Source organism: Adiantum capillus-veneris, chromosome 4, assembly GCF_014529385.1.
Source record: "Adiantum capillus-veneris isolate H3 chromosome 4, ASM1452938v2, whole genome shotgun sequence".
In the NCBI taxonomy this organism is placed as follows: domain Eukaryota; kingdom Viridiplantae; phylum Streptophyta; class Polypodiopsida; order Polypodiales; family Pteridaceae; genus Adiantum; species Adiantum capillus-veneris.
Genome location: NC_140934.1, coordinates 32,880,099 through 32,952,187, shown reverse-complemented (window position 1 = coordinate 32,952,187; position 72,089 = coordinate 32,880,099). Strand labels below are relative to the sequence as shown.

General features: G+C 40.8%; 1 protein-coding gene across 1 annotated transcript; it reads right to left on the bottom strand.

Annotated features, from left to right (window-relative positions):
• Positions 1–48,461: 48,461 nt before the first annotated feature.
• On the bottom strand, positions 48,462–70,950 carry MSI1 (Transducin/WD40 repeat-like superfamily protein). The gene is made up of 6 exons (XM_086510365.1): positions 70,283–70,950; positions 69,588–69,917; positions 69,363–69,512; positions 49,132–49,256; positions 48,952–49,047; positions 48,462–48,842 (listed from the first exon to the last, which is right to left on the bottom strand). Exons 1-6 carry the CDS (start codon positions 70,625–70,627, stop codon positions 48,617–48,619), a joined length of 1,272 nt encoding a protein of 423 aa, XP_086366491.1. The 5' UTR covers positions 70,628–70,950; the 3' UTR covers positions 48,462–48,616.
• Positions 70,951–72,089: the final 1,139 nt, after the last annotated feature.

Here is a 72,089-nt window from a genome sequence, read left to right as displayed (position 1 = left end):
GTCTTCAATCATTCCCAAAGCTTGGTATGCTATTCTTGTTAGCATTGGCCCTGCACTCATGTAGCTTTTGTTCTTTGCCGAGCCTTTCAAATTTGCTTCAATCAAGTTCTCCAAGATGTAAGAACCATAATCGCATCGGATGGTTCTGTTTTTGGCTATTGCTAGAGCCATGACCACTACAATGTGCAGGATTGGCTCGGTGTAGCGAGGAGGCTTTTGTACCCTGAAATGTTGAGAGATCAACCTCATTGGTAACTCCAACTCACCGTATATCATGTCACTATACTTGCACTTGTTTCCTTTTGCTTTGATAAATGCCTTCTCGTTATCCAGTGGCTTGGTCTTTGCCAGCAAGTCGTGTTGCCCTGGAATGAAGTGCAAAGCTTTGTTGATGATTTCTTTTGTGATCTTTACTTTTACCTTTGAACCATCCTTGTCGATGAGCATTGCTTGCCCATCATACTGTATCGAGCTCATGAGCTCATGGGCCCTCATGTAGTCTGTTCCCCATGGCTTCAATCTGAAAAACTGCTCCAAATGAACAGCCCGCACGGCTTTGGTGACCTCCATTCTTCGGTGGAGATTCCATATTTCCCGTGGCACAATGGTCGTCTTTACCATGTCACCATCAGCATCCCTAAACTTCGCGATGAAAATGTGAGCAGGGATCTGAGCTAGTGTTTCATCCGAGATGTGAGCTTTTTCGTTTGTAGAGAGCTCATCCACTTCATATGGTGTTGCTGTCCACTGCCTTGCTTACTTTTGGTGAGGCATTCTGTGTCATTAGAATCACAAGCTGTCAGGATTTTCCTTTGGCAACCGGTAGCATTTAGACTTTTAGTAAAAAGCAGTTCAAAAGTTAAAACTGATCATAACTTGAAAAAATCTCATCCATTCTTGTCCATATTTCACCAGTGGGACTAGGAAGACTAGAGCTATGACTGATTAAAATCTGAGCCAAATCTGGGCGTGAGGTACACCGATCGCGATCGTAGTACAGAGGCCAAAAAAACATTTGATCACATGAGTGGTTTGCTGATAGCTAGAGGGTCATTTTGGTCCACTCTGTCTTTTATTTGAACCACTTTGGAGTCTATAAGTCCCAATTTTGGGTTACAAGGGAGTTTTGGACTAGACTTTGATTTTTCATGGGTTTTTTATGTCCAATTGGCTTGAAACTTGATGTGTGACTTGAACAAGATGTGTACAAGGGATCTGTTAGGTTTTGGTCAAAATCTGATGCTGAGGTACACCGATCGCAATCGTAGTACCTGGGCTTTTTTGGATGAAAACTAGATGGCTTTAGTCTCCTATGCCTGCCTAGCCCACTGATGATTTATTTTCAAGTTTGGACTTAAAATGAACAAATTAGAGCAATTTTTCAGTGTTTGACCTTATTTTACTAAGTCTAACCATATTTGGGTTTCCTGATGAATTTTGGTTGGAGCCTAGAGTTAGGTGATGTTAGTTTTTGAGCTTTTATTGCTTCCATGATGTGTTGCTATCATCAGCCTACTCCACTGTCTGATTCTGACTTGATCAGGCACTTTTTACCCCGTCTTTGGAGATTTCCCAGACTTGTGACATTAGTTCGGCCAAATTCTTCCCTTGTGTGATCACTCGAGACTGAATTGGTCATCTCTGTCCTTGTAGGAGATTCTGAGCTCCATTCAGGGTTTTCTACTACCGTGCTGACTCCTAGTCGGACGGGTATGCCTTTCAAACCATCCGTCATAATTTTCAGTCGAATTTTGGTATTTGTAGGTCAATTTTCCCGATTCGGGTGTGTTTGACAAATTTGGCCCATTCTATGAGCAAAATTTGTGCATTTTTCATGAAAATTCAAGAGAGTGTATCCCTCACTGAGTTCTAAGCCTGGGCCATGTCAAAATTTCTAAAACCTGCAACTGGGGGCACCGATCGCGATTGTACCATAAATCCCAAAATGATTTTTGACACCTGCAGGTTGTTGGCGAAGCTGAGGGGAGGCTTTTTGCAAATTCTGTGTCAACTTTAGTCAGTGGGGTACACCGATCGCGATCGTTGTACCACCACCAAACTGAGATTTGATCACATGGCTTTGTTCCTGACATTGTGGGGAGCACATTGATGTGTTCTGTCCCTGAAAAAGTTTTGTCATGATGCCTCTAAGGGCCCTTGACCTATTTGACTCAATCCAACTTTGATTTGATCCATTCGCTCGTTTGTGCAATGATTCGCGCTTGCATGCGTAATAGACTTGATCTTTACTTGATAAGGAACATACCTATGAAATCTGGTATGAAATGCTGGCTCCGAACGTATGTATGGGGTAGAAATGTGGCAGCTCGCTCTAGGTCAAGAAGCTCTCTTCTTCTCTCTCAAAATGTGAAAATGAACAATGAGCTAGAATTTGGCCTACCTGACCCATATCTTCCCGAGGTTGTCGTGACATAGGGCTGATTTTCCTTACCTTTGATCTCGAGATAATTTGTATACCACCTGTGGGTCGAACTGTTCGTCATTCTGGCGTCGTATGACCATTTGATGCGATTTTGGCAAAATATGGTCATGATCATTAAGGTTGAAATTCGACATCTTCAGATTAGCTTCATATCTTCCATGCTTGATAATTCTATCATGATACTTCGGTGTTTGCTTCCAGAACTTGATTCCAACATTGTGGGCGATATTTTTTAGTTTTTGGAAGCTTATTAACGAAAATCAAACAAAATAAATTGAAATCTGGCAAAAATTAGCCAAAAATTATTATACTCACCCCTAAGAATATATTTTCACTAGAAGCATCCCAATGCTCCAGATTTTGTCATTACAGCTCATTATTATGCTGGTTGGATGATAAAAACGCTAAAAAATGCCAGATTTTGATCAAATTTGTTTGAAATTGAACTCTAAAAAATGAAAAAAAACAACAAACACACGCATTATGTATATATATACATGTTGGACCCCTTAATGGTCCTGACTGTTGCTAGATTCAGCAGTTACTCCCCCCTTCCTAAACTGAGTCGTCCCGGATGAAGGTTGTGTGCATGTGCATGGGTTTTGAGATCTGTGTCTATGCACGGCCGTGTAATGTGGCCCTATCCTCATGTTTGAGACAATGCATTGGGTAACAAAGTGTTGTGCAAGATGCGGGGATTGAATGTAGTTTTCAGTCGCTTTGGATGGCGAGGCTAGCTGTTGATGGAACAGAAGAGCTTGCAGTTTAATTGCTCTCTCCTTGATTGTTGGCTTTTTTATGGTAACTATTTTTGGAACCCATTTGTATTCAATTTTTTCATATTTGCCGATTTTAATGTAGGTTCCTGAGGTTTCCATTGCCATTTCGTTAGTTCACGCTTCTTGTGTTGACTTTTTGGTCTCCCTTCGATCTTTGTCGCCGAATTGTTGGTTGTCTCCGGCTTTGGTTTCCATTTCCACTCTGGATTAGCTCCTGAAGGTCTTTGATATGGTGTTGCTATCGTCGGGAACTATGACTTGGGCAGCCATATCTGTCTCTGTTTATTCTGCACGACGGTTTTCTTTGTCCATACTTTCCGAACAGCCATTTTCGGTGTTTTTGGCTGATGAGCTGATTGCTTTTTGTCGATGGGGATAATCGGCCATGAGTGATCTGTTTTGGCGAATGGTGTCATGTACGTGTTAGAGTTGTGTGTGTACATGAGCGCATGTTCTGACCATTCGGTAACTGCATTGTACGTTCTCATCCATGGAACTCCCAAACATAGTGATTCTCTGATTCCTTCATCTTTCATTACGAAAAATTGATGAGGACAACTATTTCCATCAATATTTCCCAATGTTGGCATTGTTGCCCCGTTTGCGGCTTGTAAATCTCGTGTGGATTGCACTAGGGATTCATCGGTAAGCATCTTGTAAGTGGAGAAGTTGACCACATTGACTCTTGCCCCTGTGTCAATCAATGCTCGTTGATATCTACCATTCGAAAGTCTGACATTGATGCGAACATCGATTCCTATCTCCAATTGCTTGTCAGTGTGAATTATAGAGAGAGAAATTTGAGTCGTATCTGCTGGTTGAGAAAGTCTTTGTTGTTGTAATTTCTGTTTCTACTTTAAAATCCTGATTCTGGCTTCCTCCTGTGCTTGAGATTTTGTCTCATTTGCTTTGTTCTTGCGCTCCTTCGCAGCGTGGATTTTGACAAGCATCTCTGAGGTTAGTGATAGGTCGTACTTCTTTAATCTGCAGCCACTAATCCAATTAGGCATCTCCTCTCCCTCTAATATCGCAACCTTAATGGCACCGCTAGATGATATGTCATGAATCACATAGGGTCCATTGCCTCGCTTTTTGAGTTTCCGGGAATGTTGTTTCAGGGTATACATTAAGACGTAATCCCCCGTCGCAAATTCCTTGCTGATGACGTGTTGATCAAAGAATGATTTCATGTTTCGTTTTTGCGTGTAGATTGATGCAACTGCTCTCAATCTAGTTTCATCCAGTTTTTCCAGGATATCTATTTGATTGGATAATTCATGGCCCGTCCATTCTAATTCTTTAGCTACCCGAAGTGTGGGGATAAGAAATTCAAGTGGCAAAATCGCTTGAATTCCATAAACCATGTTGAACAGAGTCGTTCCGATTGAGGTTTTGTACGCTACTCTATATGCCCATAAAGCTAAATGCAGCTTCTGATCCCACTCGGCTCTCGATTCACTAACAATTTTCGTGAGAATTGTCACCAAAATCTTGTTTGTACTTTCTGCTTGGTCGTTAGCTTGTGGATGATAGGGAGCTGACTTCTTGTGAATTACCATGAATTCAGCCAATAGGAATTCGATCACTTCATTGACGAAATGAGTCCCTCTATCGCTCACTATCTCTATTGGTAAGCCATACCTGGTGAAAATGTTCTCATACAAAAACTGTGCTGTCGTTTATGCATCATTTTTGGTTGTTTCTTTCGCTTCAACCCACTTTGTTAGATAATCTGTTGCCACAATAATGTATTGAGCGTGAGTTTTATATCCAGGAGGCGCAATAGGTCCTACAAATCTATTCTCCATTTTGCAAACGCTCTTGCCCCCATCATTGGCCTCAAGGGCATGTCATCTCGTGCTCTAGGAATCTTTGTCCTCTGGCAATCATCACATCGTTTCACAAACTCTTCGGCGTCCATGAATAGTGTAGGCCACCATATGCCAGCAATAAGAATTGCTTTGGCTGTTTTGTCACCTGAGAAATGTCCTCCAGCTTGTCCGCCATGTGCTTGCTCTAAGATAGGAACGTATTCCTCTTCCGTCGCACACATTCTCAATTGATTGTCTTTTCCCCTCTTGTAAACATTGTCCTCAATCAATACATAGTTTTATGCCTCTTTCGTGATCGTTTTGATACGTGATCTACTCATCCCTTCAGACAGTATTTCGGTGGTGAGGTATTCTACAATGTAGTTACTCCATCGGGGTGCTACAGATAATTTGAACAGAGTTGCATGTTCTATCGGCTTTTGAAAAGTGCAGATAATACATGATTTGATATGCATATGAACACTTTGTTGCATTTTCGGCCAATATACATCCATTCTCATCAATATTTGATACGTCTGTGCATGCCCATTGTGAATCCCCGTTGTTTGTACATGAGCATGGTTTAGATACAAGTCCTATTCACTTGGTTCAACACAAAGCCAAAGGATTTGATCCGATCCCTGTTTGTATAGCCTTCCAGCCAACATTACCAATGATCTAGATGCTGCAATGGTAGATGGTTGTCTTGTCGAATTCAATGACCGAATAGTCAACAAAGGAATTATATCCTCACTGTATCTTGGAACCATTTCTATGTTGAAGAGATATGCATCTGGCAAATCATCATCAACTCCTACAGGGTTTTCTCCATGCACCATTCTAGATAAGTGATCCGCTCTTTGGTGTGTAATTCCTTTTTTGACTACAACCGTGAAGTCAAACTCAAGCAGTATGATGAACCATTGTACAATCCACCCCATACTGCAAGGATTATTTACCAAGTACAGCAGTGCTTGGTGATCAACGAAGAATACAAATTTATTGAAAAGTAGGTAATGTCTAAACTTTTTCACAGCATAGATCATACCCAAACCCTCCCTTTCAGTTGTTGTGTAATTCTTCTTTGCACTGTTTAGTTGTCTACTAGAGTAACTGATTGAAAAATCCATGTTGTTTTCTCCAGGTTGTGCAAGTATGCATCCTATAGCATCTACTGATGCATCTACGTGGAGTAAAATATCTTTTCCCAATCCGGAGCCTTCAACATTGGAGCGGATATCAATCTTTGCTTCAAAGTTTGAAAAGCTTTCTCGCACTCATCTGTCCACTCAAATTTAGTTATCAACGCGTAAAGTGGTTTTGCAATTATAGCGTATAAGTAGATAAATCTGCGATAATATCCACAATGGCCCATAAATACATGTACCTCCTTTACCTTTACTAGTCGTGGTAGATCAACAATTACACTGATCTTCTCCATGTCTGTCAAAATATCATTTTTGGACACTATTAGTCTCAATATTTTGCCTTGTCTTACCAGGAAGACACATTTCTCCGGATTCAGGAAAATCCGATGCAGTCTGCATTTGTTGAACACTTTGGTCAAGTGCTCTATGTGCTCCAATCTTACGAGAGAGTGAACGCACAAGTCATCCATGTAAATTTCTAAGAACCGTCTTAGATATTCTTTAAAAGCATGACCCATCAGCCTCTGGAATGTGGCTGGTGCATTCGTTAAGCCAAAAGCCATTACCCTGAATGCAAAAATGCCCCATTCAGTTGCAAAAGCCGTCTTGTGCTGATCCTCTGGCTTTATTGCGAGTTGGTTGTAGCCTGAAAATCCATCTAAGAAAATGTAAGCTTATTTTCCTGCCACTCTTTCTATTACATGATCAGTAATGGGGAGGGGATAGTTGTCCCGAATTGTAGTAGTGTTTACTTTCTTGAGATTGACGCACACTCTCAACTTTCATTTTTCTTCGGGACCACCACAATCGGTGAAACCCAGTCAGTGTGCTCAATTTCGTAAATAAACTCTACCTCTTTCAGCTTATCTATCTCCTCGTTGATCTTCCTTGCAAACGTCTCATTGTAAGTATAAGGACGTTGTCTGCTTGGTTTAGCGTCATTCTTAAGGGGTATTGTGTGTTGACAAATACTTGGATCCACCCCCTTAAGATCTTTGTATGACCATGCAAACACATCTCTATACTGTTTTAGAGTAGCTATCAAAAGCTTTTCCTCTTCTTCGGTAAGATCCATGGCAATATATGCAGGTTTTGGATCTTCTCCTGGCTCCGCTAGATCTATTAGTTTTACTTTTTCAGGACCATCGTATGATGTACCAGGTTCCTTCAATTCCCTCATCGGTTGTAGAGATAAACCTCTACGGACCTTTTAACACACATTCCTCTTTGATTAAGTCTCCACAATCAGATGCTCCACACATCCAGAGATGTGCTTTCATTTGTAACCACGTAGGTTTTTTTTTTCCGTTCACTGTGGTTGAATCAAATTCTTGCACTGGTGTTTTTTCAACATCTCTATAGCTGTGATCCTTCATGTTGATTTTCGTTATTAGCTCCTCATGCCTTAGGTAAATTTGGTCGTACCCCCAATCTTGTATCATTTTGAGTTGACGCATAATAGGTCGCCCCAAAATAATGTCAAAGTTGTTCGTTTTTCCGAAATCTACCACGGCAAAGGTGTGCTCATAGTTAATTCCACACGAAGTTATAACTATTTGGTCCAGGATTCCCAATGGTCTCTCTACATACCCATCTGCGAGTTGCAGTTTCATTCTCGTCTTTCTGAGAGCTGGACTGCCCCATTTCTCCCAGATTTTCTTTGTCGCAATCACAACTCCCGCTCCACTGTCTAGGATAGCTATCGTCTTTATATCTTGATATTTGACAGGTAAGGCTGTATTCCCTTCCTAACCTTCACAGTAATCTCCGACCTTGTTTATGGGCCCAGGTGGGCTTTTGGTTGACCTTCCCGTTTGTTTTCTTCTACCGTAGGGTTTTTCTGAAGAGGAATCTTTATTCCTTTGTTCTCCAAATGTTTTCCCATGTCTTCCAATAAGTGTGGTCTGACTCTCAAGAGATCTGACAGTGTGATTGTGCATGTTACAGGTGTCGACAGCATCTCTTGAAGACTTTTTGAGTCAATCATTTGTGGAACAGCTCTCATCTGGGATGGAACTAATCTTATCTCCGATTGTGCCTCGTGTTCACCTATAAATGAAGGCAGGGTTTTTAGGGATTGAGCTTTGATTTCCATCGAAACCTCCGTACTGCATCTCCATACAGCGATTGTATATCTCCTGGATAAAATTCGTTGTCCATGTTAACCTCAGGAATTGGTAAAGACTGTAACGTCGCGCTTCCGTTCTTTCTATTTCTAATGGTTTCCCATAAATGTTGTGGCCATGGCTCTTCCACTTCTGGAATTGGCATTATAGACATTGACTTAGCATCATCAGTGGTGTTCGGCACCACTCGGTGATCCAATGACAATATAGTTTCAAGCCTGGGTCCGTTTACTTGTTCTGATTCATCGATCTTCAGTTTTTCTTGCTCTTTGTGAATCAGCACTTCTTGTTCTAGGGTTCTAATCGCATTAGGTTCCATCAATGCAGGGGCTGTTTCAATGAGGTGTTTACACATTTCCAAACGCTTCATTTCCACTTCTGGTTGAGGATAATTCAACCATCTCTGCTCTAAGGTTTGGTTTGTTTTTATCCTTGCTTCATACGCTTGTAACAGAGCATCTAAAGGCTCTAGCACTTTCTCGACCAAGACTGATCCCCCTGAGGATGCTTTCCTCGGCTTGTTGTTGTCCCCAACAGTTTTACTATCTCTCTCTTGTTTCAGTTGCTCTTTCGTTTTTTCATGTAATTGATTTTGCATGGCAATTTGGGTTTTAATCTTTCTTGCTTTCATTTTGTCTCGTTTCACCTTCCAGGATTTTCGTTGTGTTCTCACAGATAAACTCTCGTTTTCTGTGGGTATTGGCAACTCGACCTTTTCTTCCAATGGCTTGTTTTTCTCTAAGTCCTTGGCTTGGGCTCTGGTTACTGCATTGATTTGGATCATGGGTTCGGTTACTGATCCACTGCTTGCACTCGGTAACACGCCCACAATATTCAAAGTTGCTTTTCCCTTGTTGTCCGAATTCCTTGGGCAATCTGGCAGTATGTGATTCACACCACAACCATCACAAAACCCAAAAATTTTCACTCTTTCGCCTTTGAAAGGACAACTACGCTCCCAATGATCTGAACATCCACAGTTATAGCACGGTCCAATTGGTGGTTGATTTTGAGGAGGTGGTCCCATAGGTTGTCCCGCCCTATTAGGATATCCTCTTGGTTTGTAGTTTTGGTTCGCAATGAACATTGGTGTTCTTTCGTCCACCAAATATTGATCCCTCGAAGGTTGTGCTACATACATTGGTGATGCCATACTCTCGTTATTTCCCCACGACTGATAGGCTTCATCTGCGTACATCTGTGGTTCAGGTTCAGCTACGTAAGGCTCATTCCGTTCCTCGTAATAAGAAATTTGAGGTGTATTATTTGTTCCTGGTGATGCTTTGTAAGGTTAAGCATACCTAATCATGGCCCTATTTTCCTGTGGTAATGGAGGTTGGTGACCCAACACAGGTTGAGGTCTGTCTGCTCCTGCTACCATATTCACATTTGGCCCAACTTGATATCTTGAAGGAGGTGGCTGGGGTGGTCCTGCTGGAGGTCCATACGGCCTTTCTCTCACATATTTTTTGTTGTAAAAACACTCACCCGTGCCATGGTTCGTCCATTTTTTCTCTATGGCGCACCATTTCAGTACTCGTCCATTCGCAACTGGTACTTTCGGCTGTTGTGTGCAACACGGCGTCGGGTGATCCCCCTCACATATGAAACATTTCCTCATCTGAGACTGTCGCATCACCGGATTTGATCTCATATGTTGCTGCATTCTCTTCGTTACTTCCTCTATCATTTGGTCAGCTGTCGGTATCAAAGAATCCTGACCATCTTTCTTGGTAGAGGGTTCACTCTTAATAGATGAAGAGCCACTGGTTACTGAATCAGTATCCTCTGACACTTCCCCATATGCTTTGTAGTTATCAACAAGATATAACGCTTCCCTTGTAACCTGTTCAAATGTGCTACAGGCTTTCAAGTGAAGGTCCTTTCTCAAGGTTTCGTTTCTAAGTCCTTCAATGAAGAGCACAGACAATATCTCGTCCTGCGGTAATTCTCTCCTTGGGCACCTCTCAATGTATTGCTTGAATCTCAAGGATGCTTCCTTCACTTTTTTGTTCTCCTTTTGTTTAAATGCATATATCTGTGATACAGTATTATGCTTTCTACCCCGTTTTGAGAATTCTTCCGTGAACTCCCGCAATACATGTTCAATATTCGGACAAGTTTCAGGGTTCAAAGGTTGAAACCCTGTTAAGGCCGTCCCTTCCAAGGTCAGCCCGAATCCCTCATATTGAGTATGAAAATCAGTGATCTGCTCTGCTCTTAAGACTTACTTAAAGAGCGACACATGGGCATATGGATCCCCTGATCCGCTTTACTTCTCTGGTATGCACTTCACTGCCTGGGATGGCCTCATCCGTCTATGGTCTACGACCAACCTCAATGCTCCCGTGTCTCGACTTAATCGTTCTCGTACATCATGGATGTCGTGAGCCGCTCTCGTTGGCTCCCCTGCCACGAATCTACTACTAGGAGGCAAATGTGATGGTGTGGCTGCAAATGTCGGACCTACTGCGGTATGTGTAGAGATAGTAACCGCACTACCTCGATTCGTAGCCATTGATTCTCTGGGATGTAGTGTTCCCATGGGGCTTGGCATAGAATACTGAGGTCGACTGAAAGAATCAGCTACATGAGTCCTCTCTCCACCTGTTGCCATCAGGTCTGGCATGAAATTTGTAGGTGCTGGTCTCAGTGGGCATGGAGTGACATAATACTGGTGGAGTGGTCCCCCAAAGTACATAAATCCATCTAACTCCTTTTTATCGATTGCTGCGTATCGTCTTCCATATTTGTCGTATGCAACAATTTTCGTTTCTGATCCATCTGTGTAGGTGAAGACATAAAGTCTTTTCCGCTCTGTCAACTCTCCGACGTAGGGTTCCTCGCATCTATAATAGAGATATTCCTCTCCATTATTATACTTGTATAACCCCACATAGACGTTGTCTTTGTTGACTCTCAAAGTTTTGTTTTCTCGCCTCAACCTCGAATTTGGGAAGCTCATTGTTGGTGCTTTCTCCTTAGGTTTCTCATTTACTTTGGCTTTCGTGCCCATCAATCCCCACTTGTCCACAATGTTAGGATTCAGGACTACCAAATACATGATACCTTCGTCATCTAGGTACCTATCTCCGCTACACCTCACAAGCACTAAATCATTGAACTCACTTGATCTATCTTCTATTTTCACACAGTAGCGGTCCATACCATCTTTGTAGATCTTGGCACTTTGCTTGTTGTCATACTGATACTTGATGAACAATAGCTTCATTGTGGCCGAAGGGTTTGATGGTCCTGCTGCCATGTTTTCTCTTTCGTTTAGGTTTAAATGTCCCAAGTTTTCCGTGAAATACTCGTAAGATCTCTCTGAAGAAGTATCGAAAATACTTTCTTCAAGGATCGGCTCTAACGGTCGTACTACACCTTGGTTTACACTCTCCTCTGTTGATAAAACACTTGCTTGATCCGCTAAATTTCGGTGTTGGTTGTTGATTTGTTTTCCTGATCTCAAAAACATGAAGAAAGTGGAATTTACCGACTGAATCCAAACCTCTCTACCTGGAGATGGAGTGATCTTCCAACTCTCACGACTGCATGGATTGTTACTTGATCGGTCTCTGCAAATGAATACACTTGATGGCTATGAGACCAATATATCATTCCAACTATCAGCAGATTCAACAATTTCACAATGACTTCAACACAATTTTGCTTGCAGATTATTGACAGTATGTCCAATTTGGGTTCTGACAACTCCTGATATCTTAAATAGTCTAGGTTTATGAACATGTCAAAAATGAGTCAAATATGGCACTGAGGTACACCGATCGCGATCGTAGTACAGTGCCCAAATTTGATGAAACTTCACCAGCTTGTTCACTAGGCTATTTTAGGGCTACCCACCGAATACTTTTGTATTCAAACCCCAAAAAGTCAAGCTTTTACCAGTTCTTGGTTGGAAGTGTCTATTTTTTTGGATCTGTCAGTTTGACTTGATTTTGGTGTGTGTTTTGGGATTTGAGAGATACCTAGGCTTGTCCTATGCACAGGATATCCCTCTGCATGGTTTCTTCCCAGTTTTGATGTGTATGATCCTTATGAAAGTCAATTTCTATGTCAGTATATCAATTTCCGACTTGGATCAATACTCATATGATTTGACAGGTATTTTGAGGATTCTGGCTCTTGGTCATGTATACTTTTATGTTTATATACACCTGAGGATCTCACAGATGAAATCTGGTCAAAATCTGGCACTTAGGTACACTGATCGCGACCGTAGTTCTGAGCCCAAATTCAACCAAATTTGGCATGCTTGTAGACACTGATGTTTTAAGGCTATCCCCCAAGTATTTTTGCATTTGGATCACGAAAAGTCAAGATTTTACAGTTTCTGGGTCTGTCAGGCTAGTTTTACCTAAGTGGCCTGATTTCCTTGATTTTTGATGTTTTTGGGTGTGGTTGGTTTAGACAAACTTGTTTAGAATCTTATCAGGAAGGCACATGTCAAATCTTGTACAATTCTGACACTGAGGTACACCGATGGCGATTGTAGTACCTGAGCCAAATCTGATGAAATTTTACATACTCTCTCTAACAAGTATTTCCCAGTGTTTTGTGCTACCACTTGGTGATTTGAATCAAGATCAACCTTGTTTGGTCAGATTTTCTAAATTTCAAAGTCTTATGGCCTTTTTGCCAAAGTTATGGTTTTCTGGTGTTTTTGACTCTATCTTTTGCCCCAAATCTGATTGGAATGCGATTTACTTATCCTACTCCTAAGTACAAAAATGAAAGAACATAAGAAAATGAATCAAACAAAACAAACAAGATGGATTTCGGGTGAGATTTCAGTACTCAATCGAATTAGAGAAATTGAAGAGCAAAATTGTTTTGAACACTCTCACTCACAGCTCCCTAAATCTCCTAAGAGAGGATCTAGCCAGTCCACTGACTCTAGACTCCACTAAGCTCTAAACCCCTGTCTAGCAACCTAACCGAGGTGTAAGATGGATTATGGATTGATCTTCTTTTAAGGAAGCTAACTGTGCACTCGATCACTCGATCACCTAAGGTGCATTCCCTGGCAACGGTGCCAATGTTTGCGGGTCGCCGCGACAGACGTCCATAGCATAGCTCTCACGCATCAACATAAAATATCAATACAAGGGAAGCGACCAGGATGAGGCATGGAAACTCACTAGGGTGTCAGGGCCTGATGAAGCGAACTTGATGAGATGCAACTACTAACTCTACAAGCAAATCATACGCACTAAAGCGTAGTAATCTGCCTATGTCCTTCTACATAGCTCTACAGTCATCACGTCTATTTACCATGCAAATCATGTCGGATTCGCACGAAACTTGAAGGGAAGCTACAGGGGACTATTAGGAGCATATCCTATCACTGTCCACAGCATTCTGGAGAGGTACAAAGATCGCGATCGTTATCCCAAAGTCAGCAAAAACAGTGAACAGGTGATCCTAAAGGGTCGTTTTAGGATCCCTAAAGCCTCTCCTAGGGTCAAAACAACATAAAATACGCATATAAGCACTCAAAATAGTGATTTAAGGTCTCAAACTCATAGTTGAAAACCTACACCGAATCTTGAATGATTACACTTGAATGGAAGAGCAAAGTAAGAGGAACACAATGCAATAAACGAATCTGAATTTGGATTACCGTAGCTACAGTAGAGAAGATTACAAATTGGAGCAAGATAGAGCTCTCAAACATACGTTGTCTTCTCAGTTTTTGATAAAAGAAGATAATGTTCAAACTTACAAAACTTGACCTTTATAGTTTAGGTCTTTACAAATGGCTTGTCCGGCCAAAAAGTCCTAAACTTGTAACTGGATCTCCACTATACAATTGCTCCCATAAAAATAATCATAAATTCTTTTACAAGTTCTCGGCTTAGAGATGCTCTCTTACAAAAGAATTTTACAAGGGTTTCCCACTAAAATGTGACTCCTTCTCTGGAAACCGCAGCTTCTTCCGCCAAACAGTGGAAGAGCTTTGAATCATTGAAGAGGCCTTCCAAAGGGACTATGAATCAAGTTGCTCAGGGCAATTCACATTTTTAACTTTTGTACATTACTTCTACTTAGTAGTGTGATTTCTTGAAAATTTTTTCTCATGTACACTTAATGATAGAGATTAATTGATAAATACTCATTACCATGCATGCACCATCTCATATTTACATTTATCCTACTTTATTAGTTGACTTGTTTTTTGTTATAATTTGGTGCCTATCTATAGTTGGCTCTCTCCTAGTCTTTGTGAGATTTAAATGGCCTTCTAAACACTATGACTATTTCCTAGATAAGAAAAAATGCACATGCATTTGGAGTTGACATGGTGTATTAAAAGATGAATGTCCATCTATTGTTGCCTCTCCTTGGACTTTGTGAGATTTGGATAGCCTTCCAAAATTAAAAAACACTGACTAGAGAATAAAAATTATTTATCCTTAATTTTTCCAGGTGTTTTTCTTTGATTCAATTGTTTTTCACACTAAGTTAAAATGCATGAATTAAAATTTCATAGATTATTTTTTATTGATATTTGTGGTGCTATTGCCATATTGACTGGAAAAGGACACAATCTATTTACCAAAGTAAATTGTGTATAGAAATAAAAGTAATTCTTTAAATGTAAGTGAAAACATGACTTAAGTGACTATGCATATTGAGTTGATAAGATCTTTTGGGAGTTGATTTCCCATCTATAGTTGGCTCTCTCTTGGCCTTTATAAGATGTAGACAACTCCCCAAAGGTCAAGAACGATGCTCAATTTTCATTTGTATTTTTTTCACCTCATTTTTACATGCAAGAAACTCACGAAGAAATTGGAAATAATTCTATATTTAACATTAGAAGACACGATCCATACACAAAAGAAAATTGTTTTCTCTATGTCCTGTGTGAGCAAGTCATTTGTTTAGCTAGACAAAGAGCAAATAGGACTTCTTAAGAAGGTTCCACAAAACTCTAAATTTAATGGCCCTATTGCACTATATTATGCCACACAATTGGAAGATAAGAGGAAAAACACTTCAACTTCAAAACAAACCTTAAGAGGTGCTATGATATCTCAGAGTTCAAAGGCCATCTATTTGCTCTCTTGTATGCATTGTTTATTGCTCTCAATGACAAGGCTCACATATTTTTATCTATATAGTAACATATTGGGAGCTAAAGCTGCATGTGGTAATACTTCAAGCCATTTGAATGTTGTCATCATGAACATGGTTTCATGGTTAAATAATTTTTTCCTTTATTTCTTGTTGGGTTTGCATCTTGGTGTATATCAACACCATCAATAGACATGAGAATAATGTCCCCTTTAGCTATTGGATTGTAATATGTATAAAAATTATTTAATCATTGCTTCAAAGTGTACATGTATGGGGAATAAATCTGGAAGACCTTTTTCTCAACTTGAAAAAATCATAAATATTTTGTTTATGAAACTCACATTTATAGCGCTATTGTAAATATTGCACGTGATTTTTATACTAACACCTTGAAGGCTATGCTTTCATAGCTCAATGAATTTGTGCCTTCTCTCTTATTTGGTTCATATCTTGATGTTTATCAACACCATTTTTGATATATGAGAATAATGTCCTCTTTAGATATTGAGATGCTAATGCATATAAAAATTATTTGTTCCTGGTGATGCTTCGTAAGGTTGAGCATACGTAATCATGGCCCTATTTTCCTGTGGTAATGGAGGTTGTTGACCCAACACAGGTTGAGGTCTGTCTGCTCCTGCTACCATATTCACATTTGGCCCAACTTGATATCTTGAAGGAGGTGGCTGGGGTGGTCCTGCTGGAGGTCCATATGGCCTTTCCCTCACATATTTTTTGTTGTAAAAACACTCACCCGTGCCATGGTTCGTCCATTTTTGCTCTATGGCGCACCATTTCAGTACTCGTCCATTCGCAACTGGTACTTTTGGCTGTTGTGTGCACCACGGCGTCGGGTGATCCCCCTCACATATGTCACATTTCCTCATCTGAGACTATCTCATCACCGGATTTGATCTCATATGTTGCTGCATTCTCTTCGTTACTTCCTCTATCATTTGGTCAGCTGTCGGTATCAAAGAAGCCTGAGCATCTTTCTTGGTAGAGGGTTCACTCTTAATAGATGAAGAGCCACTGGTTACTGAATCAGTATCCTCTGACACTTCCCCATATGCTTTGTAGTTATCAACAAGATATAACTTTCCCTTGTAACCTGTTCAAATGTGCTACAGGCTTTCAAGTGAAGGTCCTTTTTCAAGGTTTCGTTTCTAAGTCCTTCAATGAAGAGCACAGACAATCTCTCGTCCTGCGGTACTTCTCTCCTTGGGCACCTCTCAATGTATTGCTTGAATGTCAAGGATGCTTCCTTCACTTTTTTGTTCTCCTTTTGTTTAAATGCATATATCTGTGATACAGTATTATGCTTTCTACCCCGTTTTGAGAATTCTTCCGTGAACTCCCGCAATACATGTTCAATATTCGGACAAGTTTCAGGGTTCAAAGGTTGAAACCCTGTTAAGGCCGTCCCTTCCAAGGTCAGCCCGAATCCCTCATATTGAGTATGAAAATCAGTGATCTGCTCTGCTCTTAAGACTTACTTAAAGAGCGACACATGGGCATATGGATCCTCTGATCCGCTATACTTCTTTGGTATGCACTTCACTGCCTGGGATGGCCTCATCCGTCTATGGTCTACGACCAACCTCAATGCTCCCGTGTCTCGACTTAATCGTTCTCGTACATCATGGATGTCGTGGGCCGCTCTCGTTGGCTCCCCTGCCACGAATCTACTACTAGGAGGCAAATGTGATGGTGTGGCTGCAAATGTCGGACCTACTGCGGTATGTGTAGAGATAGGAACCGCACTACCTTGATTCGTAGCCATTGATTCTCTGGGATGTAGTGTTCCCATGGGGCTTGGCATAGAATACTGAGGTCGACTGACAGAATCAGCTACATGAGTCCTCTCTCCACCTGTTGCCATCAGGTCTGGCATGAAATTTGTAGGTGCTGGTCTCAGTGGGCATGGAGTGACATAATACTGGTGGAGTGGTCCCCCAAAGTACATAAATCCATCTAACTCCTTTTTATCGATTGCTGCGTATCGTCTTCCATATTTGTCGTATGCAACAATTTTCGTTTCTGATCCATCTGTGTAGGTGAAGACATAAAGTCTTTTCCGCTCTGTCAACTCTCTGACGTAGGGTTCCTCGCATCTATAATAGAGATCTTCCTCTCCATTATTATACTTGTATAACCCCACGTAGACGTTGTCTTTGTTGACTCTCAAAGTTTCATTTTCTCGCCTCAACCTCGCATTAGCGAAGCTCATTGTTGGTGCTTTCTCCTTAGGTTTCTCATCTACTTTGGCTTTCGTGCCCATCAATCCCCACTTGTCCACAATGTTAGGATTCAGGACTACCAAATACATGATACCTTCGTCATCTAGGTACCTATCTCCGCTACAGCTCACAGGCACTAAATCATTGAACTCACTTGATCTATCTTCTATTTTCACACAGTAGCATTCCATACCATCTTTTTAGATCTTGGCACCTTGCTTGTTGTCATACTGATACTTGATGAACAATAGCTTCATTGTGGCCGAAGGGTTTGATGGTCCTGCTGCCATGTTTTCTCTTTCGTTTAGGTTTAAATGTCCCAAGTTTTCCGTGAAATACTCTTAAGATCTCTCGAAAGAAGTATCGGAAATACTTTCTTCAAGGATCGGCTCTAACGGTCGTACTACACCTTGGTTTACACTCTCCTCTGTTGATAAAACACTTGCTTGATCCGCTAAATTTCGGTGTTGGTTGTTGATTTGTTTTCCCGATCTCAAAAACATGAAGAAAGTGGAATTTACCGACTGAATCCAAACCTCTCTACCTGGAGATGGAGTGATCTTCCAACTCTCACGACTGCATGGATTGTTACTTGATCGGTCTCTGCAAATGAATACACTTGATGGCTATGAGACCACTGTATCATTCCAACTATCAGCAGATTCAACAATTTCACAATGACTTCAACACAATTTTGCTTGCAGATTATTGACAGTATGTCCAATTTGGGTTATGACAACTCCTGATATCTTAAATAGTCTAGGTTTATGAACAGGTCAAAAACGAGTCAAATATGGCACTGAGGTACACCGATCGCGATCGTAGTACAGTGCCCAAATTTGATGAAACTTCACCAGCTTGTTCACTAGGCTATTTTAGGGCTACCCACCGAATACTTTTGTATTCAAACCCCAAAAAGTCAAGCTTTTACCAGTTCTTGGTTGGAAGTGTCTGTTTTTTTGGATATGTCAGTTTGACTTGATTTTGGTGTTTGTTTTGGGATTTGAGAGATACCTAGGCTTGTCCTATGCACAGGATATCCCTCTGCATGGTTTCTTCCCAGTTTTGATGTTTATGATCCTGATGAAAGTCAATTTCTATGTCAGTATATCAATTTCCGACTTGGATCAATACTCATATGATTTGACAGGTATTTTGAGGATTCTCGCTCTTGGTCATGTATACTTTTATGTTTATATACACCTGAGGATCTCACAGATGAAATCTAGTCAAAATCTGGCACTTAGGTACACCGATCCCGACCGTAGTTCTGAGCCCAAATTCAACCAAATTTGGCATGCTTGTAGACACTGATGTTTTAAGGCTATCCCCCAAGTATTTTTGCATTTGGATCATCAATAGTCAAGATTTTACAATTTCTGGGTCTGTCAGGCTAGTTTTACCCAAGTGTCCTGATTTCCTTGATTTTTGATGTTTTTGGGTGTGGTTGGTTTAGACAAACTTGTTTAGAATCTTATCAGGAAGGCACATGTCAAATCTTGTACAATTCTGACACTGAGGTACATCGATCCCGATTGTAGTACCAGAGCAAAATCTGATGAAATTTTACATACTCTCTCTAACAAGTATTTCCCAGTGTTTTGTGCTACCACTTGGTGATTTGAATCAAGATCAACCTTGTTTGGTCAGATTTTCTAAATTTCAAAGTCTTATGGCCTTTTTGCCAAAGTTATGGTTTTCTGGTGTTTTTGACTCTATCTTTTGCCCCAAATCTGATTGGAATGCGATTTACTTATCCTACTCCTAAGTACAAAAATGAAAGAACATAAGAAAATTAATCAAACAAAACAAACAAGATGGATTTCGGGTGAGAGTTCAGTACTCAATCGAATTAGAGAAATTGAAGAGCAAAATTGTTTTGAACACTCTCACTCACAGCTCCCTAAATCTCCTAAGAGAGGATCTAGCCAGTCCACTGACTCTAGACTCCACTAAGCTCTAAACCCCTGTCTAGCAACCTAACTGAGGTGTAAGATGGATTATGGATTGATCTTCTTTTAAGGAAGCTAATTGCGCACTCGATCACTTTCACCTAAGGTGCATTCCCTGGCAACGGTGCCAATGTTTGCGGGTCGCCGCGACAGACGTCCATAGCATAGCTCTCACGCATCAACATAAAATATCAATACAAGGGAAGCGACCAGGATGAGGCATGGAAACTCACTAGGGTGTCAGGGCCTGATGAAGCGAACTTGATGAGATGCAACTACTAACTCTACAAGCAAATCATACGCACTAAAGCCTAGTAATCTGCCCATGTCCTTCTACATAGCTCTACAGTCATCACGTCTATTTACCATGCAAATCATGTCGGATTCGCACGAAACTTGAAGGGAAGCTACAGGGGACTATTAGGAGCATATCCTATCACTGTCCACAGCATTCTGGAGAGGTACAAAGATCGCGATCGTTATCCCAAAGTCAGCAAAAACAGTGAACAGGTGATCCTAAAGGGTCGTTTTAGGATCCCTAAAGCCTCTCCTAGGGTCAAAACAACATAAAATACGCATATAAGCACTCAAAATAGTGATTTAAGGTCTCAAACTCATAGTTGAAAACCTACACCGAATCTTGAATGATTACACTTGAATGGAAGAGCAAAGTAAGAGGAACACAATGCAATAAACGAATCTGAATTTGGATTACCGTAGCTACAGTAGAGAAGATTACAAATTGGAGCAAGATAGAGCTCTCAAACATACGTTGTCTTCTCAGTTTTTGATAAAAGAAGATAATGTTCAAACTTACAAAACTTGACCTTTATAGTTTAGGTCTTTACAAATGGCTTGTCCGGCCAAAAAGTCCTAAACTTGTAACTGGATCTCCACTATACAATTGCTCCCATAAAAATAATCATAAATTCTTTTACAAGTTCTCGGCTTAGAGATGCTCTCTTACAAAAGAATTTTACAAGGGTTTCCCACTAAAATGTGACTCCTTCTCTGGAAACCGCAGCTTCTTCTGCCAAACAGTGGAAGAGCTTTGAATCATTGAAGAGGCCTTCCAAAGGGACTATGAATCAAGTTGCTCAGGGCAATTCACATTTTTAACTTTTGTACATTACTTCTACTTAGTAGTGTGATTTCTTGAAAATTTTTTCTCATGTACACTTAATGATAGAGATTAATTGATAAATACTCATTACCATGCATGCACCATCTCATATTTACATTTATCCTACTTTATTAGTTGACTTGTTTTTTGTTATAATTTGGTGCCTATCTATAGTTGGCCCTCTCCTAGTCTTTGTGAGATTTAAATGGCCTTCTAAACACTATGACTATTTCCTAGATAAGAAAAAATGCACATGCATTTGGAGTTGACATGGTGTATTAAAAGATGAATGTCCATCTATTGTTGCCTCTCCTTGGACTTTGTGAGATTTGGATAGCCTTCCAAAATTAAAAAACACTGACTAGAGAATAAAAATTATTTATCCTTAATTTTTCCAGGTGTTTTTCTTTGATTCAATTGTTTTTCACACTAAGTTAAAATGCATGAATTAAAATTTCATAGATTATTTTTTATTGATATTTGTGGTGCTATTGCCATATTGACTGGAAAAGGACACAATCTATTTACCAAAGTAAATTGTGTATAGAAATAAAAGTAATTCTTTAAATGTAAGTGAAAACATGACTTAAGTGACTATGCATATTGAGTTGATAAGATCTTTTGGGAGTTGATTTCCCATCTATAGTTGGCTCTCTCTTGGCCTTTATAAGATGTAGACAACTCCCCAAAGGTCAAGAACGATGCTCAATTTTCATTTGTATTTTTTTCACCTCATTTTTACATGCAAGAAACTCACGAAGAAATTGGAAATAATTCTATATTTAACATTAGAAGACACGATCCATACACAAAAGAAAATTGTTTTCTCTATGTCCTGTGTGAGCAAGTCATTTGTTTAGCTAGACAAAGAGCAAATAGGACTTCTTAAGAAGGTTCCACAAAACTCTAAATTTAATGGCCCTATTGCACTATATTATGCCACACAATTGGAAGATAAGAGGAAAAACACTTCAACTTCAAAACAAACCTTAAGAGGTGCTATGATATCTCAGAGTTCAAAGGCTATCTATTTGCTCTCTTGTATGCATTGTTTATTGCTCTCAATGACAAGGCTCACATATTTTTATCTATATAGTAACATGGTGGGAGCTAAAGCTACATATTGGGAGCTAAAGCTGCATGTGGTAATACTTCAAGCCATTTGAATGTTGTCACCATGAACATGGTTTCATGGTTAAATAATTTTTTCCTTTATTTCTTGTTGGGTTTGCATCTTGGTGTATATCAACACCATCAATAGACATGAGAATAATGTCCCCTTTAGCTATTGGATTGTAATATGTATAAAAATTATTTAATCATTGCTTCAAAGTGTACATGTATGGGGAATAAATCTGGAAAACCTTTTTCTCAACTTGAAAAAATCATAAACATTTTGTTTATGAAACTCACATTTATAGCGCTATTGTAAATATTGCACGTGATTTTTATACTAACACCTTGAAGGCTATGCTTTCATAGCTCAATGAATTTGTGCCTTCTCTCTTATTTGGTTCATATCTTGATGTTTATCAACACCATTTTTGATATATGAGAATAATGTCCTCTTTAGATATTGAGATGCTAATGCATATAAAAATTATTGAGGCAGTATACACACATCACATCTTGGGGATGCACCTCCAAAAATTTAAATATAACACATGAGTTCAAAATAAGGTATAATTTTATTAATTTTTTATAAAAAATTAATAGGATTATATTTTAAACAAAGAGATTTTAATTAAAATTTGAGAAAGAACAATTAAGTTTGTTAAGAAAAGGGAGCTATTTTATTACTCCGTTGTATGTAAGCGAAGGTTTTTTTCCTAACATATGATTTTATATAATTGAACCCTTCAAGACACATAAAAAGAATAAACCTATAAGGTGATTTTATATGAACCTATAAGATGATTTTATATAAATGAATCCTTTAAGACACATAGAGAGAATAAACCTATAAAACATTTTTTTGAACTTGCAAAAATCTTATAAAGTTTAGTTCTCATACTTAAGTTTATAGTGCTTTTGGGAATACTCAAGTGATTTGTATGTTTGTATCACAAAGGTTGTTTTCTCATGGTTCAATGAATTTCTGCTTGATTCCCTGTGTGTATTGCATCTCAATGTTTATCAACACCATTAATCAGGTAAGAGAATAATTTCCTCTTGAGATGTTAAAATCAAAATGCTCACAATAAACTATTCAATCATGGCTTCAAAGTGTAACACATAGACCCTAAACATAGAAGACCTCTTTCTCAACTTTCAAAAATCACAGAATTTGTTGTTATGAAACTCATAAGCTTTAAAATGGGAATTGGGATTTTCTCATTTTATCTAATATGCTATTATTAAATTTCCCTTGAGTTTCAAACTGTGCCAAACATTCAAAAACACTTTATTTAGAGAGACCATAAGGAGAGATGGAGACAAGAGACTAATGGACGAAAGCACAAACGATGTATGGGTTACACGCGGAGAGAGAGCCTCTAATGATTAATCCATTGGAATCTGATATAGGTATGCACAAATCACATGTTGTAGCGAGGTCATCCATGATGAATAGAGGTTGAGATTTAACCTATGCAAGCAATAATGGAAGCATGAAGAGGTAGATCTACAATCACATAGGCAAAACAACCAAAGCATGGAGAGGTCACTTTTGATGTGATAAGTGTAGGTCCAAGGCTGATTTGAGGCAAGGATCAAATACTTAGCACTAGCATAAGCAATGTTTGTATCTCCACACCTATTGGGATCAGCTTTTTAGACCCTTTACGATGTTTTCCTTCTTCTTTGGCTTTTCTGAATTCAATGGAGACTAGCAAGTGATCTGGAGTAATCCCACTTTCATATGCAATAGTGATGGGCTCCACTCGGCTTGGTGAGATCAATATCATCTATCAGGCCAAGAAGATGTCCACAAATATTAAAGGCTGGTGTATGCGGACATTAAAGGATGGTGTATGTGAATCTCGGCGTGCTGCTTTACAAGCCAACCTCCCTCAGGTCCACCAACACCCACTTCTCACAACAAATACTAAGCCATTTAGACTTTTCTAAATGAGCAAACATGCTAGAGGATCTTGTTATGTCCTTAGTCTTCTCCACCATATTAAAATCTCCGATCAGGAACCACTCCCCTTCTACAAGGAGATCTTTAAGTTGCTCCCAAAATTTGGCTCTTTCTTTTGCAATGCATGTTGATAATGGTAATTGACCGATCTACCCACTTGACCTTGATTCCAAGAGCCCTCCTAGATGGGTGATTAAATACCACCTTGGGTTCACGGTGCCTATCAACAATGGAAAAGATGCCACTGTACCCATCAACAATGATTGAAATTCTCTTAAATCGTTAAACAACTTTGCCCCCAACTCCCATTAAATTTTTTGACGACCCAAGATCAGAGGGAACAAATGGTGATTATCGAATGCTATAAGCCATCCACTTTCTTTGTGAAAAAACAGGGGTGAGTATTGAACTTAAAGCCTAGTCGTTTTCACATTGTTTTGCTCAACTAGGCAAAAGACTTGTTTTAGAAGTAAACTTTGGGCATCCAACGGTCTTAGTCTTCATAGGGTGAGCATATAGTTATGGGGAAGTTATTATTTTGGCCTCTCATATTTCACACCTTGCGCATAAGTTGCACATATTTTATACATTTATTCACATTGTGCAAGAGACTACATTTTGTTGACAAAACCAATCAAAAAGCCAAGATCTCCCCCATATTTGAATGTTCATTTGGTGCATGGATCTTTAATGGCGGCAGGGTGTTCCTAGAATAGTCTTGAAAATGTCTCTTTCATATTTTCCAATGTTGGACATGAGATTTCTAACCGTTCACTCGTCACCTTTGAAATTCTAGATTTTTTTTATATTATTGCAAAAACATAGTGACCTCCTATTATCCCAAGATTTTAGCCTACCAAAGGACAAAGTGCAAGGCCATAGTTTTTATTATCCTTTCTAAAATAACTAAAGTTGTATTACCTCAATGTTATTCCAAGAAATTCACTATTTCTTGTAAGATAAATAAAATTTTCCTTGATAAGACTATACCATCCTTAAAAAGTTATTGTTTTCTTTTTGAAGTGCTTAGTTGAACTTGAATTACATTAATACTAGAAATTTACAAAGAGCCCTGGCATATCCTTTGCACAAGGTTTACTAGGAAAAAATACATCAGAGGGAGCAAACCATCCCGACTATCCTTACTTATGTAGCTTGTAGTTTTGGTTCCTACTAGAATGGAGTTTCCACTAGCATGTTTTTGCAACAACATTTTTGACTAAGGGATCGCGCTTCTTTTGAAACAATAGCACATTTCTGGACTGCCACACTCAAAAGATCCAAATGGATGATGTGTCTGGAGCCCATAGCAAGGTCGCGTTCAAAGAAGGGAGTTCCCAAATGTGTGTACACCCTCCTACAAATTGAGCTCGTGAAGTCTTTTGTAAGACATAGGGGATTGGACCATGCAACTCTCCACCCAACCGCTCCCTATATAGACCTTGCCTGTGTAAATTTAGGGATCCCCTTGACCACATGTCCATCCTGGCCCTTGGCCTGACACCACTCCCCCCTTAGAGAAGCGTTTTTGTCCTTGAAAACACAAGTGGTAGTATCTTTGTAAGAACACTGATGTTTTCCTTATTGGCATCCCATACGCAGGCCAATTGTCCATACGACCGATACGTGGTGCAGGGAGGAGGTTCAATGAAACCAAGAGCAACATCTTGATTTTCAACATTGTTGTCCTTTTGCAACCACTTGTATCTAAATGGTTACGCATGATAACTCACGTGAGTATCTTGAAAAGCTTAGAGCTATTGAGGGATAGAATAGGGAGTATCCTCATGTCAGACTTCTGAACATTTTTTTGGAAAACACAGAACTACATGTTCACCCCTAATGAAGGTTACATGCCAACATACTTTGTCAGCACACCTACTAAGTCCTTGACTTATGAAACTATTGAATCGGCATCCAACCCCACCACAACAGGTGTTCAAAGTTGAAAACCTAACCTAAACAAATTCTAGAATAGGGAGAGAATCGCCCATTCAGAATGCGTTGTGCTAATGTAAGCTCTTAGAAGATCCTTTAACAAAAAATACTTGGAAGGTGCCCATCCAACACGGGATGAATAGCAGCACTAAGAGTGAGGTGCCTTCGGTCAACCACTTACAAATAGTCTTCCACGACTGACAATAAACTAGGACTCAACCATTGAGTATCCAGCCATATATTTGATATGGAGTGGAGACAACCAACTAGGTTGAAAGCGAGTTGGACTGGAGTAAGCTCATAGAGTTTAGACCATCCAACCACAGACACCCATCCTGAGCCAGTGCCTTGTATGGTAGGGTGTAAACTCATAATAAATTTACAGTAGAGATTGCACTTGCAGTGCAAAAAGGGGCAAAAAGAATAAAGTCCATGAATTTACATGCGGCTTCATATAAATCAGTGTTAAACACTAGGGCCCATAATACCTAGTGTGCATACATTTAACACAAACTTATCCAAACCGCAATTCCATGATGAGGCTTTACACAGTACATACATGAAAGCCTGGCAACAAAAGTTGGACCATAACAGAATGTGACAACCCAGTCATATCTAGGTACCAACCATGAGACATTCTCATGAACGTAGCATACTTGGCTATATATAGAAATGACCCTCTGTTAAGGTGGTTTCACAACACTTGTAATCGGAACAAGGTTGTACTTAGTACCCGACAATTTTTTGCCACTAAAATTGTTCCTGATACAGTGTGCTCCAAATGGTCTAATAAACAGATGCGACCAGCATGTAGGGATGTTGTTGCGACACATCATTAGGAATTAGGCGCCAATGCCAGTCCCAAAGACTCATATTTGCCACATATGGAATATGTCTCAAATAAGGATGGCCCAAAAAGCGGCATTCATCAAGTACAAGATGTACTTGTGTGTGGAGGTAACTGCAAAACACTCTGTGAGACAAGAGTGAGAGTGACCCTCATGATCATTGATCCACACTGGCTAAACCAAACTCCTTGAGTACCTAGACCATGTTGTATCCCATGTGACAACATGTGCCAAAGAGAACCCTACAAGTGGGTTCATAATAGCATAATGCAGAAATGTATATTGGACACGACGACCCAAAATACTTTGTTTTGGCATGCCCTTGGAATGTCTCTGAAACATTCAATCATATTTATACGAGTTGAAAAAATCAAACAAAGCATACTTAAAAATGGAATAATACCAAATCAATAGATGTGTACCTGGGGATTGAACTATATGTTCACTTACCCATATTCAGATGCACAGGGGCACGTCTCCTACTTGTGGAAAAAAAACAAGCAACTTTGTACTGAGTACCATGGGTGTTGCCTTCACAATCCAAACCCTTTGGTTATAATCTACGTAGTCAAACCCTTGGTAAGACCCTTTATAGAATCTGCTCAACTAGTAGGTAGCAGTAACGAGCATAGTCGACCGTGTATAAATATGAGTGGAATCAACTTCAAAGATTGAATTTGTCCTTACCCCCTGGTAGATTGCGGACTTCTTTCCTTGAAAGTACAAATGGGATAGATCAAACTGTGATCCTCAATGCCTATGGGGTGATTTAGTAAACACCCGTTGGGTCTTACCCCAAAACTGTGATGCCATAGACACTCATAGTGCTATAGAGAGAGCAAGAGATCCACACAAGTGAGATGCCTAGCTCGTATGAACGGCCATGCTGTCTCAACTATTTACTGCCTCTAGACTTCGTGGTATAGATCAGCTGATGTGAGTTTAAGATTATCAAAAACTCAACTTGAGCGTTGCACTAAAAACATGTAGCGCAAAAATGACACCCTAAACATCCGTAATGACAAAACTCCTGCTTGTCCATTAATATCCATATCGATGTGTACTCCACTGGGCAGATCTGTTCGATCTTATGACGAACAATCACCCAAGGAATGTCAACAGTTGGGTCTTACCCGAGATCTGTCAATGACTCTTAGCCAGCATGTGTGGCTCATAGCCCTTATGGCAATTAGAGTTCAATCAAAGAACCGATGAAGACTAATTGAGATGGCATCTTGCCCTATTTCTAGCTGAGAGTTAGAGCACCTTGGCTAAGGCTGACTCTCAAACAAACATGTTCAAAAGCTTCTTAGAAGTTTTCATTATTCTTTGAGAGAAATAAAAAAGACAGAGAGAGAATGCTGGGCTGAGGAACTTTCCTTAAGTTACTGCCATGTATATAATGCACCCATGCTCGTGTGCATCTTATGAGTAGAGTGCAGCTTATCCTATAAGCATGCAACACCTTTGGTTGTATAACGCTCTCATCGAGAGATGTAACAAAAACAAAAAACACGTCACATCTTGCCCCACCTACCATGTAGAGGATCATGACTGTACAAAAATGACTGAAATATGGCACTTTGCTGGTGAATTAAGTCTTAGATTTAGGTTCCTTTTAGTGTTGTTGTGCATTGACAGTAACCAAAAAATCATGTTAAACAATCCAGCACTTATCTTGTCCGTGACAAAGTGTCCGGGGTTATAGCGGAAGCATATTGCATGAGGCAGTAGAATTGAATCTACCTAGCTAGCATGCCGTGCATGTAGAATTTTAAGCCCTTGGAAAAAATGATGGCCTCAAATGTGAGAGCCAAAACCATAAGTGCCTTGCACAGATGTACTAGTACTTGCACAGATGTACTGGTAGGGATTCTGTGAGTGATATTCCCATTTTTCCAGTTCCCCAAACTTGTGTGCCACTGCCCGTGATGCCAAGTCATTGGGCAGTACCTTGGCACAAGGAGAAGCCTTGCTTCATGTAAAATTGTCAAAGCACTGTGCTTTGCACAAAAGCAGTAGTTTCCAATGTAAATTATAAACATGGAGAAATAAACAATACTGAACATGGTCTAACCTGGTCATCCTGTTGTAACCAATTGTCTAGAGCTCGCTCAAATGTAGATCATAACCATCTCTATTGCACGCGAGAAAGTTGGCCTGAAATATCCTGCAGGCATATGGAGAAATTCCCCAAAGGCGTGTGCTCATAGCATACCCCAAACGGGAAAAATCTCAATGCAAGATTAGTAAATTGAAGCCTTGCTTCACATAAGTATGTTTGTACTGAGAGCCAACGGATGTGGCTGCAGATATCATGACAAAAAGAGTCGACCGTGTCAAGCAATTTCAATTGAAATTAACCAGTACTGTGTGGTAAGCATCCTCTATCAGTGTATAGAAATAGTGACAAGGAGTCGGCCATGCCGAGCAACTTGCTGCCTTCAACAAGTCTAGTAATAGGCCATGCCTGTCTCCTTGAGATACTAAAAATTTGGCCCTTGCCATCAATGTATGCAACAAAATTTGAGTGCTTATGAGAACTGTCACAAGCCATGCTTGTGCTGGAGTGCTTAAAGTGTACTCATCTTTGTTGCTTGATAGAAATATACAGCATGGTTTATAACATTTGGCCAAACAAAACTGAAAAAAAACTATGCACACCTGATTAATCACACGCCTCGACGTGTCGTAGGTTGTATCCTTGCCGATTGCAGCCTTGCTTGGTGTTGTATATCTGTAATAAGCCTTGCCCACACGAAATTTTGATAACAACACTCTTAATTTACCTCAATCAACGCGTCTCGAATCAATCAGTAACATCATCCTTGTCGTAATCTCTTTGTCGGGATTTGTGGGACGCATGTCTAACCTCACCATCCTATCTTATTGCAGTATTAGCGAGAACCACGATTAAATTGTCAATCCATGGAACAAATCTGACTCGACTAGTACATAGAGGCTACAAGAGGTTGTCAATCTCGTGTAAAACAACTAACAACTCGCATCTAACTCAAGCTACACTCAAGTGACTGAAATCACCAAAAGCCAATCGCTCATCGGCAAAAAAATCACATCTGTTACAACATCAAATGACATCCAAACATAACAAAACTTCTAGGACATGTTTATAAGACCTAAGCACACATGCTTATGGTCTCAAACCCCACTTTAGGTCAAGTTCCAAAAATTGCGATTATTAACAGCAATGGATTTTTGACCTAGTCATTTTCGACCCAAAATGCATCTAAATGCTTAGCAATGATGCCCCAATACCTCGCCTATGCTTAGTTTTTTATTTGAAAGTGTAAATTCCTAGTTATGATGAAATTAGGCCGCGGGTCGGCGATGCCAAAAGCTACAAATTAATGTGATGTGCTTACGTCAATGCATAGAGCTCTTACCTGCGGTTGCAATGCAACAAACACGACTGCAATGTGACAACCGACAGGGGAGTAGGAAGCGCGAGAAAGAGATATGTGAGCGCCGTTAGCTCACGCTGTGTATTTCATTATCCAAAAACTTGATTAAAACTTTACAAAGTTGGCTTTTATACTTTAGCCAAGGTCTAAAATGTGTAATGTTCGGTGCCCAAGACCTTTGAGGCTCCACACTTATTGTATCTGCAACCCAAGTACACTAAGTGACCTATGCTCTACATCTTGGAACTCTTATTGAGCTCGTAACATGTTACAATTATCTCAATGGCTAAATAAATCGAGAAATTACAATACATGGCCAATTTGGAAAAATGTGAAAAGTGTGTAACTCCAATCTTCACTGCTTCTTCATATTCATCTTTGATGTGCATTCATAAGGCTTTGATCTTTAGCAGCTCCTGTTAACTAACGTCAGCTCAGTTAACATTCTCCCCTTCCGATTTTAGTGCCCGTCCTCGGGCACTGTTGAAAAGTGTCCGTGGAGGCTGTGGAAGGTTTTGATTGGTTGTTGATGGGCTGATCGTCTACATTTGTCTTTGAATTTATTGATGAGGTTCAATATTCTGCAGCATCTCCATTGGTCCGAATATGTCTGATGTGAGAGATGATGTTGCATTTATCCGTTGTAATAGCATAATGAGGAGGCTTCTATTTATTTACGAAAAGTATGTACAAGAAAAATAGAATGATGAGGTTCTAAATTAGGATCTAATACCTGGATGACCAAAGTGAAAAAAACCCAGTGGGAAAAAAGTACCTTTGGGATACGTGCATTATTGGACTACTTATTAGCATGGGAAATATTAATAAAGTACTCAAGAGATTATTTGCTGATAGATATGGAATTAAAAAGGCAACAAATATGAAAGGGTAGCATTATGGAACATTGGTTTCCCTGTTGTAGTCCACTAAAGGTGCATAGGTGGAAGCAAAAAGGAGTGTTTAATGCATATGTCCAATGATGGGACATCCTATTTATGCATACACAAAAACACATGGAAAACAATATGCTGTGCAAGAAAGATTTTGAGGGGAAATTCAAAAAGATGGTGTAGCTATAAAAGCACATGACATGGCTTTGCAAGTTGGCACCCCTTTAAGAATGGTTTTCGTTGACGAGGATATGTGCTCTCATCTTATTGTGCACTGTGCATGAGTGCTGGACTCTACGACACTCCACCACTTGTAAGTTAATAGACTTCGACTCTTATTCTCATCTTATCCAGCATGAGCAACATAACTTTAGATATGCTCAACTCTTCCAGCTTGAGCGTAGGCCTAATAACTATGACTCTTAGCACAGAGTTTAATATGACTTGAAGCTTTGGGACTAATGCTTTGCTCATTTTATGGCTCAGCAGCTCAACTTTGACTATGCCAAAGAGTGTTTTTTGCACCCTAGCGACTTGAACTTGTGCTTATACAAACATTTCTCCAGGTAAAAGTAAGCTTGAATCCTCAAAAAGAGGATTAGTGAAGGACCAAGTTGGCATTGAAGGTTTCTTTTGCCATACCTATTTTATCATCTTTGAATTTGCATTCTTATTGGTTGGGTTGTCCTTCTTTGACTGTGAAGACTCCATTATTCGTTTGATTCTCCAAGTAGGCATGTTGATTGGAGTCTTTGATGTTGTTGTAGGCCTCTGTTGGCTATCGGCATTTGGATTTTGACTAGGAGCATTGGAAGACTTAGGAATCCAAATCTCTTAATGACCTTTGCATCTCCTTTGTTGACTTTGTTGAGCTCTAGGTCTTGTTGAGCTCTTAAGATCTTCATGCAGGCCTGGTGTAGTTGCACTTGGCTTATGGTTGACTGGTAGCCAAATCTTTGTATACCTTGTGTAAAATCCTTGTCCAAGAGGAACATTCTTTGAGATATGTCTGTGTTTTGTATCCTCTTGTGAGTTGTGGTAGACTTCAACATCTTTCAATGCTGTTATGTTGTATACCTGCTTCTTAGGTATCTTAGGATATTGTCGAGGTTGATACCTAATGGGCCTCTTTTCTTGGGAGGGACTTGAGGTTACTTCATATGCTCTAACATGAGGTTTTGGTACCCATATCTGTCTATTACCTCCATAGTACTCCTGTTCCTTTAAGCTCCAATGTGATGCTATCCATCCCATGTGTTTGTCTTTCTGTGTTGATTTCGTGTTTTTAACCCAAATCGGATCATTGACTTTGACTAAATTGCTTGAAACAAACACTTGCTTAACTTTTCTTTGCTTTCTTGAGTACTTTGGTTGATATACCTTTTCTTTTTTGGGTGTCTCCTTAGAGGTTTCAGTTGGGTCAGCAATTGACTTGAGGTTTTGAAAGCCTGACTTGCTTGAAGAAGCTGATCCATAAGGGTTCTTTGATGTAGAGGCATATGATTTCACTCCTTCTTTGCTAATCGGTGAAAGTTCCACTTTAGCTTTACCTTTGTCTGCATGATTTGTCTTTGATTCTAATGACTCCTGCAACTCTGAATCTAGCATTAACAATACCTATAATTGTTGTTGGCTACCTCTTGGAGAATAGAGTATTAGCATTTTATCTTCTTTGTAGGCCTTATGTTGGTCTAACCATTGATGTCCAAGGATGACATCTGCAAGCATTTCCTTTGAAGGCTTCACCTCAAACTTCACCTGCTCTTCATGATTTTGGATGCTAAGGATAGCAATCATTTCTTTTTTACTTGTATGTAAACCTCCCATTGTTTTACTATCATGTTTGCATGGAGTGATCTCTAAAATGCTTTGGATGTTGTCTGCAGTCATATTACACTTTGCTTCTGTATCCAATAGAGCATTGCATCTGACACTTGCTCTTTTTGTACTGCTAAGAACTATAGCTATTCTCATTGTTAGTTCTATTGAAGATATCTGTCCTGCATTTGCCATGGTCTCATCTTGATCTAAGTGTGTCTCTATGGAGGGTAGCTTGAGACTTTTTGTTGCAATCTGACTTACAACAACCGATTTTGCTGGTAGTGAGTGATTGAGCTTTGGACTTCCTACTGCTTTCTGGTTGTCTACAACCTTGTTCTTCTTAACTTCTGGATTTGGTGGTATTCTCTGCTCAATAGGTTTCATGGTTGCTTTTTGCTCTGTTTGATCTGCACTTTCTATTGCTTGATTTGCTTTAAGCTCTTCTGAAGTTCTATTCGATGGAGATGAATCATCCTCAATAAGATTCGCTTTGATATAAGTCTCCATTTTAATTTTGCTTGAGGACTTTGAGCTGTCATCCGTGGGTGGCCAATCTTGGTCTTCATTCTTTGTTGTCTCTGAAGACTGCATCATGTATCTCTAACATCTTCTGGGCTCGTGGAGATCAACTGAAACTTTTGTCCTTGATGATCTTCATAGATGAATTTTTCTATAGATTTTGATGGTTTCTAGGCCAATGAAAAACTTCCAACAACCATATGATCTTCCAATGGTTTTTGCTTTGAAGGGTCTGCTGGCTAGAAGTTCTTGGGCTTCTAACTGGTGTAGCATTTTCTGGTACTAGAGCTGAGCTTGATGAATTTGCAACTCCCCCCTTCCTAGGGTGATCACTATAGCCTGCTTCATTGTGAGAAGTCAAAATTGTTTGTCTCTGGTTGAGTCTCACCTTTTGGGATTGGGAAGGCACACTTTGGGTAGCATTGTTAATGTTTGGCATCTATAAGCCTTCTGCATAGTTTCCTATGTATCTCCGTGAAACATGACAAATTATTCCCCAAGTCAAGTTGTAGATAGCATTATCTTTGCCCTGAATTTGTCTATCCCATGGGTCTCCTATGATATGAGCTTCTATGGTTTTAGGATCCAAGGCATCATAGATGCTAGACTCTCGTCTATATCTACGACTTTTTTGGTCAAAGTATATGCTCGTTTGGTCACAACATCGAAGCTTGATGTCTAATGGAGGAGAATTCGGCTCTGAACAGATTTCTGGGTTTACTCGGGTAATATCCTTCAACTCTAGAGAGGATGGGCTATAATAGATTCTTTCCTCTGAAATGAACCATCCTTTCTGACCTATCACTGGACGCACTTCTATGAGCTGGTATGTGGGCCGTTCAAACACTGGTTGATCCTTTTTGTATAGTTGCCCTTTTTGGTCTACATAGTGTGCATATGAATTATGTGTACCATACAAAGCTAACATCATTCTGTCTGATGTGTCCCTTAGACTTGTAAATGATTGCACACTTGTGTCAATGGATGAAGAATCATTTGCAAACCTAACAATCTTTTCAACCTTTGGTGAGATCTCGACATCTTGACCAAATTCATGCAAGAATTTGTTGTTCAAAGAATCAATTTTAAGCTTTCCAGGTGGTTGTGCATCTTTATGCTGATTTTGAACTTGTAGTGCTTTTACTGGTGCTCCACAATATGAGCAATATGCCATCACTGGTGGTATTTCATTTGGTTCTGTCATGTTAAGCTCTAGCTAAGAAGTGTCAGCTTCTATGATGACCAAGTTGTCGGCATCTTCTTTTAAAACACTGAGCATCAAGTTGTAGAATGCTCCATCTTGACCTTTGTACCGTCTTTGGCTTGGTTCTCCAGTTAGATTGTCTTCAATTGGCTGATCTGTTGGATCTTGTAATTCTGGCTCTCGACAATAGATCTGACGAGTATAATCCATGTACAATGACCCTGATTGCATATGCACTAAATGTATGTTTTGCGGACTTAGGCAGATTTTTGGATAAACACTTGGGTTGGTTTTTTGCACTTCATCTTTGAGCTTACAATACCTGGCTCCACTGAAGTTTGTGAACATTTGGGAGTTCTTTGAATCAAGTTTTACTTTGATCAATAGGATCTTGGCTTTTGTGCTGCTTTTGTTGTTTATCAAGTATCTATGGCCTTTTGAATCTGTATACAAGACTTTATCTCCATTGTAGCCATAAAGCTGTATAATCTGCTATGTTGCACTTGTATCTGTGTTACCACTGCTACTGGCTTGCTCTGTTGTACTTGAACTCTCAGCTCAAGATGAGTCCATGTCTACTGGTTCTGTAAAAACTGTCTCCTAGCATATTTTGGTAATGATTAGCAAAAACATTTTATGCTGGGGTTTGATAAGACTACTTTTGCCAAAGTACTTTTGGCAGTTGATTTCTCTTAGACTCAGAAGAGTTGATTAACTCTAGCTCAAAAGTGTCAGAATTGATTTCAGTCTTTGAAATGATAAAAATCTAGGCCTTGAATAACCTAACCTGTAGATTAGATTGTTATCCATTTTTTCCACTTGACTTGAATTCAGCTCTTGTCAAGCTCCCAATTCTTTGCCTGCAACCTGGTTCTTCAATCTGAGCTAAGTGAGTCAGCAATTGAGATTTCCAAATTCTATCTTTGCAAGGAGCTAAAGGACTAATCTGCAACTTGAAAACTGAGTTATCATGTATTAATTTTGATCCGATGGAATCCAAACTTGGCCAGTGGCCTTCTATTATGTTATTCTAGCACTATACAAGCTCGAAAGTCCAAAATCTTGTCTCTGGGGCTCAAAAGTAAATAATCCCGATTATTTACTTTTCTCAGTTTCTAAACTTTTTAGGCTTGTTTTGCCAAGTAATTACCTTGTTGTGGTCTCTGGACAAGTTTGGTTGAGTTTGATCAAGATTTGTCCAAGTTATCAATTGGTTAGTGTTCGTAGACTCTGATTCCAAGAATCTGGTTTAAGTCTCAATTTTGAGATCCAAATTTCACCAAATTTAATTTTTGGAGCCTACTTGATGTGCTTGACCCTGTGATATACTCAGTTGTGCAAAATTTCTCAATTCTTGAGCAAATGTAAATAATCACGATTATTTACTACAGGTTTTTTTCTCAAAAGTAAATAATCGCAATTATTTACTTTTGGCAATTTTTTGCATAATTTTGGTCAACTAAGCATGTACACTTGTTTAACACATCATATAAGCCTATGATTCAAGTTAAAACTTAATTTGAACAAGATTCATCAAGTCAGATACAATTTCTCGACAATCAGTACAGATTTCAGTTTTTGTCAAGTTTTTGGCTTGTTTTGTGATCCAAACTCTATGAGCCTTCACAAAAGATGTTTGTAATCATGCATAGAAAAGAGAGAGGTTTTCAAATATAGCCAATTGCGACTTGTGCTTGTGGGGTCGTTTACTACCTGTAGCTTAGAAGAAACCCGAGAGCATGTGGCTTGCTAAGCCAGGCGAGAATGGTAGTAAAGATATAGTGGTGGCAAAAACAGTGAGCGTTGACGTTCTCTGTGGCATTGCATGGAGCATCTACAATATATTAAAACCATTTCTCTACAAACCAAGAAAACCCAAGTACAATATAATGGGGTTTCAACATTTCAATGCATGATTCAAAAGCTGCAAATGGATATGATGATGATGATATTTATGTGGGTGATGTTATGAGCATACCCAAATAAGGCTTTGCATATATATATCTTTCTCCCATTTGGTTTGCGTACCTAGGTGCATTGGTCCGTTCGTGTCAGGAACACCTGATTGTAACATTTGTGTGGTTGGTTGGTTAGCATCCATATTTGTAAGCATTTCCCAACATACTTGTAAACACAAGACTACTTAAGGAATGCATTTGAGAGAGAGAGAGGGGGGGGGGGGGGGGGGGGGAGGAGGTGTTTAGGGATAGCTAAACTATTGTATGTCTTTTGTTATGCAAATGCCTTTTATGATTTTCCTTTATATCAATCGTGTTTGGCTCTGGTCGGTTTATGATTTCTCGGAAAGTCTTGCTTGGAGTTTGGAATTCCCCCTAAACATCAAGCTTTGAAAAGAAAGAGATTGAACTCTTTCACTAGGCACGTCTTGTGTGGTCAGTGGGTATAGGGTTGATAGGACTATGTAGTAGGATTCATTTTTTATAGCCACACTTGCCCTTTAAATTTCAAAGAATTTACATATTTTTGGGTAATTTTTTGTATTTTTGGAAGGGAAACTCGCTTTTGTACCCATAAAAAATGAGAAAATTCCCAAAAAAGGGTAGATTGCCCATGAAAATCAACCATGCTAATTTTGTTCTCACTTTAGCTTTGTAAAGCGTTTGCAAAAGATTCTATTGATTTCAAAGGTTCGGCTTTTCCAAAGCTCGATCGTTTTTAACACTAGACGGCGACTAGTCGTTTTTAAAAGAAAGAAGATTTTGAGTTGAGCTGGTATCTTTGCAGTTATGTCATGGTTGTATGGTTTTGTTGAAGTGTCCTTTTGGTTGAGTTGAGCTGGTATCTATGCACTTATGTTATACTTGTATAATTTTGTTGAAGTGTCGTGATCACAATTTTGTCTTAATTAAGGGAATTAAGGCAAGAATAAATAAAAATTAGCATTGGAAGATGCTTAAAATTAATGGTTTTAATTAAAAGATAAGGAGTGATGTTCAAGGAGGGAGTTTTCATCATTACACTATTGCTTCTAAGCTTTGACCTTGCTATGTTATCAATGATGCTAGAAAGCCACCTTACTCAAAAAGGGACACAGCCTATACGTTACGAGACAATGGAAGGGCATTTTTATAAAGCCAAAGAGACCTTTGCTTTGCTGGGCTTTCCCAAGCTAAGCCTACAAGTGTCACGAACAACTCAAAAATGTGAGTAGAAAAGCACTAATAAGCTCACCAAAGGACTATATTATGACTTATTTTTTTCCAATATAGTCACCAAAGGACTATTTTTTATTTTTTTTTCAATATAATCCTTTGGAGGAACCGGAAAGGAGTATATTGTGTTATAACAGGATCATTATATATGCCTATTTTTGGACTCCATAAAGCCTTAGTAAAAGGTTGCATTTTTGGGTGCAATTGTGGACCCAAAATTTTTCTTTGCTATTTCTTGTAGGTCCTTGTGAGATTCTCTTTTGTTTTTTGTTTTTTTTGGGTCGCGTACCTCTTTTTTTTTTTAACCCCTCTTTTTCAGGAGGGTCTCTTTCAACTTTTTAATCTCTCAATTTGTTATAATGCTTTCATGTGTTTGTTAGTCATTAGTGTTTATGCTTTTGGAATATAATGTAATTTAAATAGTTTATTTTAATACTTGGTTTCAAATATAATAATATCTTATTGTGACAATAAATGTTGTAAAATATTAATGTCACATTTTTTATGTTTTCTCTTTCTTAAAGAAGCCTCTTTTATTAAATTCCACTCAATAATCTGTGTAGGACATAGTGAACTTCACCTTGTTTGTTATAGCTTTATGTTGAAATTGCATTTTATAGTTGGTAAAACATTGAAAAAAACCATGGAATCTTTAAGTGTCCATTGCCTCAATCAATTGGTTGAGAATTTCTTTTGCGGTCTTACTTAGGCATTTTTTTGCGTACTTGAACACTATGGGACATCCTAGCTGGAAAATTCAAGACTTTCATTGACTATATCCAAATATTTCTACACTAAATTCCTCCAATTTTGTAGGTAAAAAATTAGAGATAAATTTCACCATTTATAGGTGAGGTTACATAGGCCATGTTTTTTCCTTCTGTTTTCATTTAACGGCTCTTTTTGATGAGTTTCAGCTTGTTTGAGCGATTGCTTTAAAAGGGTTTGGAATGCATTATCTTTTATTGCGTTTAAACTTCAAGCATTGAACACATATATAGAAAAACCAAAGCGAAGACATTAAAAAAATAAAGATAATTGAAAGTCTGCTTCCAAGATATAGAGATAACCTCAATAAATCGAGCATACAACCGTAGAAACCATGAAAATAGTCAGCAGGCAATAACAGGTCATGGCTTAAATTAAGAGCAACACTAGTGCACACTATCTTCATTTCAACAAAATAAAATCTACATAGGCTAGCAATGAGAAGGATACAATGCATACTTTGCAATACAATTACAATGGAATTTTAATTGAACTGCTCTCTAATTAAGCTACATGTGATGAATGAACAAGATTGGCCTCTTCATTGTTTGTTCATACATAATGTTCAAAAGTGCAAATTTTTTGCATAATGGAGATCAACCATCAAGCTTGGGTAGAACTTCACAAGTTTAGTAAATACCTATTGGGGATTTTTCTTGAGATCCTATGTTAAACTTCCTCACTTTTTAGAGGAGCTTAAAAGTGTTGAAATATCAACCTCAACACATGGTACACTTTGATGATTTCTCGCTTACATTTATCATTAGCAGGAGGATCATCACCAGTGGTACTATAGTTGGAGTCATCGATATGGTTTACTTAACAAGAGTGGTGGCGACTTATTTTGCCAACTCAATCGCTAATGGTTTCACAATGACGATTGTATATAATTCTTATTATGTTGTCTTTCTCACTTAAGTTTTGTAAAAATTTATCATTATTTTGAGTAATGGAGAAAAAGAAACAACTTTAAGCTTCCATCTCCAATGTGTGTCTTGGCACATGTACCTCAAATCCTTTAAGTGGTGCATTAAAAAAGAAAGATATTTTAATTATAAATTTTATTTTATTTTAAACTATTTTACTTACAAAAAATTTAATTAAATTTCAAAAAATACAAGATTTTTTTAATTCCAATTAATTCACGTAATATAGATGGTTTCTAATAATTGCACCCCCTGGTGGTGTGTGCTCTCTTGGTTTTGTGTGTGTGTGTGTGTGTGTGTGTGTGTGTGTGTGTGTGTGTGTGTGTGTGTGTGTGTGTGTGTGTGTGTGTGTGTGTGTGTGTGTGCGCGTGCGTGCGTACATGCTTGCAAGAGCTCAAGCTCTCTCCTTCTCTATCTCTTTATATGGTATCAGAACTTAGTTGTTGCCAAGGAGATATCAATGGCAAGCAGGAGTAGGGGAACAAGTGATTGAAGGTAAGGGTTTCTCCATCTCCTCCTTGGTGTGTTGATACTACACTCACCCTCAGGATTCTTGCAAAGTGTTGATAATGAACTCCAATTTCGGTCATTTCTATGGGAGATCATGCACTTCAAGGTTCTATTTAGTCCTTTGGATTGAGCCTTTATACAACGAGATTTTCATGGTGAACTGCTAGTCAGTGGTGGTGAAGTGTCATATACATGGATCCTAGATTTAGGAGTATCTCTTCATGTGAGCCCACATAGGGAGTGGTTTACTTGTTATGAAGAGATTGTTGGCTCCGCCACATTGGGTGACAGTTATGCTTTTGACATAGTTGGCATTGGTGACATTACTATGGTCTTGTTGAATGGTGTCCGATTTGTCATTCACATTGTTCGTCATGTGCCATGTTTGACACGCAATTTGATTTCAATTGGCAGACTTGATGACTTGGTCTATAAAGCCACTTTCCATCAACAGTCCTGACATATATCCAAAGGAAACGTGTTGCTTTTTGCTAGTGGTTCTAAAGTTGGCTCTTTGTATCCTCTTTATGAATAGTGTTCTTTTGGTAATCGAAGTACCAAGTGTTTCTTTGTGGCATAGCCAGTTGGGACATATGTTCAAGAAAGGAATGGAAACTCTTTCTTGTTTGGATTATTTGCTAGCTTCATCATTTTTCAAATTTCCTTTCTGTGAGCATTGTTAGTATGGAAAGCACATATGTTCTTCTTGTAATGTTTCATTTTAAAAAGAGAGATAGTTCTTAGAGCTTGTACATAGGGATGTATGCGGCCCCATGCCGACTCAATCTCTTGGTGGTGCATTTTATTTTGTGACGTTCATAGATGATACAGCACACAAAGTTTGGGCTTATTCATTGAAATTGAAGGATGAGATGTTCTCTTTCTTTAGAAGATTCTTGTCAAGTGTTGAAACTCAGTCTGGTAAGAAGCTCGAGGCTTTATGTTCAAAAAATTGTGGATAATACATCTCCAAACAGATTGTTGACTTCTGCACAGGAAGGAGAATTAAGCATCAGTTCATTGCTCCTTATACCCCAACTCAAAACGATGTTGATGAGAGAATGAACAAGACGATTCAATAGAGAATCATGTCTATCACAAAGCAAGCCTAACACAAGGTTTTTGGATAGAAGTGCTACAGTGGTTTATTTGATCAATAGATCACCACATGCATCATTGTAGTTTCGTGTGCCTGAGGAGTTATGGTATGGACATTAGTTGTCAGTTGGCAACCTCAGGGCGTTTGTCTGTGAAGATTATGCACATGTACCTAAGGAACTTCGTGCTAAGCTAGATTCAAAATCTTATAAATGCATCCTTGTTGTCTATGGATTGGATGGTCGGTTTGTATATCGTTTGTGGATCGAGAGAGCGAATCCGTTATCCGTAGCACTGATGTTGTCTTCAATGAGACTAAGATGCACAGACAGCCAGTAAAAGAGGTTGAATTTTAGAAGATCGCATTCTTCGATGTATCACCTCCTATGCAGGCAGTCCAAGAGCATGTTGTTTCACAAGTGAATGCTCTAGATGATCAAGCTACTAAGCAAGCTAGTACTAATCATCCGAGGAGATCTCAGAGAGCCTTGCATCCGCCAGAGAAGTTCATTCCTACCATGGATTTTGTGTTGTTGATAGATAGGGGGGTGCCTGCTTGTTACAAAGAGGCCATGCTATCAAGGATAAGACTCAGGGGGAACTTGCAATGAAAAGTGAGTTGTCTAGCATAAAAAAGAACAAAACTTGGGATTTGGTTCCATTGCCAAAAGGTAAGAAAGCGTTGCCTTGTAAATGGGTCTACAAGCGGAAGTTTGCATCCAATATTGGAAAATGCAAAGCTCAATTACTAGCTAAGGGATTTAAGCAAGAGTATGGCATATATTTTGAGAAAATCTTTTCTCCAGTGGTCAAGATGGAAACATTGAGATTGTTGCTTGAACTAGTTACTATGGAGGACTTGGAGCTAGTTCAAATAGATATAATAACAGCTTTCTTACACAGTGATGTCGATGAGGAGATTTATATGCAACGATGTGAAGGGTTTGTGTAGAAAGGCAAGGACCATTTGGTGTGCAGAGCTGCCATCAAATGATTCTGTGGCATTCAGCTCAGTTTCCCACTCACCTATTTGGAAGCCCGTCGACCTACTTGTTTACTTCCTTGACCTGAGACTTTAGAGATATCAAATTTTCAATTGATTAATCCACACTTCATAGTGAGAGAATCAAAAAATTTTACAAGAAAAATACCCATGTACTTTATGAGAAATCATCTACGAGTACCAAACAATACTTTGAACCAGCCAGAGAATTCACCTCTATAGGACCTGCAAGTTTGACATTAACAAGCTCAAGAATACAAGAGGCAAGATAAGTAGCCTCCTTTGCAAAATGGTTCCTATGTTGCTTTTGTTGCACATGAAGAACAAATATGATGAGGCTCGTGAATCTTAGCCAAGACAATAACCATATCCCTAGAAAGAAGGTGTTGCCGAGTAACAACAAGAACGTTACCAAAGAAAGTGCAAAAAAATACTTTCATCATTTGTGATAAGTGCTAAAAGAGAGAGACTCTTTGTGATACCATCCAACTTCTTGATACCATGAGCCATAACTTGGTGGTTCTTCTATCTATCAGTATAGACTCAAGATCTTCAAAAATAAACAGACGCTTGTTGCTAACTTATGTACATAAAGTACGTCGTTCAAGATTGCATTATCGGGTGAGGTATTTCTTATACCAACCACATGCAAAGTAGAATCGTCATTGATATGTATTGATGAAGAGAGAGGCAAATAGTTCTCCATGTTTTGGTAAGTGTGAGACGTGTGAGAGGATGTTCTACTATCACTTGTCCAATCTTTCTTGGCCACACTCTCAAGCTCTTGTGGAATAGTGGGATGCAATCACTATCACAAAAGTCTCACTGGGGGAGAGAGAGAGAGAGAGAGAGAGAGAGAGAGAGAGAGAGAATGAGAAGAGGGGGAGGCATGGGATTTATAAGCAACCTTTGAAGTTTCTTCTTCTTTGGTCTTTTTGCCATTATTGTTTATAGATTCCTTGCCTTTGTCTTTATTTCCATGTGTCAACTTTTTGGAAGTGATCACCATTTGCAAACATTTCTTTTAAATTTCCACAAAATATACCAGATGAGATTCTTTGGGATCCTTGTTAGGTATAAAATACATGAAGGTTTTAGGTTCCTTCAAAATGTCCTCTTTCTTTTTCTGTTCCCTTTATTTTGAGCAACAAGAGCATTGTTTTCCTTGGTCTTATTAAGGCACGCTCCACTTAAGAGTTCATAAGAATGATAAGGAACTCGGAAACAATAGTGTCACAAAAGTGATTGAACGATGAAGAAAACTTACCAAGTAGCTTGTGCATGGGGATTGGTTACTTGGGAACCACATTATTTCATTGCCACTTAATCTACAATAATTTCCCAATCTTCTCAATAATCTTGATACTCTCTAAGATAAGTAAGGTTTGCTAGCTTGGTGGTAGAATAGATCCATGGAAAGTGTAGAGATCACCCCAAATTTTACAAGACTCGAGACTCCATGAAGTCTCCAAATAGAAAGGAGTAGAATATGGCTACTAGATGATAGGCTTCACTCCTACAATACTGAAAAGAAACCTCATAAAAAAGGACCAAATTTGATAGCTATGAAGAGTCAATACTTAACATTCTCATTGGGTTGGAGAAATATTTAAGGCATGGATTCAATGAAGTCTGAAGAGGACTATAAGTGAGAGAAACAAGATTCACAACATCTAATGAAGTACTGATGAAAGAACAACCAAGATAAACCTAATGCATAAACAATAGTAGTCAACAAAACAGTTGTTGGATCGTGTAGATAGGCCCTATTGAAGTTTCCATAGTAATATATTCCAATGAATTAGTACCAGAGAATATACCAAAAAAATTAAGATTGAATCTTGAAGTTTGAGGACCACCCTGAGTGGCGCCTTTCATGCAAGAGAGATGCAATAGCGGTGAATATGTCTAAAGATGAGGATCGGGTCCTATGATGCAAGAAGGAGGGGATGATTACCGATTTCTTCAAAAAGGAAAATCCCCAAAATTAAATTTCCTTGAGTTTAAAACTTTTCCAAACATTAAGAAACAATTTATACAGAATAGGGAGAGATCGAGAGAAGAGACTAGTAGACGAAAGCACAAACTATGTATGGGTTACAAGCACACACACACACACACACACACACACACACACACACACAGAGAGAGAGAAAGAGAGAGAGACTCTAATGATGAGATCCATTGAACTCTGCTATAGGTCTGCACAAATCATGTGTTGTAGCGAGGTCATTCATGATGAAGAGAGGCTAAGATTGAACATGTGCAAGCAATAATGGAAGCATGAAGAGGTAGATCTACAATTACATACGAAAAATAACTAGCGATTAGCATGGAGAGGTCTCTTTTGATGTGATAAGTGCATGTCCAGGGCTGATTTAAGGCAAGGATCAAATACTTAGCACTAGCATAAGCAATGTCTTTATGTGTGGAGTTGCGTAGGGCTGAAAATGATGAATAGAGGGTTGTTTTGCAAAAACATAACTAATGAGCACGAAAATGCAGATGCAAGTTCCTTTAGTGAAGTTTGTTTTCTAGAGAAGAGAATAGATTTAGGGTTGAACTGGAAACATTATGCAAATCCATCTTCTAAAGGGGCGAATGTTTAAGAGGGCTCCCCATATCCTACCTCACTTCAGGCTATTCCTACCAACTTACCTAGATGGTCCGAGAAACTTGCTTATAGGCAGCTCTATGGGGCTCTTTTTTTTTTACTATCAAAGTCCTTACCCACAAAAGGGCCCTCCAAATTGGGGCTCTTTAAGGCTCTAAATTGCCAATTGTCCACCCAACGGGGTCACTTTGGCAAAGTGACATCGAACAGGCAATTGTCCTTAAAATTAGGCTAACTGATAGGGCAGATGTTGCACCACCAAGCCTCTTATGAAGAAACACAATAGCAAAACAAATCCAAAAATAAACACAAATTTGTCGTGCTTTCTCATTGACAAAACTCCACCAAACGCATTTTCGATGATTAAGGTTGTAAATAGTTGTTTGCAAGAAGGGCGATAGAAAATAAGGCTTTTAAATTGAATCTCTCAAAACTGAGAAGATGCAAATATGTAGCAAATGGAAACATGGGGATGAAATCTCTTATAGAAGCCTCCCAATGCATATCATAGGATCCCCACGTAGTCCACAAATCTTGTTCTTATAACATGAAAGAATGAAAAGAGGAGCAAACCAATAAGGAGACACAATGACAATAAGAGAGAATCCAAAAGAATGACCATTGAGCAATCATTTAATAACTCGAAAGAGTGCTCATACAAATGGATAATTAAGAGTGAGTGTCAAGGAGATGCCTACATACCAATAAAGGTAGCCTAGAATCCTAGAGAAAAGACGAGGCCCAATTTAGGGCCGATTCATCTCAGTAACCAGCCACATTATCAAAACGTACGACGACATGTGACAAATAAGCTAATAAAAGATCCTAGATCCACATCAACATAAAAGCTAATATATAGGAAAAGTGGACTAAAAGTACATCTAAAAAATATCATGGACATACATTCATGATATTCAAATATGCAAGTGAGAATGCCACCATTTGGAAATGATGTCAAGCATGCCAAACACCATTGCCCACTAGAAGGTGCTTGTGAAGTGGGTGATAAGCAACTATGTAATGTAAAGGAAACACGGTGCTCTTTAAATGTTGCTCTGGCAAATAGTAATAGCAATATATGTACCTTCATAAGACCAAAATAGTTTGAACTTAGAAATTATCGGAGGAAATAAAATAATAACAAAAGAAACAAAAGGAAGGGATACAAGAAAACAAAAAAAGAAGAAACTAAATCACTTTATTTGTTACTAAAAGAAGATGAAACAAACCATTAATCCCTTAAAAATGCTTTTGAAAAAGGTATAAGCAAAATAAAGAAATTTACTACTTATAAGCAAAAGGTTAGAGAAATTTACTACTTATACTTGAGACAAGTACTCAACTTTGAACTAACAAGGATAAGACAGCTCAAAGACTTAATCCTAGAAATCAGACTCCACACGACAACTTCTAAAGGAACAAATTCTTTTTTTATTCCCAAAGTGGCCCCAAGCTCGTGTTTAGTCTTGAGGGTTTCCATAATACATCGAAAAGCTACCAAGTATCACCAAGAGGTGATAATGTACCCGTATTCAGGCCAACCTTAGTCCATCAGGATGGCATTAATGGCCCCATACCACTCATCCGAGTTCTTCCTTTTACGAATGGATACAATCAATTCCCTGCTTTCTTGCACGATCTTTGTAAAACTAGTAGAAGATAGATCATTCTCAAAGATCCATAGTTCCTAGCCTTCCATATTTGCTTAAAATAGCAAAATCTAACCACTTGTATGCAAACAAGTAGCACTTGGTTTTTCATCACCATCCCTAAAGGAACAAATTATTAAATCCTAATATAAGCTAAATACTAGAAATTAATACTACTACGAAGAGGCAAAAAAGGCAGGATAAAGTTCACCGCTTGACAATATGCAACCTTAGCTTCACTACTTGTCCAAAAGGAAGAATAAGAATATCATCTTTATCATGCATAGCTTGGACAACAACTATGGTATCCCTACTCACATCATTGATGTCCAAGAATAGGTGCAGGTTTGCATAGAGGGGAGGAAGTTTGATATGATACACCCTATTGGTATTGTTCTCTAGGGGAGGCAATTATTTTGCGAGCCTATTTATATGGAGACATATAACTCACTAAAAGGACATTTGATCTTTTAGTGTTCTTCTATGTGTGTGAGAAAGGTTTTAACTTGTTTTAAAGGGCAATGTCTAATCCTTGTGATTATCACCAAGGTTGACAGGTGATTACATATATTGGCCAAATGTGAAGTTACTCTTCACAATGCGCAACACCTCTTCACAAGAGACTTGAAAATTTAAAGCTCGAGATCTCTCTTGAAAGGGGCAACGTAAGATAAGGCTCTTGAAGCCTCATGGTTCTTGTTCTCGATGTAAAGTATGCCCAAGTAAAAGCCTTAAGGCTTCGGGGTTGTAAGCTTCGAGAGGTGCTGCAGGAATGTCTACTAGGGCCAAGGCCTTTAGGTTCATATGCTCTTTATGGGCGTGGGAAAGCCTGCTAGGCTGAGCCAAACAGAGGGGCCGGATAGAAACCACAATTGTGTGGATAAAATCCGGTCAGGCTGGTCAATCGGAGCGTAAACGAATGGGATGGAGTGCGCGTAAACGAATGGGATGGAGTGCGCGCAGAACTCAGTTTGATCACAGATGTGCATGCCTCCCTTCAATTCAGTTGAGCGCCACTATCAAATCCACCCACGAGGCTTTCTAGAAATAGGTCTTTGGTGGGTTTTGATCCTTGGCCCACACCCCTTATTTTGGCTTTGCCAAAATTAGGCTAGCCAACGTGCCTCACAGACTTGCTTAGAGATAGTGCAACAAAGCAAAGTCTTAAGCGGAGTTTTGCAAACGTGCAAAGAGCAATCAAAACGGCTATTCTCCACCAAATTGGGAGCTTAATAGCTCATGTGAAAGCTCTTGGCAAGGGGTTTGTAGGGGGGCAATCAATTGAAAAAAATTCATTGGGAGTATTACTGTGTAGCCTCTAATATACACACAAGAAAATAATAAATCCAGCCTCTAGAACAGCTAATTTTGGGATCACTAAAACAAGGTTAGTGACAAGGTTGGGCTTGTGCCAAGAGAGCTTTTCCACTTAAGACAACCACCTCAAAGAGTAGGGTCTCAAATCTAAGAGCTCAGTCCACATTTTTAAGCATGAACAAGCAACATCACAAAGACAAAGATAAGAAAAAGAGCGAGGGTGGGAAGAGCTGTAGCTCAATAGCCACCGGTGTACTACAACCTCATTAAGTGGTATGATCTTGCCCAAAGATTCCCAAGGCAAAGGTAAGATGTTAAGTAGAATGACAATTTCCCAAAGTCTGAGTTTTGCTTACTTCCCTGATAAAGACATGCATCTCTGTACTCCTCTTATCTCTATATCTCTATACTATCTAATGCACCTTGAAAGCCCCCTACCACATGGCATAAGGAGAGGGATTGGATGGGAGAGTGGAGGCCAAGGCAAAGAAAGAACAAGAGAGAGGCCTGGTGTGGGGAAGAAAAGGGATCTCTCTCTCTCTCTCTCTCTCTCTCTCTCTCTCTCTCTCTATGGGACCGACCACACACTTGTCAATATAAACCCCTTATCCCCAACCAACACTGAAGGGGTTAGAGCATAAGAACGTCAATGAAGAAACCATTCAAGAGGGGTCAATCTTGTAAGAGCATCATTGCTCTCAAATTTTCCTATACCCTGCCCTAATCAAACATTGGTGCACAAGACACTGGCTCCCAGAAAAGCAACCTCTCTCTATAGCCTTATTTGGACATGGCTAGTTTTACTCAAATGTACTTTTTGCTGATACCAGTGAGTCATTCATAAGAGATAATGACATAATTAGTGATATGAGAGGCATAAAATATACCAGCGGCAAAAATTTCAAAACCGATATGCACATCTTTGATTTGGACGTATTTAGTGGAACGACACATGCTCTAATAACCTTGTAAACTTCTCTCAAGCGGATACAAAACGTATCTGTTGACACAACTGCAACTTAGCATGTACTGCATTGGGCACTAAAATAGGGCATGTAGCACTATGCTCAAGTATAGCCTCACATATGAAAGGCAAGCAGCCGATAAGCTACATTGCTTTGCCATCATCCATGGGTCCAAATTCATCATCATGATAGATGTTTTCTGCCATCTGCCAAATCTGCAAAATGTTGTCTTCTGCGACACTTGCTATCACCCAGTCATCATTTGGATTCCAGCTAAAATCAGAGATCTTGCTTGTGTGACCACCATGTATGAAGAGCAGTTCTGATGGGCCATCCTCGGCATCTTCAGGTGACTGTTCCTCTCCAATTCTAAAAGAACACCATAACATGTTCACTATACAAATAAGCACCAACAACCACACCATCATACACACTTTCAAACTATAGCTTAAGCATAATACAAAAAATACTCCCATACTTGCTAAGATCCCAGATCATCATCCTCCTATCTGCTCCACAAGATGCAAGAATCGTCTCATTGTTAGGAGACCACCCAATCTGAAACACTTCTTCCCTGCAGAGATGTTGACATTAGAATAATCCAATTGCAAAGCGAGCCTCAAAATCTTCAATGTAAAGGTTACAATTTTCTCCATACGTATGATTGCTGAATGTATGCAAAGGCTTTGACAGCTTCCTCAAATCATAGAGAGCAACAGTTTTATCGGCCGACCCAGTAGCAAGCACCCACTCATTGAATGGATTGAATGCCAAGCAGTTAACCTGAAACATTGCACAATCAATCAATCAATCTCAATCTCAATCAATCTCTCTCTCTCTCTCTCTCTCTCTCTCTCTCTCTCTCTCTCTCTCTCTCTCTCTCTCTCTCTCTCTCTCTGTGTGTGTGTGTGTGTCTCACACACAGACACACACACACACAAAGTGGGGCTTGTAACGCTTTGCATTACATATAACTCCACCATAGGTCCATATAAAAGAAACATGGGAAAACCCCTGAAAGATATAGAATGAAATCATGGGGGAAAATACCCATCCATATACAACCACAAGATACATCGAATCATAAGATACACTCAAACATGAGAGTGGTAAGCTCTTATGGGCCATAATGCACACATGCACTGAGTTTCCCCCTCCAGCAAATGAAGATTCCTATAAGAGCCACCACCTTTTTGGAGCCTAGCTAAACGGCACTCCACCGCCAAGGGATCCAAGGCACGGACATTGGGAAAGGTTCATGAGGCGGTGGGAGTTCGAAAGGCTAAATTATGTAAGGCGGTTTTAAATGTGTGAGTGTCTTGCTGCTTGACCATCGGCAGGTCCACCAGCTCACGTGCAACATACATGCATGTGCGCAGATAGAAGGGTTTGGAGTGATTGATATTCTCGCTGTCAGGAACGACCGGCACAGGTGCATGTGACTTGCTGCGGGAAGCACACATAAATCTGCCAAAGGCTCTCCACCTCTGGCGGTGTAGCAAAACTGTAATCCAGTGCTAAGTCACCAAAATGATATAAAGTATCTGCTGTGAGAACCCTCATAAGCAGCTCATAAAACCCACAGGACTGAAAAACCCCTATGCTGTGCCTCCAGAATCATCCGCATCGATCCCACCATCTCTCTAACTGGTAATAAAATAGGATGCAGATCTCCTGCACACCGAGAGGGAGGAGGAGGAATCAATTTGTCCTCCAATCCAAAACCCAAGGGAAGGTAGCAAGATGAGCATCTCTCTAACCAAACCAACTGGTATCACTAATCTAACTCTCATACAAGTGTGCAAAGATCCATAAAATTGTTGGCCTCTACCATCGTCTGCTCCTGGAAGGTATCATAGACAGTTCCTCCGTCCAAGAGAGGTCATGTAGTCATAGGATCACTCTCTGGGCCAAGAAAAGTCTGGCATCCTACAAACATCTGCAAGATTAAAATATTGACACGTAGTGCCCCACCCCTCAAGCATGTATCTGAAAATCTCCATGGACAACAGGCAAAGAAATGAGATAGATAACGGAACTTCTGTTGGTAAAGCAAAACCTGTTGAATAATCAAACTCCTACACTAATTGCAACTAGGGGTTGTACGAATCTTACGTCAAGAACACCCTTAGATCTGCATTATTTTGGTCGGTAGAGGTAAGAGAGGAGCTACCGCACTTTTTAGCAAGGTCAAAGGATGTTCGCTGCTACAGTTTGCACTTTAACATCAAGAGGGGGCTCAAGTGCGGGGGTTACTTCTCATATCTAGCAAGGAGCAATGTATTTGCGTTTTATATGAGAAGAGTGGACATATGTCTTTGAGATCATTGCTAGCTCTACAAGAGTTACCTGACCAAAAAATTATGGTTCTACCAACGTTCCCGAAGGAGCCGGTAGCCTCTCTTGGGGAATCTCAAGCTGATCCCGAACTGCTGATCCTCATGCTGTCTATCTGTCCCATTGCTCTCTGTCAACCTCTCGATCCTGGTCTGGAAACCTCTCCTCAAACGGTCTATCTGAGGCTGCTTTGCCTCATCAATCCTTTGTCTCACTACCCATTTGTAAACAAGGAAAGGTGCAACCTAACCGTGTATGCCTGCCTATCTCTGTCTCTATCTCTGTGTCTACTCATCACTGCGCTGTTGCTGATACTCTCCTGTTGCTCACTCTACCCCTCAACTCTTTATCATGCTGTAGCACAAGTGTGTAGAATTCTATTGGGCCTTTTGTGCCTGGGAGGGTCGTCCTCTCCTACGACCAGTCGCCCTCTAGGGCAATCCCTCACCAGATGACCCATCACATGGCACCCCTCTAGGGCAATCCCCCACCAGATGACCCATCACATGGCACCTAAGGCATTAGTTTGGTCTGCCCGTAACCACAATCCTCTGCGAGTATAACACCCCTTTCCGCTCAAAAGTGATAGTAGCTGGAAACTGTGTAGAAGGGATGGTAGCCACCTTAATACATGGCACAAGTGTCTCAGTTTGTATTGGACACATTAAAAGGAATGTCAAAGCTGGATCCCATCTACCTCAACATATCAAGCAACCAAAACCATGCAAATAGCTTTGAAAAAGCGATTTTTACAGGATACTTCAAGGCCTGACATCTGTCCTTAAAAGCAGTTAATGTAAAATCTATATACCACAGAAGCAAAAAAAAATTGTCCCTAATGGTGAGAAAAGAGCGGACTACTATAGCAGCAAGCTCCAAAGATGAGAAAATGGTAATGAAAGCGCCCCTGCCCACCAAAATGATGTCCTCCATTCGATCTTGATCTCGAGGCTAGCGATGCCAATTGTGATTTACAAATTTTTACCCGGGTGTAAGAGCACCCACTGGTTGCCTGACGACAACTCTGCGAGAGAACTTCAATACGGTCACCAATTTCTCTTTAAAAATCAATATCTTTCGAGAAAGTAATAGACGGTGCTATATCATGTGAGAGAAGGGGAGCTAATGCTCTAACATGCTCACACCACAAAAGCCCACCTCTCAACCAAGCCCAGAGAAAAAGTCACCCCCAACCACCTCACCTCTTTACCAAGTTTAAAAGAGAGTAGATGTGTACTACGGGGGAAAGGGTGGGAAAAGGGGCCTGCTATAAACCAACACAACCCCACTGCAAAGGAAGTAACCCTTCCACAACAAGGTAATACTGGATACAGGCAAACTCGAGGATAGGCTAACTTGAGGAAGGTGTTGGTGTGAGCGACAACGAATAGAACGGGCAGCAATGGAGGAAGCGATATGCTCTCTCGCCTCCCCAACCCCAAAAAAGAAGCTAATTTTTATGACTTGAGAGAGAACTGAGGGCAAATACATGACAGAGAATCACAGATATGCGACTTGCCCGAACGCAAAATCTTAGAACCCATGTACAACTAGCCAGGAGGAAAGAACTGAAAGACAGAAATGAAAGGCAAGGACAAAAGTCTCCTTAAGAGAGTAAGGAGCGTTTTTGGCCACCCCAATGTGAGAGAATGACAAATGTCTCTGAAAGATATTTACTTCCCACCAAGAGTACTCTCGATGGTGTGCTCCAACATCCCAAGAGAAGTAGAGGGCCGCCAGTAGTATCAACGAGGAAGAAACTTGCTTCCAAAACAACTGATCAATGTCAAGCGAAAGCCCACCAACTAGTACCATGTACATTAGCACTATAATCTACAAATCTGACAATGATGAAGATGCAATAAGCTCGAGATAAGAAACAACTATCATCACCAAGAAATTTACAATGGAGATGATGAGGAAGGACTGCCAAGGAAGCTTGAGCACCATAGAAGACAATCCACTAGCTGAATTCTCTGCCTTACGGCGGGTTGGCATCCCCATTACAAGGCCCATAGGCTGCTTTGGTGGACTAAGAGACACTCCTCGTAGTTGCAAACCCTGGTAGAAATGTCATAGGTGGCAACGGAAGATGCAATGAAGACAAGAACTGAGGCTCAAGATCCGGTGGACAAGAACACCTACAATACCACATACACGAACAAGGCAACTATGGAGAACAGAGATCATTGAGATAGATAGACACACGCCATCTAAAAATGAGAGAGAGAGAGAGAGAGAGAGAGAGAGAGAGAGAGAGAGATCTGGGAAAGGCTCTCCATGTGTTGCTAAATTGGCTTTATCTGACATAAAAATAATTATAAATGAATTATTGGATTTATAAGTGAAAGGGTTTTCTCGCTTGGAACACCAGGAAAAATAATTCTAAATCAATTATTGGAATTTTAAGTGAGGATTTTTCTCACTGGAGACATCCGAGTACAGAGTATCCCTAGTGCGTCATTCAAAGTAATGACAGGAGCACTGTGAAAGGGAGTATCTGTAAGGCCACCAGGAACGGGTACTTCTAATGCGTCACAACGGATGGGTGACACGGAGCATCGGTAAGAAGTATCCGACCATCCAGGAACGGACATCTCTGATGCGTCATAGGATGGGTGACATAGAGCATCGTGAAGGAGATTGTACCGTAAGTTCGATAGGAAAGGACTAGGTGATGGGTATTCCTGATGCGTCACAAGGTGGGTGACGGGTGCATCGGAAAGGGGATATCCATAGTCGAGAGGAAATCCGAACTGGAAAGAGGAATACGCGTAAAGACGCAAGCACAAGAATAAAGATGGGTTCTGAGAAGCTTTTCTTAAAAAGCGGAAAATTTGAACAAGTTTTCCGGGAAGAGCAAACGCTTTCCAGCGAGGAATCTATGTCTGCATTGCATTTGTGCATGTGGTTGCATCCAAGACGCCTAGGAAGTGTTGTGAAAAGCATTGTTTTAAACTTATAAGGTTTTATTGAGTTTTTGGGCAGGTTCAAACCAATTTTTAAAATATGTTGGCCGCCCACTTAATAAGTGGGCAGCCACTTAGAAAATAAAGCAACAAAAACAGCCAACGAATTCTCTCTCCCTATTTCGGGTAGAGCAACGCAACCAAAAAAAAAAAAAAAACAACCGCGATCTCTACGCGAGCAGCTATTCGTGCCGTGGCCATAGAGCTATAAAAGCACCACATGCCCTCACTGAAAGGGAGTTACCAACGTCAGCAAGAGAAGACTCTGTCGCCAAATAACATAGGAGATCGCAAGACTACGAAGCACGGAAGTCGCTTTTCTCGCGAAAGAGCGGCAAGTATCTATTGTGGATTCGCCATACGAATTGTTGTCGCGTGTTTGCGTGTGTGTTTGCAGGTACTTCATCGCGAAGGAGAAGCAAGAAGGCTTCCGCCTACGCTTGGGAATTCCGAAAACAGAATTCGAAAATTGTCTGCGGAGTCTCAACTCCGAATACAGACGGAAAAAGGATTGAGAGCTCGTCTCTCAGATTTCCCTTGCGGGAAGGAACGACCATCGAGTCAGAGATTTAGAACGGAGGGGTTTTCTCCCGTTCTTGTGCTTGTAAAAAGATTCTCCCTAATAAAGGATTCTCTTTAAGGAGGGGGACCAGCCCATCTTCTATTCCCCAGTACTGTGTCGATCTCTCTCTCTCTCTCTCTCTCTCTCTCTCTCTCTCTCTCTCTCTCTCTCTCTCTCTCTCTCTCTCTCTCTCTCTCTATATATATATATATATATATATATATATATATATATATATATATATATATATATATATATATATCCTTTGGCTTCAGTATTAAGTGATAAATTCTATTTATCCAAGTATATTTTATATTGTTATGCGCTCCCGTTACAGACACCATGCTGATAACAAGCTGCTCATACAAGCGACCAAATGTAGTCCGACGTAGAACTGACATGCCCAATGGATAGACCCGAGGTACACAACTGCGACTGCTACTAACACTGCTCCTGCACACGAGACCACTGTCACAATCTCCACATGGATACCACCTCCAATATGCTCTGAGAACATAAATCTGGTCCACCTCTCAGCTAGGTCTTGATCTCGAATGAGAAACTCTTGCCACTGCATGATCACAAGGCCTGTAAAAGGCTGCCCTGAGGAGACGCTGCACTGTAGAGATTATCCCCAAGCACTGCATATGCTAGTCATAGAAAAACGATGGGGCTGACCTGCCAAGCGAAGACGTTGGGCTGATCTATAGCAAAAAGATGGCTACCCTACACATGCTACAAGCCCCCTTAGGGTACCCAAGGGAGGCCGGCTCCCTCTCGGCTCTACTGCATAATGTAAGACGTGACCCAATCCCCCCCACCCGCTTCTACATATATAGGCCTAATCCCAACATGCCCGACCCAATCCTATACCTCCACGACCTAGCAAAAATACCCTAAAATAGGGAAAACACCAAGAAGTGGAAGCTATTGGCCCAAAGGGCTCTAGGACAACAAGAAAAGAAAAAGCATAAAGATACGGGAGCCTATGTGGCCATGGAACAAATCCAAACCCTGAGCTAAACATGGCTAAACACAATCCGACAAGAGAAAACAACCACACTGGCCGGACATTCACTCACTAACACCTATCCCTAGGAGAAACTAGACGGACCAAGGAGCTGGAGTGAGCAATCTGCGACTATAACAAGAGAATTTCATGGACGAGGATATCTCCTACAGAACTCCGAGGTCGAATGGTACTTGGCCAATATACCATCCAGCCAATACACCGAAAGACATCCGAGAAGTACAATGCTGTCTACTGAAAGTACATCCAACTCTATCAAGAATCTCCTCAACTCAACCGACTCACAAGTCGCACAACCAACATATGAAAGACGAAGTGCTGCTGCATGCTGCTAATCCCTCCAAGAGAATGTATCAAAGCTCAAGGTAAAGGCATAATCTACTAGTATTTGGATCATTTTTCAACCCTAAAAGCTCCACCCACAAGAGTTGGAAACCTGCACCTCCGATCATATACCACATGCCAAAATCTCCAAGTTGCTCTGGGAAGTCCAAAGAATGGGACAACGGAGGCTATTGAGAAATCAATTGTCCAATGACAAAGAAAGATGTCCGAGAAGTACAATGTTGTCTGCTGAAAATGAATCAAGCTCTATCAAGAATCTCCACTCAACCGACTCACAAGTCACACAATCAACATCTGCAGAAGGTACTAATGTTGACTGCTCCAAGAGAATGTATCAATTCCGAGGATAACTGACAATGCCAATTGCTCCTCCACACGAGACCACTGACACGATCTCCACATGGGTACAACCTTCAACATGCTTTGAGAACACACACCTCCTCCTGGCTAATCTAGATCTCAGATGAGAAACTCTGCCACTGCATGATCACAAGGCCTCTGAAAGGCCACCCTGAGGAGACGTTGCATCGTAGAGATAATCTCCAAGCACTACATTGTTGCCCCATAGAAAAACGTTGGGACTGACCTGCTAAGCAAAAATGTTGGTCTGATCTATAGCAAAAAACGTTGGTTGATCTGCAACAAAGCGCTAGCTGCCCTACACCTGCTACAAGCCTCCTTGGGGACCCAAGGGAGGGTGCCCCTTCCTAGGCTCTACTGCATGTTGTAAGAGGTGAACCCTTGTTACAGACTTGGGCACCCCAAGTCAAAAATCCGGCACGACACACTCCAGAGAATCACTTAAAAGTACTTCACAACTTTATCACACTTTAAAGTAGTCGACACAACCCGACGTAGTTCCGTGCCCTAAGGTATTGGCCCCAAAATCTGGCACCCCTTTCGGTATTTATTTTTATATTAATGCTTGAGTAAAGTTACAACTCCCACGGGCCCTCTCTGCTCAAAAGCTCGTCAACTAACTGAGAGGAGAAGTGGCCTTGGGTTCTTATTTGAAGGCCCTTGGCCATTGAAAAGCAGTTACATGAAAAGCTTCAAACTCCAAGGCATTGACCCCCAAAAAGCAACCAACGTGAATCACGAAAATCTGTACACTCTGCCACGTGGCATGTCAGCACAAAACGCGGAGGTCCGTACTGCTACCACATCAACATGTCAATGCAATCTACGGAAAGCTTTATTGATGTCCACGTCAACATTCTCTGTCCTCGATGGTCATGCCACATTATCACTTTGTGACATACCCCCCTCTTGAAAGAATTGTAATCGCCCTCAATTACGCTTACAAAATCAGACACTAAGGCATAGACCAATTCAATAGACACAGACTCTAAGTACCAGCGCACTAGACAACACAAATCTAGAACTTGCACAAAGACGACAATCACTTCACATTCACATCACATCCAAATCATCACATAAAATCCATTCAGATCTAGGACCATGATTTGTTTAGTGATAGCATCTAGATCCACACGGACCTCACTGGTGTCGAATTAACTAGTTCTTATTGCGATCATGTCCATAGATTTCTTAAGACCAAAATGTTGTCATTTCGTCAATCATTCCGTCTTTCAATCATGCACTCGAACACAATCACATGTGCAAGTAATCAAAAATCAGATTCATTTCCGGGAATTTCGGTTCATCAATCACACACTAAGTTCATACTGAATAGAGTGTTTCAATCATTCAATCTAGTCATCTTATCGTTGTGTAGCCATCTCATCCCTCGAGAACTCTTGATGTGCTCACCACGTATCCAATCATACCGTTCATATCAGTGTCACCAAAGTGATGAGGTGGCGGACAGCAAAAACCCTAAAATTCCTGCAAACCCTAATTTCTGCCAAAAACCCTAATTTCCGAAAATCGCAAAGGCTTTTTTTTTGTTAATGGTGAGCGACAGAAATCTTGCTTTTTTCTCTACGCAATGAGAAAGAGAGAGAGAATGCTTTTGCTTTCAAGTTTTGACTCTCTGTGAGAGAGAGAGAGAGAGCAGTTGCTTTTGATTTGAAGCTTTTGGGGCTCTGCTTTTGGGCATCCCTTGTAACCTTTAAATTAGTGGTGAGGGCCTCATTTCTCAGAGCATCTGGAAGCAGAGTCTGAGAGTGAATCCCGACCAACTCTCTTGTACTTTGATCTGATTAATATAAAAAGAAATACCGAAAGGGGCGCCAATCTTTGAAGCCAATATCTCTAGGCAAGGAACTCCGCCAAGCCAGTGCAAATCTATTGTGATCTGTGAATTGTTTCTAAGTGGTTATTTGGTGTTATCGCAGTTGATTCTTGACTTGGAGTGTCCAAGTCTGTTACAGTGGTATCAGAGCACGGTCGATTTCTCTTCTACGAGAAATCCGATCCCCAAATTTTTTTCAGCGGCACCTATGGCTTCACGCAAGGATCAGTCGACTCCCTCTGCATCTGGAGATGCGGGCAAGGATCACAACGAAGATTTCAACAGAGAGTATGGCCCGCCTCGACCTACTCAGGCAGAACGGCGAGAGATGGAGCGTCGCCAGTTGATCGGTGATGCAACGAAGATGATGCTCAATTTTGCGAAGGACCCAAAATTTGCAAAATATATAAGCGAGACTTCTTTTCAAGAAGTGCATGAGCAGTGACAGAAAACCACTACACCCACTCTCAAGAAACCTTCTGCTCACAAGAAATATTCAGAGAAGGAATTAGAAGAGGTGGTTGATGCACGGATTGCTCAGCTTTTTGACGCGCAAAAGAAAGCCAAAAAGCACGGAAAAAAGCAAAAGAAAAGCACTGACTTCCCGAGATATTTGGGTCGTCAGTCGACTTTTGACAAGGCAAAGAAACGGAAGAAGCGTGTTCGATTTGAAGGAGTACCCACTTCTTCTTCTTCTTCTTCTTCATCTGACAGTTCTTCTAGCTCTTCAGATTCGAGCGAAGAAGACAGAAAAGGTAAAAAGCGAAGCAAGAAACAAAGCTTCGGAAAGGGCAAGAAAAAGGCAAAGAAGGCTACATCTCGCCCAGAGACTGACAGTTCTACTGAGGACTCGTCTATAGACAACTCAGATTCCGATGACGGAAACTTTTATGCGAACAAGAAGAATTTTTACAAAGCTAACCAGTATGACTTTCTCGAAGATAAAAGCAAGAAAGTCCGAGAGTTTAAGGAAGGTGGCCACTCGATCAAGTTTGATACTTTTTCACGATACTCAGATGCTTCGAAGGCTTTGTCTTTTATACAGCAGTTTGACATCGCTTTTGCGGGAGGACGCTATTCAGAGCACTCCAAGATTCGGAGAGTTGCCTCTTACTTTAAGGGGAGTGCTCGTACTTGGTGGTCCACGCTTCTTTTAAACAAGACTGCGCCAGTTAAATGGCTGAAATTTAAGAAGCTTTTTATTTCTTCTTGGTTGACGCAAGAATATGAACGAGATGTACGAGCTGCTTGGAACCATCTTCGGATGACCAAGAAAGATACAATCAATGCTTATTGTGAAAGATTCTGGAACTCTTTTCTACCCGCCTCTTCATTCAAGAAGATCTCGTTCAGAGAACACATTGAGAGGTTTACCTTGGGTCTACCTACAGAGATCCGAGATCACTGCTTGGAACAAAAGTCAGCTTCTATTCAGGAGTTGATGAGTCATGCGAAGCGGGGCTTTGCCATTCACTCTGACAGTCTGACCTACCCCACAGATGAGGCCATGACACAACGAGCCGAACAAACTTTTGGGAATGAAAGTAGAATGAAAAAGAGCAACCCAGAAAAAAAAAAAGGATGCACGACCCAAGCTTACTCCCGAGGAGAGAGCTCGCTTCATCAGAGAGGGGAAGTGCTTTGGATGCGAGGAACATGGACATATCTCCGCGAAGTGCCCTGATAAGGCACAGAAAGAACAGAATGATAAAGACGACGACAAGTCTGAGAGTTCGAGAGCAGCTGAGGAATGTGGCAGAAAAGGAAGATAGAAAAGCAGAACTGGTACCACATGGCGTGGGACCTACACAGAATCTAATGAATGAAAGTACAAACTTTGCCGCTTTTGGGGCAAAGTGAAGGATCGGGAAGCTCTTTTGAAGGAGCCAAGGCCAACTTCTTTTCACTTGGAATTGGTGGCTCGATTTGAAATTACGACCGACAGACTGACGCCACAGGCGGAGGTAGTTCGACTGGCACCCGAATGGGATGTTGCCATTACACCGAGCATTGGCAAACTTCCTTTGCAATGACAGGGGTGTTCAGGGCACGCGAGTGACGTTCTACTCAAGATCCCTTGGTACCACAAGAACTACGCCGTGGTTGACTACCGGGCCGAGAAAGCGACTTTGATAAATGAAGGGCTTAGAGATTGTACTTGATGAACTTCAGTTTCTTACTCATTCTTTTGGGAGAGAACTGAACGATGGATAAAGGTTGAATATGTTTTGATCTGATCAAAAGAACGCCAAGATTTTTCTCCACACTCATGCCGATTGCTTTTCAGAGGGCCTGAAGATCAAACCATTGATCTGATACCTGGAAGCACGCCACCAAACCGGCCACATTACCGTGTGAGCCGAGTACAGAATGAAAAGATTATGAACTCAGTGAAAGACCTCTTGCAAAAGGGTCTTGTCCAACATAGTACTTCACCGTATTGCTCTCCACTGTTGTTGGCTTTGAAGAAAGACGGATCTTGGAGAATGTGTATCGATTATAGCGCTCTCAACGAAATCACCATCAAGAACAGATTTCCGATTCCTAGGATCGATGATATACTCGACAGGTTACAAGGATCCTCGTGCTTTAGCAGGATTGACTTGAAGAGTGGATATCATCGGATCCGAATCGCGCCGGGAGACGTCTACAAGACAGCCTTTCGGACGACTTTTGGGTTATTTGAGTTTTTGGTGATGCCTTTTGACTTAACCAATGCTCTTGCGACATTTAACCGGATGATGGACAGGATTTTTCAAGAGTACAGGCTATTTGTTGGCACTTTCTTTGATGATATCATTGTTTTCTCCAAGAATGAAGCAGACCACAGAGATCATATGCTTCAGAGATACATTTTTTTGGGGGACACTGTCTCAGCAACAGGAGTGCAAATGGATCCGGCCAAGATAGACACTATCTGTGATTGGCCCGATTTGAAGAATGTCCATGAAGTTGAAAGCTTCTTGGGACTGTGTTCGTACTACAGACGGTTCATTCAAAAGTTTGCAGATGTTGCTTCCCCTTTGCATATCTTGATACAGAAAGGAGTCCCTTTCTCGTGGGGATCCACAGAGGTGATTGCCATTCAGACATTGAAAGAGAAATTGACTACAGGACCATATTTGACTTTGCCGAACTTGCAGAAGTCATTTGAAGTATTTTGTGATGCTTATGGTCGTACTCTGGGTGCGGTCTGGATGCAAGAAGGCCATGTCATTGCTTACGAGAGCCGATTGTTCTCTAGGCCGGAGATGACAACACAGATTTATGAGAAAGAGCTTTTGGTGGTTATCCATGCTCTTACTCAGTGGCGGCATTACCTACTCGGAGCGGATTTTACTGTCTTTACAAACCATCAGAGTTTGCACTACTTCTTGCCACAGAAGCAGCTTTTGTAAAAGCAAATGCCGTGGGCGAACATCTTCACAGTTTCACTTCCAGATTGTCCATGTGCAGGGACAGAAGAATGTGGTGGCAGATGCTGTCTCGGAAGCCGTTGGTTCTGGCTATTTCTGCGATACATCATAGGAGCTTCGAGGATATGGTCGATCAATAAGCCACAAATACAGATTTTGCAGATAATTTCACACGCATACGAGATGGGCAGACAATAGCTAGATACTCCCTTCGGGAAGGCTACTTGATGAGAAAGACTATGTTGTGCGTTACACAGCCGTTGCGGGAAAAGGTTATGACTGAATGCCACTGTCCACCTTTTGCGGGTCACTGCGGCATTGCTACCACCAAGAAGGGGTAGAGAGATACTTCTTTTGGTCGAGACTCAAAAAGGATGTGGAAGAGTGTGCGCAGTATGCCAGAAGGTCAAGTTTGACAAGCATAAGGCACAGGAATTGTTACAACCTTTACCCATACCAACCCGCCCCTGGGAAAATATTGAAATGGATTTCATTTTTGATCTCCCGAGAATGCAGAATGATCGCGATGATTTTCCGATTACATGGCACGTCTGAGACGATTGTCTCTGACAGAGACCCCAGATTTATGAGTTTGTTTTGGAAGGCAATTTGGGAGAACATTGGCACGCGGTTGCAGTTCTCGTCATCGTTCCACTTGCGGACTGACGAGCAATCTGAGATTGCCAATTCAATGATTTTAGATTTATTGAAGTCTTGTATCTCGGATCAGAAGACTCAATGGGAAAAGAACTTACCTTTGGTGGAATTTGCCTACAATAACAAGATGCGCTCTTCAACGGGGAAGACGCCATTTGAGATTGTTGAAAGTGCTGCGAAGGTTCCATCCTTTCTGAGCACGAAAGATTAGATATTTGAAGCGGATGAATATTCGCGAGATTTGGATACGGCTTTTGCCAAGGTTCGCGAGACTTTGCAAAAGTCTCAAGAACGACAAAAAAAGGCAGCGGATCGCCATCGTCGCACTTGAAACTGAAGGAGGATGATTGGGTGCTCTTACATTTTGAGAAGGCACGCCTAAGAAAGAAAAAGGGAAAGGAGAGGCTTTTTCCAAAGCTTAGTATGCGATACTACAGACCTTTCCAGATTACTGAAAAGATAAATGATGTCTCCTTCCGATTGAAACTGCCAGATACTTGAAGGATTCACAATGCATTGCATGTGAGTCTCTTGAAACCTATTAAGGGTGATGTGCCTGATGATGGGGAGCCTGATGGGCAACCCACAGTGAAAGAAAACGAGGAGACCCTTGTTCCTAACAGATTTTGGCACACACGGATACGAAGAAAGATAAAGTCCGAAGGCGGTTCTTGGTTAAGTTCAAGAACTTTCCTGCATTTGATGCGAAGTGGATGGAGGAGGAGGACCCAGCAGATACTCCTCGGATTGTGAAACTTTACCTCGATGTTTTGGTTTAGCATAGTCTACTCCAAACGGAACCCAGAAATTCAGCTTGGCCGAAGATATGGTGCAGTGGGATGCACAAGAGGGGAGTTACTCCGCTCCTTTGTCAACAGATGCCTTGATTTTGATACTCAAGTCACTGATGTCTCTTTGAGCTTCAGGGATACTGAGAGCTAGTGTATTCTGTTGGATGACTTTATGAAATGGAATTCTTGATAATGATACTGATTTGTTATTGACTTCTTTTGAGTGCAGGAACTGATAGCCGAAATAACTGCAGCATTTTGGTCTGATTGATCTCGAATAGACATGGTTGCAATAGGGGTTAGTCAATCGGACATCGATGAGATCCCGAGTGGACCTAGATGTGATTGCTAGCTACATTGCCGATAAATCATGGTCTAAGATCCGAATGAATGTTGAATGTCATGTGATGTCCTCTGATGTCGTATGATGTGACTGCCGATTTTGTACATGTGCTAGATGTGTGTTCCTAGTACGTAGGTACTAACAGCCAGTGTCTGCTAAGACGATTTATGGCTTTTGTCAGTTTTGCAGGCGTAATCGCGGTCGATTACAATGCTTTCAAGAGGGGGGTATGTCACAAAGTGATGACGTGGCAGACAACAAAAACCCTAATTTTTGCCAAAAACCCTAAAATTCTTGCAAACCCTAATTTCTACCAAAAACCCTAATTTTTGAAAATCGCAGAGGCTTTTTTTTTATTAAAAAAAAAAAGTTAATGATGAGCGACGCAAATCTTGCTTTTTCTCTACGCAATGAGAAAGAGAGAGAATGCTTTTGCTTTCAAGTTTTGACTCTCTGTGAGAGAGAGAGAGAGCAATTGCTTTTGATTTGAAGCTTTTGGGGCTCTGCTTTTGGGCATCCCTTGTAACCTTTAAATTAGTGGTGAGGGCCTCACTTCTCAGAGCATCTGGATGCAGAGTCTGAGAGTGAATCCCGACCCACTCTCTTGTACTTTGAACTGATTAATATAAAAAGAAATACCAAAAGGGGCGTCAGTCTTTGGGGCCAATATCTCTAGGCACGAAACTCCGTCGGGCCAGTGCAAATCTATTGTGATCTGTGAATTGTTTTGAAGTGGTTATTTGGTGTTGTCGCGGTTGATTCTCAACTTGGAGTGTCCAAGTCTGTTACAATCAGTCATCATCATCATTCATGATTCTTATCTTGAACCGTAATTGGGTTCATTTTGGAGCTGTCATTGCTCCTGATTGCATTCATATGCAAATCCGTCATCATCTCGTTCTCAATTTCACCTGTTATCTATTCACAAATAGCCAGATCTTCCAAATACATTAATTTCATGCATAAATCAAAGTCATCTTCAAGAATTCCTATTTCAAAATTATTCATTCATGAATCCATAAAGCAAAATACTGCAAACCCATCAATATCTTTTTCAATATTCTATCCACTATCTGTTCTGGAGCTAGTATCTCCTCGCCCAGTTCTATTTCAATCCGTCAGTCGTTCTCATTCTTGTGCCTTTTTGGGACACCGCGCCGTTATATGTCCTTGTTCCCCATAATCAAAACACTTCCATGTTTTGAAGCATTCGTTTGTTTGTTCTTCTGTCAGTCGAGAACGTGTATCTTTCTTTCTTCTGCTTCTATCATTATTTGTCGAATCTTGTTCAGTCCTTAGTGTCAAAGACTGATCTATTGGATAAGTCAAGTTATCTGAATTCATAGCAAACCCTTGCTTAGCATGTCCCATCAGTTCCTGTATTGACTCAGATCTTTGTAATAAGCAGCAATCTCGAATCTCTTTGGAAAGTCCATAGCAACATCGCTCGATTTGCAGCTTGAAACTGATCTTTTTAAAAGATGAAGCAGGTAGAAAAACATCCCAAAATCTCTCGCAATACGTATCCTTAGTATCTGTCTTGGCTAACCGAAGATGATTCCAGGCGGTGATACGTCACATTCATACTCTTAAGTGATGATTCTAGGCGATAATCACATCACTTTTTGAGTTTGCCTCGTGGCTAGCTCAGCTTCAATTTCTCCACCCTTTGCATCATAATCAAAGTGCATCTGCTTTTAAAATTATGGATGGATGAAGTTCTCTGTAGCTCCGGGATCAAAGAAAATAAGGGCTTTGAAGCCATTGACTTTGCCATATGCTCGACACAATTCATTTGTACTCTCAAGGCGTATGCCATAAATATTAGGAACTAGTCCAATAGCGGGTCTAGCTCTCTTAGCAGGAGGTGGCGTTGGGGTTCTGTCGACCGTTGGTGCAGGCGTCGGCTCCTCTGGTCTATCAGTGCGTTTGGGACAATTAGAATGATTATGTCTTGTTTGAAAACATCCAAAGCATCGGCCTTCTTGTAGTAAGGTGTCTTGTTGTTGAAGTATCAAACGAGGCCTTTGAGGTTGATTTTCGCGACTCTCGAGAATTTGTTCGTTGTTGCCGAGAGTTGTGCTTAGCGGCCGGAGATTCTTCTGTGGTAAACTCTAGCTTTCTTTTCATCAATTTGTAGCCGACCACGACATGGTCCATAAGCTCTTGCATAGTAGAGACTTGCTTGGATAGACAAATGGTGTGTCGCTCGCACTGGGCCTCCAAGGGAACAGATCTAAAGGACACCAGAAGGTACATGTCGAGCAACCTTTGGTTATATTCGTCCATGGTTTCGGTGGCAAGCATTTTCAAGTTGCCCCACTCTGCCAAAATCCGGACTTCAAACATCGAAGTCATGTAACTACGTGCAAAAACTGTCTTGAAAGCTTGCCAGGTCCTTGGAGCATGTTGTTGTGTCGCAATTGAACTCCACCATTGCATAGCATTATCTTTAAGAAATCCCGTTGCTCGAGAAATCTTAGATTCTTCAGTATAGTTCCCCAAAGCATAGATGTTGTCGAATTGCTGTAGGAACTGCAATGCTTTCTTGCGATCTCACACCGGAAAAAGTGAAAAATTTGATTGTCATGCCACCATCTTTAAAATCTTTGGGTTGGTTAGCCGCATATCCTGGGTATGGATAATAAGGGTATCCATATGGGCTCTAACCATTATAGCCTGGTGGCGGGGGCGGTGGCGGTGGCAAAGGCGGTTGCGTTGGATCAGGATCAGATGGCTGCACCATATTCCTAAAGACTCCCCCGATTGCAACAGACGGCTGAGAAGGTTGCCGGTTGGAAGCTCTCGTACTTTCTGGTGCCAGAGGAGGAGGTACCACCTGGGGCATCAGAGGGGGTAACATGTAGTTCAAAAATTGTTGAAAACTTTACAGCATCGGAAGATTCTGTTGAGGATGCTGCGAAAGAATGTCGTGAAGCTCATTGAGCAGAAACTGCAAATATTCTGCTGAATCCATGAATTCCAAGTATTGGGTTCTTTATGGCTTATGCCCTGTAAGACACTGCGATGAAGACGAGAGCACGCCCGATGCGCGATGAAGTAAAGGTGGGAGTGGCTAATAAGTCCAGGTTGGAGGGTGAAGATAGCTCAAATAAAATTCCAAAAAGCTCTATCTGCTCTTTTGTAGGACCGGTATGCTTTTGTAGGATCGGTATGCTTTCAAAAAAGCTGATACCACTGTCACAAGACAAGCACCACATGCCAATAGAAAAGAGCAGACTGAACAGACTTTTAGCACTTCAATAAAAGCAAAGCTGAGAGAGAGAAACGACGCGCGACACGGAGTGGCGGAATTCCACCCCAGAGAGTATTGGCCCCAAACCTTGGCGCCCCTTTCGATATTTCTTTATATCGCATCAACACAGTACAAGCCGGTACTCTAGACTCTGCACCTTCGCCAGGAAGCATGCCAGAGAATGAGCCCTAACCTCATATTTAAAGGCCCTTGGCCTGAAAAGCAATTTACATGAAAAGCCTCCAAACTCAAAAGCTTCTGGTACAAAAGCAAAGCCAAAAAGTTGTCAGTGTAATTTATGGAAATCCATACAGCTACCATGTCATCATGCCAACGTAATTTTCAGAATCTGCCACGTCATCAATTTTTGCGTTTGCGCGGGTCCTGCTTCATTTTAATCCTTTGTCACTTAGGGCCCCATCGAACGGGGTCCCCATAAGTTAGTAGGACTTCTTCTGTTACTTGTTCTTCTTAGGGTTTAGGCCCCTCGGCCGGTATCTATAAGTTGGCTCCATTCTTTAGGCTTTGACACGTCAACAGTTTGTTACACACGACCTGGCAAAAATACCCAAAAATAGAGAGTGAACACCCAAAAGTGTGAAGCTATTGGCCCAAAAGGGCCTTGGGACAACAATAGGAAAAATAGCCTAGGGATACAAGAGCCTACGTGGCCATGGAAAAAAGCCAAACCCTGAGCTAAACATGGCTAACACAACCTGATGAGAAAACAACCTCACACTGGAGGGGCACAGCCACAAAACAACCCTCACTCCCTAAACACCTGTCCCTGGGAGAAACTGGGACTGACTATACGAATCCAAAGAGATGTCTGAATTGAAACAAGAAATCCTCATAGAGAGAGTAGAGCGCCATCCCAACATAGCCAATTAACCCAAGTTGTCGTTTACTACAATGGAGATGGTCTTCTCTAATGTCCAATGTAGACAACCCGATCCCAACCACCTTGCAGACAACACAATAAGCCTCCGATGAGGTCACTGAATCATGAATCGCATGAAAAAATCTGATCCAAAGAGAAGAACCACAAGGATCCATCATCTCAAATGAGAGAGAGACAAAACTGATGGTAACCGGAAGATACCACAAGGCCCTCCTATGCCACTCGCCTGTCTCCAATTAGACACTAATGACTGTGATCATGAACATGCATGCTAGTCTAGACTACCCGACTGCGCCTTGTACAACCCTGAATGTGAACGATGGATTAGGAGTGTGAAGGATAAATGTTGTGAATGGCAATGAAAATGCAAATACCCGAAGGTCTCCCACTCTATTACCAGCTTGGTATTTGATGTACACAAGAACCATATCTTTATGCTCTTGTAACAACCTCAACACCTTTGATGTGAATCGAACAAATAGGACCACTTGCCATTGGTTGTTCGCTCTCTCTGAGACTCCAAACTGGTCTACCAGATGGCTCCAATCAACTAATGTAACGAGCCACCACTTGGGAGCTGATGTGAGAAGATCTAGGAGGGCCATCTCCGCCAGCTAAAACTTGGCTCAGAATAGGTTTTACTTGGCTGATCTGGAGACTGGGACTGATCTAGGCTACGTTCAAGGACTACTTGAGGGCTCTTGCAAATCCCTTGGCTGTCAGGTTGCTGTAACAAAGTAACTTTTGGCTGTCCAAGGCCTGGCTGATAAAAACACAAATCTAGCTACCCTCTATAGCCCATTCTCGCGACAAACTAATGAAACTAGGGTCGCAAGTGTCCCGCAAGGTGCCGGCTATCTGCTCGACAGTTGAAGGCAACAGGGGTTGCAAATTTCAAAGGGCGATGGCTGCCAAAGGCTTCTCCAAAACACTACGCGCTGACTTGAGAAACATGATCATGAACATGCATGCTAGTCTAGACTACCCGACTGCGCCTTGTACAACCCTTTAGGTGAAGAATATTATGCAAGGGTTCTAAGTGAATCTAACAGATGTGCCCAGCCATGCAGATCTTGCAAAAGAACAGAAATCCAAGCACAAAAGACGAGAACGAAAAGGGGGATTGGAGGATCCGCAGGCAAGCTCAATCAGGAATAGAACTACCAACGCGAAGGTTTGCTAGAGAGGTGAGAGCAACACTCAACAATGGGCAACGAGCGGTGTTGACTGCAAACGGGTGAGGAACACAGGCCACCAATAGCAGTCAACGACGCCCATCACTAAGGTTTGTCGAGCGCAATCAATGACAAACACAACAGGGATCACATCACACCCCTTCCAGGCTTATTTGTTCAACTGTCTAGTTCTTTGAGTTTTTTGCTTTGGCGATGTTCCTTGGCCTCTAGAGACTCGAGAGACTGTTGGGTCCCAATCAACCAGCTCGAAAGCCCACTGCATTACCAGAGTAATATTTGCTTCTCGATTGCACATAACAGTTAATGAGGGGGACTACAGACGTGTAACCAGCAAATATTCTGCTCTGATACCCCTACTCTAAATTAAAGAAAAATTAGCTTGTATTCTTCCTGATAGAAATGAGTACAAAGCTAATGTTGGGGATTGACGGGTGAAATTTCTTGTTTTCCTCAAAAATCCATTTCATTAAGAGAAATCTCTTTTAAAGAGCTCAAATCTCGTGAATATCGAGTAGTCAACTTTAAATGCAAGGGTGTTTAAAATTGATTCGTTCAATGAAAAGAATAAATACAATACGTGAGGAAGGGAAGACGCATTCATCCAAAAAGATAACCTTTAAAGTACCACTTTTCCTTGTGCATTTGATTGCCATAAAAGTTGGATCATATTTGATGTATCATTTAACATCTAACAAAGCTGCATCTCTGCAATCTTATACTTATTAATCTCACGCCAAATTGAGAAACAGATTTTCTCAATAGGTTACCCAAAATATGCTTTAGAAGATAAAAAAACTAGTGCAACCACTACTATACTACAAAGTTTATTCAGATACAAGGCATGATCTGGAAGGAAATAAAAGATGCACAAACTGAAGCTTGTAATCACCTCTGCAAGATGAGCCTCAACAGAGTGCAGGGGCTTATCACCACTTTTGCGGGTGTCCCAAATAAGCAACCTGCAATCATCTCCGACTGATCCAAACAGATGCTCATGCTTCAAATGCCACGCAACATCCTCCACAACTCCACTATGGTACTGTTCATTACAACAAGTTAAGCAGGTCAGAAACAAATTTGTATAGCTTATCAGCGTACTTAGGCTTTGGCACACCTCATAAATTTGCTTTGCCTCGACCATATTCTGACCCTTTGGGTTGGCACTCAGATCCCATAGACAAATGCGAGCATCATCAGACCCACTGAGTAAGTAACCCTCTTTCAAGGAGCTCCAAGTTAAACCATAACCTTCTGTTTTGTGACCCTGAAGTCTCAAATCTGGATTGCAGCGCCTCTCTTGAGGAGGTTTGGAGGGGTGCTTACTATAATCAAAAACATACACTTCTGCACTAATTGTCTTTGTGGCAATAATGAAGGGATTCTGGGGCATGTATCGAGCCCTGTTGACCTCCCCTTCATGATTAATCTGCTGAGTTATTTGCACCTATACCAGTAAAACAAGTTCATAATTACCCACAAGAATAAGAGGAGAAAAACAGACATGTGCCTCCTAGATGTGTAATACCAGATAGATATACAATGCTTTGACAGAAAAGCCATTCGTACAAAAAACCGCAGAACATATATGGAAAATTACCAGTCCATAGTCACTGCAAGAATGAGCAATCTGCAATACAATTATGCTGAACATACTTGCATTGCTCAATATATGCATGCGCCACCAACTAAATTAGGTTTGCAGTTATGAAACAAGTTAATGGCTGTAAAAGCAAGAGCTTGAATCCCTTGAGTAGTCACCCAAATGTTCTTTGCACTAGACTTTCAACAATGACAGGCAAAAAGAGGTACCTTTCCGTTCGCACATCCAAAGCCCCCAACCTCCCCTCTTTCTTCATCATACTGGCGGGCATCACTCTCTGAATCTTCGAGAGGCAAGTGAACCTCAGCCAGCATAAGATAATTGGGCTCATCATCTGAAGTATGGGTGCCCAGGATGAGCTTCTGCACGGAGTAGTCTTTCCCAGGTGGCTCTTTGCGGTCTGGTAGCCACTGCACAGTGAGGGAGGGCCACTCGAGTGCATGAGTGATAACAAGGTCGTATAGAAAAGGTGTGTTTTTCTTCCAGATTCTGTATTCTTCGTTTATGAGCCGCTCCTCCATCTCATCACGAAATTCCGCCTCCTCTTTTGACATGATTATATGTTAATGGGTGATCACTACCCCTTTCTTAAGACGTCACGCAGCTGCAAATTTTGGAGGTATCACCAGGCTGCTACGACGAAAACAAGTGAAGCAGATAAGAGAAAAAGGCTTGAAATTTCTGCTCCAGCATGAGGCTTTCTCTGAGGAAACTTAACAGACCGTTCTGAAAACCCTAAACGTTCTGCAATTTGGGCAAGCTGCAAAATGAGATATCCCGCCCTCTGTTTCTTAGTAAAAGCAAAGTCCCGCCATTTTGAGAAGGGAGCAAGGTTCCGAGGTCATTCGAGTTCGATGTGGATTCTCTACCATCATCTCTTTGTAAATAGTCCGGCTTTATGCTCCTTTTGGCGCAGTTTGTTTGATGTGCGTAGATTGATTGTATTAAAAATTGGTCTTTTTATATTTGGAGGCCAACTAACGAAGTTTAGATATATTATCTTGTGGAATGTCTAGATTGGTATGCTGATTGATCTACTCAATCACCTTTCACGTCTGATTGGCACTGGTATTTCTTGGGCAATATTTGGTTATGTATGTGGATGGGGGTGCTAAGAACCAACATATGTGAGTTCTGAAATTACTATTATTCAGTTGTGGTGTCTGATGTTGTTTTCCTCTCTCTTTGTAGATGTATCTGTTGGAATTAGGGTTGCAGAGAAACGCACATTGCTTGGAGAAGACGAAGGAAGCTCAAGGCACACAACTGGGAATTTTGGTTGCGGAGAAACGCACACAGCTTGAAGAAGACGGAGGAAGCTCAAGGCACACAACTGAGAGTGTATTACTTAGTGTGCAATGGAAAGATAGATAGCCCTAGAGTGATGGGCGTATATACAATGCACAGGGGAAAAAACCTCCTAAAGAGGGAAAAAATGCCCGGCAGTCCTAGTGTGTTCACACACATCACTACCACATGTATATGGTAACAAATCCCCCCTGGAGTGATGCGGTGAACAAAGTTGGCACATGAGTAAAGGGAAGTGCCATGCCCTGAGGACATGATCAGTCCACAAAGGGGAGTAAGCCCAAAGCTTTGCGGAAAGCTTTGAGCTTCTCACGAGACAATGCCTTTGTGAAAAGATCTGCAAGGTTGTCCTGTGTTGGCACACAAGCCAAGCTGATCTCTCTTGCTGAGAGCCTCTCCCTGACATAGTGGTAATGCACCTGAATGTGCTTTGTGCGAGCATGAAAAACTGGGTTCCTCGCAACTGCCAATGCGCTCTGACGTCAGTGTAGATAGTGTTGGCAGTGTCCTGTCCAACACCCAAATCAGCCATAAGGCGTCTGAGCCATAAACACTCAACCGTAGCTGTGAAGACAGTCTTGTACTCAGCCTCACAACTCGAAGTGGCCACAGTAGGTTGCTTCTTGCTCAACCATGATATACACGAGCTGCCAAGCATGAAACAAAAACCACTTGTGGACACTTGCGTGTCAAAACAACCAGCCCAAT

Coding starts and splice junctions, on each gene's coding strand:
- MSI1 (XM_086510365.1), bottom strand. CDS start 70,627: ATGTCAAAAGAGGAGGCGGAATTTCGTGATGAGATGGAGGAGCGGCTC. Junction 49,257..69,362: donor TTGAGGCTCATCTTGCAGAG/GTGATTACAAGC, acceptor GCAATGTTTCAG/GTTAACTGCTTGGCATTCAA. Junction 49,048..49,131: donor CATACATTCAGCAATCATAC/GTATGGAGAAAA, acceptor ACATCTCTGCAG/GGAAGAAGTGTTTCAGATTG.